The 72,089-nt window shown below is 42.5% G+C and overlaps 1 pseudogene; it reads right to left on the bottom strand.

The window, feature by feature from the left end:
• Window positions 1–26,541: 26,541 nt before the first annotated feature.
• LOC126459241 (5S ribosomal RNA) lies at window positions 26,542–26,658 on the bottom strand (annotated as a pseudogene).
• Window positions 26,659–72,089: the final 45,431 nt, after the last annotated feature.

Genomic DNA, 72,089 nt, shown 5'->3' with positions numbered 1-72,089 from the left:
ACGGGGGCGTTGTCCACAAAAACGAAAGTCATTGGTGACGCGTATTCCACTCTTGTCATCAGGAAGGTTCGAATGCTGGCGGAGTTATAGTAACCACATCCTAAGCAAAAATACTGCGTATTTTGCAGATGTAGACACCCTCCAGTACAGCCTGCTTAGCCGGCCGGTGTGGCCGAGAGGTTCTAGGCGCTTCAGTCTGGAACTGCGCGACCGCTAAGGTCGCAGGTTCGAATCCTGCCTCGGGCATGGATGTGTGTGATGGCCATAGGTTAGTTAGGTTTAAGTAGTTCTACGTTCTAGGGGACTGAGGACCTCAGACGTTAAGTCCCATAGTGCTCAGAGCCATTTGAACAGCCTGCTGAAAGTGTCCAAGTTAGCGTAGAAGGACAGAGGAAAAGTAGTTCAAGCTAATTTTCATAATACGAGATCTGAGAAATTCTGTTAGCGATGATTCTGCTAGCGTCTACAATGGAGCAATCGACGTAAGTTGCACTGTGCAGTCACCTTAATGTGAGCACCTGCCAGAAGCCTGAACAACCACCTTTTGCGCGGACCACTGCCAGACGTGCAGGAAGAGAGGCAATGAGGTTCTGCAGGGTACCGACAGGGATGTGAAGTCATGCCGATTCCAGCTGCGCTAGGTTTCTCAGTTGAGTACCCATGACACGAACAGCGCGACAGAGATTGGGTTTAAATCCGGGGAGTTTGGGGCCAGGGGAGCACGGAAAATTCATCTAGTGCCCTTCGAACCAGGCACGTACACAGCGATCTGCGTGACGTGTTGCATTGTCCTGCTAGTAGATGGCGTCGTGCTGAGGAAATACAAACTGTACGTAGGGGTGGGCACGGTCCCCAAGGATAGAAGCATACTCATGTTGATCCATTGTGCCTTTCAGAAGGACAAGGTCATGCACAGAATGGCACGGAAACATCGCTCCCTCCTCTAGCCTGAATCTTTCACAGTCAGACGTTTTACACCATACACGCCAACGGCCATGTGTCAAATGGAGCATAAAACGTGATTCATCTAAAAGGCCATCCGTCACCACTCAGTGGACTTCCAGTTGCGGTACTGACCAGAAAACTGGAGCCTTCGTCGCTGATGATAAGCAGTAAGAATGGGTGCACGAACCAGGCACGTGTTGTGGAGGCCCATATGCAGCAACGTTTGCTGAGTGGTCATTGATGAGGCACTGTTAGTATCACCTTGACTCATCTGGGCGGTAAATTGCTCAGTGGCTACACAGCTGTTAGTCTTACACATCTCCGTAGCCGTTGTTCACCCGCCCATGGTTTTACGACAGTTGCCTCGAGCCCAGTTTTGGGTATCGCCATTTTGCCATGCACGGCATACTGTAATAGTTAACAGCCTTTCCGCAGTGGTAACACTGGTTCCCATCGGAAAAGCAAAGTTAAGTGCTGTCGAGCTTGTCTGTCACTTGGATGGGTGACCGTCCCAGTCTGCTATGCGCTGTTAGCAAGTGGGGTGCACTCAATCTTTGTGAGGCCAGCTGAGAAACTACTTCATCTACATCTACATTTATACTCCGCAAGCCACCCAACGGTGTGTGGCGGAGGACACTTTACGTGCCACTGTCATTACCTCCCTTTCCTGTTTCAGTCGCGTATGGTTCTCGGGAAGAACGACTGCCGGAAAGCCTCCGTGGGCGCTCGAATCTCTCTCATTATACATTCGTGATCTCCACGGGAGGTATAAGTAGGCGGAAGCAATATATTCGATACCTCATCCAGAAACACACCCTCTCGGAACCTGGACAGCAAGCTACACCGCGATGCAGAGCGCCTCTCTTGCAGAGTCTGCCACTTGAGTTTGCTAAACATCTCCGTAACGCTATCACGCTTACCAAATAACCCTGTGACGAAACGCGCCGCTCTTCTTTGGATATTCAGTATCTCCTCTGTCAGCCCGAACTGGCACTGATCCCACACTGATGAGCAATACTCAAGTATAGGCCAAACAAGTGTTTTGTAAGCTACCTCATTTGTTGATGGACTACATTTTCTAAGGACTCTCCCAATGAATCTCAACGTGGTACCCGCGTTAACAACAATTAGTTTTATACGATCACTCTACTTCAAATAGTTCCGCACGCATACTCCCAGATACTTTACAGAAGTAACTGCTACCAGTGTTTGTTCCGCTATCATATAATCATACAATAAATGATCCTTCTTTTTATGTATTCGCAATACATTACATTCGTCTATGTTAAGGGTCAGTTGCCACTCCCTGCACCAAGTGCCTATCCGCTGCAGATCTTCCTGCATTTCGCTACAATTTTCTAATGCTGCAACTTCTCTGTATACAACAGCATCATCCGCGAAAAACCGCGTGGAACTACCGGCACTATCTACTAGGTCATTTATATATATATATATTGTGAAAAGCAATGGTCCCATAACACTCCCCTGTGGCACGCCGGAGGTTACTTTAACGTCTGTAGACGTCTCTCCATTGATATCAACATGCTGTGTTCTGTTTACTAAAAATAACATGCTGTGTTCTGTTTACTAAAAATACCTTCAATCCAGCCACACAGCTGGTCTGATATTCCGTAGGCTCTTACTTTGTTTATCATGCGACAGTGCGGAACTGTATCGAACGTCTTCCGGAAGTCAAGGAAAATAGCATCTACCTGGAAGCCTGTATCTAATATTTTCTGGGTCTCATGAAGAAATAAAGCGAATTGGGTCATCCCAGAGTGTCTGGATATGCTGTTTCGATCCACTTACTGATTTAACGGAAGACCAGAACTTCCTAGGATTTTCTGTTAAGTCGGTACATAGAATTTTACTTTCGAATTCACTGAACGCTTCACGCATAGCCCTCCTTACGCTAACTTTGACATCGTTTAGCTTCTGTTTGTCTGAGAGGTTTTGGCTGCGTTTAAATTTGCAGTGAAGCTCTCTTTGCTTTCCCAGTAGTTTACTAATTTTCTTGTTGAACCACGGTGGGTTTTTCCCGTCCCTCACAGTTTTACTCGGCACGTACCTGTCTAAAACGCATTTTACGATTGCCTTAAACTTTTTCCATAAACACTCAAATTGTCAGTGTCGGAAAAGAAATTTTCGTTTTGATCTGTTGGGTTGTCCGAAATCTGCCTTCTATTACTCTTTCTAAACAGATAAACCTTCCTCCCTTTTTTTATATTCCTATTTACTTCCATATTCAGAGATGCTGCAACGGCCTTATGATCAATGATTCCCTGTTCTGCGTTTAATTCACTGAGAAGTAGCAGCTGGGAAAACGGTGTGCTAACCACATGCCCCCCATATCTGCATCCAATGATACCTAAGAGTAGTAGGGTACCGGGGGATGCTGGGACACTTTTGATATCAAATTGATATGTACATTAATTAAATTTATCAATTAATACCCCAACTACCCCCACCTCACCCACACCACTCTCCAGATGACGTTACGTGCTTTCCTCAGCCTACATGTGGGCACAAAAGACTGTCTCCATCCTTCCAGTGGACATCTAGCACAGAAAATAGCGGAATTGGGATGATTATGTACCATCATAGTGAATTGTTAAGAGTATAAAGGGAGACGTCTGCTGACAAGCACTCTGATGTGTCATAGCAGTACACAGCTTAGTTTCCAGACTTCGACTGCCAATCTGCACCACTCGATGAGTCTCATCTTGGTATGAGACAAGTGTTACTATACTTTTCATGATCTTCCTATCCAAAATTCATGCATGTAGATCATCGGAAAGAGGGGAACTTTTACGATTTTTTAGTGGGCTGAAGTATAGGGCACGCAATTATCCTCGTATAAAATCAAACAACGCTTGGGTAGGCCAGCAATATGACCTTATACATACGGGAAAATATCAAAAGAACATGAAAAATTACATAAAATCGGTAAAAACCAAAGAAACCTGACATAATTACAAGAAATTGAGGGAATATATCTAACATTGAGGGAAATACGACTAAATATGTAAAATCGCAAAAAAAGACTTGCAAAATTTCTTAAATTGACTGAGAATACGTAAAATTAGAGAATATGTATTGCGAAATGCTTGGAATTGAATTGGGTTGGGGGACCCAGATATTTAAAATCGAGAAAAGCTTGAAAATTATGCTATTGCTGCACTCACTTTTAATCCCCTGTAAACTACGTGGGTTTTTGTAACACATATTCCAACAAAGGCGACATAATTCCCAAATAACTTCCGGGAATTCAGCCAGCGAGCGCCGATATTTCGGCGGGAGAATACCCCGCCTTTTTCAAGGCAAACTGCAACGGACAGACGACGTACATGCAAATTTAAAACCTCGGTTCTCGGACGGATGCAGGGAAGATACACTGAATACTAGTACCACCAAAGTATGATCAAAGTCAGAGTTATCGATAGTGAGACTACGAATTCGCAGGTGAGGTAGCATTGACTCTGTCCCTCTGTTTTTTGCCAAGGGAGAGAGCCGGATTCCAAACAGAGTTTAAACAAAAACCTCCACCCCTCTTAACGAGTTTGCTCGCTAATTTAATCTTAACTGCCTCCTTAATAACACTGCCCCAATAGCTGGACGTGCATGTCAATATCTCGGTGTTATTACATTACATGGGGTGACCAGTATCCAAGCAATATTCGAGAATATCAGGTCAACTTGGCTGCTGTAATCGTGTGTGCTGTTTATACTCAGTACATCCGTCCTCCAAGGTCCTGATAGTTTGACCAATATATGCCATACCGTTGCCACAAGGAATGCGATATACACCCGCCTTACGCAGACCAAGATTCTTAACAGAACTCAAAAGCACTCTAATTTTAGATTGAGGTTGGAAAACTCATTTCACATCGTATTTCCGTAAAATACGGCCGATCTTGCTGGACGTGTTTCCTACGTGAGGCAAAAAGGCAATAGACTTAGGTGTCGACAGAATTATCATCAATCACCCGATATACAGTTGGTCGAAAGCGCAACGCACGTTCAATCTGTTTATCACTATAATCATTTTACGAAACGTAACTTCAATATGGGACAGCTCAGCTGGCAAAGTCTCAGCGTCGGAAACGACATGTGCTCTGTGTACCAAGGTACGAAGTACCCCTTTTCGTTAATCCGGATGATGACAACTATTAGCCTGTAAGTACAAGTCAGTGTGTGCGCGTTTCCGGCAAACTGCATGTGCCGTAGATCCATTAACCTTCCTCCTAACCAACATGTCAAGAAAGGGGAGGCAACCATCCTCTTCCACCTCCATCGTAGAACGAATGTTTGGGAGGACAGAGTTCATATGTTCTAGAAAGGCATTCAAATTCTCCTTACCATGAGGCCAAACAGCAAAATTATCGTCAACATTTCTAAAGAAACAGGTGGGTTTCAAGGCGCCGACTCCAATGCACGTTCCTCGAAGTCTTACATGGACAAATATGCGATCACAGGATACAACGGACTACCCATCGCAACTCCATCTGTCTGCTCGTAATACTTGTCATTGAATAAAAAGTAACTGGATGACTGGATGTCAACACATTCCGAAAGAGATTAGTTAATTCAGCACCAAACCTACCTTCAACTAACCGCAACTAATCAGACAGAGGGACACGAGTGAAGAGAGAGTTGGTTAGGAGGAAGGATGATGGATCATTGGGACATGCAGTCTACAGGAAACGTACTCACACCGACTTGTACTTACAGGCTAATAGTTGTCACCATCCGGCTCAGCGTGAAGGGATACTTCGTACTTTGGTACACAGGGCACATGTTTCCGACGCTGGAGTCTTTGTCATCTGAGCCGTCCCATCTTGAAGTTACGTTTCGTAAAATGGTTATAGTGATAGATTGAACGTGCGTTGCGCTTTCGACCAACTGTACATCGGGTGATTGATGATAATTCTGAGTCGACACCTAAGTCTATTGCCTTTTTGCCTTACGTAGGAAACACTTCCAACGAGATCGGCCGTATTTTACAAAAATACGATGTGAAATGTGTTTTCTGACCTCCATCTAAAATTAGAGTGCTTTTGAGTTCTTTTAAGGATGATCTTGTTCTGCGTAAGGCGGGTGTATACCGCATTTCTTGTAGCTGCGGCATGATATATTGGTCAAACAATCAGAACCGTGGAGGACGGATGTACTGAGCATAAACAGCACACACGATTACAGCAGCGAAGTAGATCTGCTATTGTCGAACATTGCTTGGATACTGATCATCCCATGTTATATAATAACACCGAGATATTGACATGCACGTCCAGCTAATGGGACAGTGTTATTAAGGAGGCAGTTGAGATTAAATTAGCGAGCAACCTCGTTAACAGGAATGGAGGTTTTTGTTTAAACTCTGTTTGGAATTCGGCTCTCTCCCTTGTAAACAGAGGGACAGAGTCAATGCTACCTCATCTGCTAATTCATAGTCTCACTATCGATAGCTCTGGCTTTGGTCATCTTTGGTGGCACTAGTGTTCAGTGTGTTATCTTCCCTGCATCAGTCCGAGGTTTTAAATTTGATTTTACGTCGCCTGTCCGTTGCCGTTTGCCTTGAAAAAGGCGGGGTGTTCTCCCGCCGAAATATCGGCGGTCGCTGAAAGTGTTACCTGGCGGAATTCCCGGAAGTTATTTGAAAGTTGTATAGGCCAGGACAAACTCAGGTCTCACAAAGGCGACATAAGTATTATACAGAGGTGTCATATTAAAGAAAGCAAAACATGTGTATCCCAATTCCTAACTGTTTTCTCACACATGCAGTCGTAAATATATGTTACCAGATTATGGCCGGTTCTCACAAACAATGTTATTCTTTAAGTATTACGGAGATTTATCGATGCGTTTATCAGACTTAAGCCATTCCCTGTAGTGTTGTGTAGGAGAGTCGACCATTGTCACATGTATCACCTTAAAAGGGGGGTGTACTCGAGAGATGTGGTGTTGGGACGAAATTGTTATATTATCCTACACATGAGAAAAACTACCTAACATCTGACCGGTGATTATTTGTGCAAGAGGGCTGCTACCAGAGCAGTGGTGATGCTACTGTAAACATCAATAACACTGTTACATCTCCTTTGGCTAGTGGCCATGGTGCTTACTCCCTGGTAAGAAGTGTTGCTTCTTTGCGTGCATTATTGTGCAGCAAGGTGTAGGTGGTACCTCAATGTGTCAGCTATCGAAAATATTCATGTCGGTTGTTCTTTGCTCTATTTACTAGTGAGACATAGCCGCATCTGTCAAAACCGAGACTATTACTATTAATGATATGCACGACTGATGCGGGAAGTGTATGTTTCTGACTTAAAAAGACTTATAAAATCCGTTAATTTCCTAAGAGATAGAACACAACAGCAGTCTCTGGAATTTATTTCAGTTGATTTATAAGCAACTCGAGCGGTGGATATACACTGACAATGCCATCCTAGAACACCAGAATTGCGTAGAATGAAGCAGTTTTATCTTTTTAAAGTTTGTCACTGTAGTGATTGGGGTAGGAAACTTGCGGGATTGTTGGATCTCTGATGTTGGACAAATATATCCTGCATTAGGGTATTAAGAGCACTGAATTCTGCACGACAAATACTTTGGAAACCATATGGTATTAACAATAAAGCACTTCAGGTGCTGAACTGTGTAATCATCAGTGTGTGTGTTCAAGCTCTACGGTTATTTCTCTCAAGCCTCCCTCTCCTAGTACTGATTCCAGACAGTGGAATAGTGCTTAACAATTGATAGCACAGTTTATTTACGTGAAATGTTTCAAACTCTGTCTGTGTGGAGCTCCATCATAAATAAATCACACATTTCTTCTTAACAGTCTGTTATATCACTGCAACACTCTCATGTCTACAGTACACTAATAAGAGGCACTACTCTCTTCGACACACACGGGTCTGGAAAGGTCATGTGCTTTTGGCTGGGTGCTGTTCGTAAGATTTATGTTGCAGGTAAGATTGGTCATGGACAGTGTGGTAGAGATCTGTCAATCTCTGACTTTATCTTACGAAACCGAAAACACTCTGTGACACACATCCACACAGGGGAAGATGGCCAGTCGTAATCGTAGATTCTGCACTATGGACGATTCACTGGAAATACGTAGATAACCTAATTACATCAGTATAGGACACTCTCTGGCATACTTTGGTGTGTAAGATCGAAGGGACGTACTACACAGTCATCTAGTTGCTTGCAATGTAGTACATTGTAGCTGAAAAGTAGTGGAGGAGTGATTTAGCGATGATACAGAGATTGGAAGGCATTCTGCTGTGTCATTGGCTGGCGTTGAAATTATAGAACAACTGGTATACTTTGATGTATATGACCGAATGGATGTACTGCACAGTCATCTATCTGCATTCGTATCTCGTATATGGTACTTGCAAAGTAGTGGAGGGGTGATTTAGTGATGATGCAGAAATTGGGAAGCATTCTGCCATGTCACTGGCTGATGTTGAAATTACAGAACAACTGATAAAATTGCTAAAATTGATCACACTGTCAGCTGTGGTGCATATTACAATACATCGTCCCACATCAACAGTGTCTTTCCCGTTCAGCCATCCACTAATACACTGTTGATTACCGTGCTACGACTGTCTAACACCACTTGGTTGAGATGGAGCGTGCCTTGCTGGAACACTGGATATCTGCTACTTGTCACTGTGGAGCATGGCATTAAACGTAGGGGTTATCATCACCTTTAGACAGTTGTATGGAAGCATTCCTCAATGCTGCAGACTCATTCTACTTCCATATGCTGCGATGCTCTCCCCATTTTTTAATTTTTTTTATTTTTTCAGCAATGAGATGACATTACCTCTGTTTTTACACTACCTTGTGCATGCTGCGAATGGTACCTTCTGGCAATGATGAAGACCAGAACAGTAATCATGTATATGAATGGAAATTGAGGAAACAATGCTCTTCAATAAGGAACACCGAGACATCCACTACCCCATCGCTGTGGAAGATGAGATTAACTGTATAGTTCATCACCTTCTTATAGCTGTTGGAAACGCTCTACAATGCCGCAAACTCTTCCAGTTTCCATATGTTGGGTGTTTTCCACATTTTTGTCAATGAGAAAAGTCGCCTCTGTGTTTTATTTCTACCAACCTGTGTGTTAAGGGAGATGCATATATTACACCACGCAATGTTCAGCTTTCTGTGAAAGCCAAAGGATCTAAATGTGCTAATATCGGTTTATCAGCTGGCACAGACCTCGAAATCACGGTAGAAAAACGAAGTGTAGGGTGGTGTACATGGCTGTAGTCACATACTGCTTGGATGTGTTATAGCTGGAAAAAAAAACAATATATTAAACTGTTTATGAAGGTCCAATACAGGAACCCTCTCTAGTGATTGATAGTCTGTTGGATATGATCTTCCTCCAGCACAATCGACAAAACTTAGTGCAGATCTGTGCAGCCGACTTTGAGCACTGACCATGTGCTCCAGTGGAGTGATTCGTGCGTATCGCAGTGATACGTGTGATACGTTTGATATGCAGTCAGTATTTGTTTTTTCGATATATTGGAAGAGAGAGATGCGGTAAAATCTTATAGGTGGCTCTATTACAAGGGTGGTATAACTGGTTAAAGTTTGGATGCAGAAAACATGACGATATGGCTCATAAAACTAATAGAAGTCGGCTGTATCTATTCTCATGGAATCATGATTTTTTTTTATTATCGTCTGGAATGCATGCTTAAAAAGCAGGCATCACCACAAGTCCTGTGTTATTTCATGCTTTATAACCTCTAATTATTAAGTAGACACCATTTGGATTATAGCTCATTGTGGAACCTAGAAACCATAGAGATTTTTCCCGACATGTGAGTAGATTTCGTGAAAAAGGCTGTGATGATCAAATTGCTTACAAAACTAGAATGCAAGAATCTTCTGTATGATAGAAATTTTATGGACACGTTGGTAGAGGAGAGCTATGGAGCAAATGTGTCAAATGTAAGCACACAGACGGTAACTGGTTTCGATGTAATGGAAGAGAGAGAGAGAGAGAGAGAGAGCGGCAATAAAATCTTATAGGACGTACTGTTACGAGACAGGATATCACGATTTGTTTCGTAAACTCAGGTGTGATATAGCTTCACATTGGTAAAACAGGACTTGCCATAGTGTACAAAACAGCAATGTTCTCTTGTATTATAGTTTCTTCTTGTATAATGTAAAATGGTCGTGTTTGTTTCCGAATTGTGAACCAATGGCGTGAAAGACTGTATTCTCTAATGCAACCTCACATGTCTGAAACCTTTGTGACACTCATGTGCATGACAGTTTTTTTACAGGCACTGATTTGAACGTGAGATACGGTCTCAGATCGTGCAATTTGTCTTTCAAGCTGAAAGTAGTTGCTTAATATAGATGTTTTTTCTTCAGAGTTTAAATTATCGCCTTTTCTTTACTCCAATGACGGTATAGAAATGTTGTTGTTGTGGTCTTCAGTCCTGAGACTGGTTTGATGTAGCTCTCCATGCTACTCCATCCTGTGCAAGCTGCTTCATCTCCCAGTACGTACTGCAGCCTACATCCTTCTGAATCTGCTTAGTGTATTCATCTCTTAGTCTCCCTCTACGAATTTTACCCTCCACGCTGCCCTCCAATACTAAATAAATAGAAATAACGAGGACATTCTATGGTGATGGGTAGTTTCCGCGGCAAAATAGTGGAAGATTTTTCCAGTTTTACGCAGGCTTCTGAATTTTGGCAAAATGTAATCGGCGACGGTGTGCTTCGTTGGACGTCGCACAATAATGAGAAGCGAATTGTATACTGCTGTCGGAAGTAAAAATATACCGGTTTTGCTCATAAACTAAAAGAAAATGCACTGCGCCAATTTTCGTGGAAAGAGGAGATTTATTATTGTGGCGATTGGGTTTTCCTTTTTAACAAATGCTTCATTGTAAGAGATGTGTTAACGTTAAATACAATCGTTCTACACCTCAGAACTGTGATCGCTTGTGGTGGTACGGTGTGCAGGAGAGTCCAATGAGTGTGAGATCGCTAACGCAGCTGCAAACGACCAGGGGGGCAGTATGTGGTATAATTGTGTTAGAGGGGTGCACTGGGTTTCCCATCCAGGAGGGCCAGCGTTTGGGTCCCAGAAAGGGAATCGCCATTTTTAATTTTTCACTAGTTCCTGGATGGTGGGTGGGGTGGACGTCAGCATAGCGCTGGGACAAAGAAATTCCGTCCAAAATTCGAAATCCTAGCATAAATTCGAAATTCACTCTAAAATTTGAAATTCCCGCCAGTAGAGTAGGTGGTGGGGAGGGAGAGGGAGGGGTGGGGGTGGGTAGGGAGAAGATGCGGAGACCCAAATGCAGGCTGAGGAAAACACATGATGTCATTCAGGGTTGGAGGTGGGTGAGTGTGGGTGGGAGTGGGCGTGGTTGGGAGGGTAATTAATGGATCAGTTTAATTAATTTTTATCAATTTGTTATCAATTTGATATCAAAAGTGTCCCAGCACCGCCTGTATCGTAGAAAGGTATATTTTAATCACGGCAACATGCAAACAGTTTAGAAACTTAGTCATTTCCGGAATGCTTCCTCCCTTGTACTGAAAGCCAATGTTCACCCCGTTTTGGGAATAGATAAATGTATTAGCTAAATGTGTATCTATCGCTAAAGGTTCGGCCAGAGTAAGACGGTGAACTAAGCGTGATGGCGTGGAGTACAGTAGTGACAAAAATTAACATTGTCAAGAATACTGTACAATAATAAGGGAGTGATAGTTATGACCTCTCATTAAATTAGTGATAATGTTAACTGGCATCAACACTTACGACTTAGTGTGTAAACAGTGCAACCTGCTTTTTCTTATCGTCTCAGAATATAATTCTTCATACCAGACGTAGAACAGTTATGAGTTTAATGTTGAGTGGCTCCCCTAAAGCCGGCCGCTGTGGCCGCTCGGTCTAGGCGCTTCAGTTCGGAACCGCGCTATTGCTACGGTCGCAGGTTCGAATCCTGCCTCGGGCATGGATGTGTGTGATGTCCTTAGGTTAGTTAGGCATAAGTTTTTCTGAGTCTAGGGGACTGATGACCACAGATGTTAAGTCCCATATCGCTTAGAGCCATTTGAACCATTTTGAAGCTCCCCTAAATCGGCTTGCATATTTACATACATAATCTCAGGGTAGCCAGCAGCAGCGTGGAGCAGAAATAATACGAACGCCGCGGGAGTACTACGTACGAAGCATGGACAGGGCGCTTGGTCAAAGCGAAAATAGTTTTAGGGTCCCCCCATCTGTTGCACCACCGGGCGTGTTGCAAGGAGATTCACAGTTACGCTTGTTTTTACGTATCAGAATTTTTCATCCTCTGCCCCCCTTTGGTGGCTCAAGCCCCGTAATTGTTTTTCTGATAGTAAGTCGTATATGCATCAACTTTGACTGAAAATACTTCAGACGTTGCAGAGTTCCCAATCTCACCCCTAAGGGATGGGAATTTGTATACCAGCATTATGTGAAATTTCTGCGAATATTCCAAAGTTATACTGGAACATAAACTAAATAGGTCACCCTACCAAGCTCATTGCAGCGAATGACAAAAATTCCCAAGGTGAAAAGTATTGCACCTCGTGTTTAAAAGTTTTCTTCTTTTTACTTTGTGAACTTCTGAGTAATTTTCAGAACGCTGTGAATTACTTACTCTTGATGACATTGCCTGAGAACGAGCCATTTCAGACGATATCATCCCCAGCACCACTCCTGCATCATACATCCTTGTTACTTCACAGAAGGCGGAGTGTGTCATCATTTTATTATCTTGGGTCATTGTAATTTTTGGCGACATTGTTGGAATATCTCTGGAGTGCAAGCTCTTCACTAACCTGGCGACGCCCAGTTTTGATTCAGCAAAGCAGTTTCGGACACCCTGAGAGGGAGGACCTGTTAAAAAAAAAGAACATTTCGCTCGTCAACATTAGAAAAAAGATCGTATATCGAAGGCAATGCTTCCCCAAATTCCAAATGTTACAGAGTTCACGTCAAGACAGCAACGAAACAAACATATACTAAAAGATAAGCCATTTCATTGTGTAGCAAGGACGCCAGCGATGTAACGAATAACGAGCAAGCCCTCATGTTGCCGGTACTACTGGCTCCATGTCACAGGGAATATTTTCAGATAAGTGCCAATACAGTGTGGCGTGGTTTAGTAGACAATCAGTTATTCCACAGCGCCTGACTAGCAGAGTGTATGGAGAATTTTTGGAACATGGGTTGGACGGGCTGCTTCATGATGTCCCGTTCTCTACACGAACAACTAATGGTTTATGTACGACGACACCCTTGCGTATTTCAGTCGAGAGGCAAGAGAGTGTCTCAGTGTTGCTTATTCCGGTAAGTCGGTAAGTCGAGCAGGAACTATTGCTTGCCCCACCAGATCGCCGGCTCTCAATCCCCTAGACTTCCACTTTTGGGGCCGTCTCAAGGAGCTCGCGTATGGTGTTGCAATGCAGAATGCAGTACAGCTACAGCAGCAAACTGAAAAATGGCTGAGAAACTGATCAAAATGAGACGAACGGAGCCTGCAACATTCCGATAGCGGTAAAACTTCGAGCACGTCACAGTCTTCGTCTAGCTACATGGATATACACTACTGGCCATTAAAATTGCTACACCAAGAAGAAATGCAGATGATAAACGGGTATTCATTGGACAAATATATTATACTAGAACTGACATGTGATTACATTTTCACGCAATTTGGGTGCATAGATCCTGAGAAATCAGTACCCAGAACAACCACCTTTGGCCGTAATAACGGCCTTGATACCCTTGGGCATTGAGTCAAAAAGAGCTTGGATGGCGTGTACAGGTACAGTTGCCCATGCAGCTTCAACACGATACCACAGTTCATCAAGAGTAGTGACTGGCGTATTGTGACGAGCCAGTTACTCGGACACCATTGACCAGACGTTTTCAATTCGTGAGAGATCTGGAGAATGTGCTGGCCAGGGCAGCAGTCGAACATTTTCTATAACCAGAAAGACTCGTACAGGAGCTGCAACATGCGGTCGTGCATTATCCTGCCGAAATGTGGGGTTTCGCAGGGATCGAATGAATGGTAGAGCCAGGGGTCGTAACACATCTGATATGTAACGTCCACTGTTCAAAGTGCCGTCAATGCGAAAAAGAGGTGAACGAGACGTGTAACCAATGGCAACCCATACCATCACGACGGGTGATACGCCAGTATGGCGATGACGAATACACGCTTCCAATGTGCGTTCACCGCGATGTCGCCAAACATGGATGCGACCATCATGATGCTGTAAACAGAACATGGATTCATCCGAAAAAATGACGTTTTACCATTCGTGCACCCAGGTTCGTCGTTGAGTACACCATCGCAGGCGTTCCTGTCTGTGGTGCAGCGTCAAGGGTAACCGCAGCCATGGTCACCGAGCTGATAGTCCATGCTGCTGCAAACGTCGTCGAACTGTTCGTGCAGATGCTTGTTGTCTTGCAAACGTCCCCATCTGTTGACTCAGGGATCGAGACGTGGCTGCACGATCCGTTACAGCCATGCGGATAAGATGCCTGTCATATCGACTGCTAGTGATACGAGGCCGTTGTGATCCAGCACGGCGTTCCGTATTGCCCTCCTGAACCCACCGATTCCATATTCTGCTAACAGTCATTGGATCTCGACCAACGCGAGCAGCAATGGCGCGATACGATAAACCGCAATAGCGATAGGCTACAATCCGAACTTTATCAAAGTGGGAAACGTGATGGTACGCATTTCTCCTCCATATGCGATGAATCACAACAACGTTTCACCAGCAACGCCGGTCAACTGCTGTTTGTGTATGAGAAATCGGTTGGAAACTTCCCTCATGTCAGCACGTTGTAGGTGTCGCCACTGGCGGCAACCTTGTGTGAATGCTCTGAAAAGCTAATCATTTGCATGTCACAGCATCTCCTTACTGTCGGTTAAATTTCGCATCTGTAGCACGTCATCTTCGTTGTGTAGCAATTTTAATGGCCAGTAGTGTAATTTTGAATATGTTCTGAGGCAAATGTACAGTATGTAGTTTTGTTGAATTTCGGGTCTCTTTCGTCTCTTTGCTTTCTGAGAAGAATTAATTTTGTGTTGTTCGTGGGGCAATTATGGTAATTAATCTACTGCATAACTCTGATATAAATAAATTACAGACGAAAATTTAGCATTTTACCCTTATTTTGATGCATACATTACACCCACGAAGTGTGTACAGTTAGTTTTCAATCACTTAGAATTAATTTATGTTGTTTGAGGTGCACTTGTGATACCCATTCTACTACGTATCCCGGAAGTAAAGTAATTTCAGAAAAAATTTATTTAACATTTTAAGCTTATTTTGATGCCTACATTACACTCACGAAGTGTCTATAGTTCCTTTTGAGTCACCCTGTATAGTTATGATGACAACAGCGACGAATCGTGGCGTAGGCATAGCTGGGGAGCACGCCCACTGTCGCTCACAACCCACGGAAACTGGTAGAAGGCTGCGCATCACTGTTTACGGCAGTACTGCTCAAACAACCCTGGCACACTGAGACACTGCTCCACTTCTCTCGGAACCAACAGAACTCCGATATATATTGCACGGTCTATGAACAAAAATTCCTAATTTGGGAGCAGCAACAACAAAATCACATTTTAGGACTTTTATCATAATTTGTGAGTCGCAGGCTGCACTGCCAAGCAGAGATTTATAGCTTTCCTGGAAGGACCCAATATTGCCATTATCTCGATGGCTGGTTAGTTAATCACATATTCTACTGATCATTTGCAGCGTTATTTGTAAGTGCAAAATTATGTGAAAAGAGTCAGTTACTAAACAACACAGTGGCTTTAATTGAATAAAAATGAACATATTAGTCGTAGTCATTACTTGTGTTTGAGGTGAAACACAAACATAACCACAAAGTAAATACATTTTCTTCTCCACTGCACTTTACATAATTATTTATGGGCTAGATGTTGTCTACAAAAAGTTATTTCAAGTTAGATTCAATGGTCTACTAAGGAGACTGCCTACACTACGCTCGTGCGTCCTCTTTTAGAATACTACTGCGCAGCGTGGGATCCTTACCAGATAAAATTGACCGAGTAAATTGAAAAAGTTCAAAGAAGGACAGCACGTTTTGTATTATCGCGAAATATGAAGAGAGTGTCACTGAAATGATACAGGATTTGGGCTGGACATCATTAAAACAAAGGCGTTTTGCGTTGCGATAGAATCTTCTCACGAAATTCCAATCACCAACTTTCTCCTCCGAATGCGAAAATATTGTATTGACTACGACCTACATGGGGAGAAACGATCACCACGATAAAATAAGGGAAATCAAAGCTCGTACGGAAAGATATAGGTGTTAGTTCTTTCCGCGCGCTGTACGAGATTGGAATAATAGAGAATTGTGAAGGTGGTTCGATGAACCCTCTTCCAGGCACTTAAATGTGATTTGCAGAGTATCCATGTAGATGTAGAAATTTTATTTCTTTCTTTTAGGAATTTTATGAGGAAACTGGCTTGTTCATCTGCACTTTCATTTTTTTTCAAAGTATTTTTACTTCCCTTAAATTATGAGTTAATGTATGTAGTGCGTTATATGTTTGAACTGCGATCAGCTTCGATTAATCGAAACAAGCTCTTTGAGCGGTATCTTTGCGTCTCTACTGATGCAGTTCGTATTTTTGGAGGCCTGTTTGTGTAGAGATTTGCAGGGTTGGAAACAAGATTAGAGATAGTTTTGAAGGAGTTTTCGCCACTCTGTGCCAAATTCTGTTCCCGGTTTTCGAGTTAGGAGGAAGTTTGGTCTTTTCTGTTTCTTGTTTTATTTGGTGTCATTGTAAGCTAGTTCAGAGTTTCAACAGTAACGGAGATAATGTTTGGGATCGTTTCTATTGGTTGCTGTGGTGTGTAACTCTGTTCAACGAATTTTCAAAAACTGCATATTGTATGTTGCATGTGTTGTATGTCTGTTTTTAGGCTTACTGAACATTAAAAATATTTTTAATTAATTACTAACTTACATTTTTCAAATAAGTATATTTAATGCTTGCATTTTCCAAAAAATATGAAAAGGTAAAAAATAATTAATTATCTAGTAAACATCTTTTTCGGCCCGTCTCTGGAACTGTGTTGCAGGAGCGTCCCTTTTCACCAACACCAATAATCACTTCGCATAGCAGCTCTCTATTTCCCTTTATATCTTTGCCCCATCACTGAAATATCCCGGTGAAACCACTCAGCATATTTATAATGTCACCATTTTGTGATGGAAACAAATCTGGGTATAATTTTAAGAAGTGCATTTTTAGTGGCTGTTCATACGAGCACAGATTCTCTGAAGGTTCCCAGAAATCAATTAGAAACATTTTAAATGATTGCTTTGATGTCAGTAAGTAAATGCAGAGCCATTTGCATCTAAAGATTTTACAAAATTTTTCATAAGCCTCAGTTTTATACGTAATGCTGAGAGCAACACGTAGTTCCGTTCTAGCAATGATTCACGCAATATGTTTCTCATTCGAAGAGTTTATGACGGTCTCATGAGCCAACATTTCAAGAGTATAGTAACTGTTTTTAGCACAACTATTTCTCTCACAAAGGAAACAACAGTACTTGATACATCTAGACTACATACCTAATAAAAATGACAATAACTTTCAAATCTCCACACACTTCTTGCTGGTATTCCATGTAGGCTACTACTATTAGAATATTTCTCATTTTTCTGTATGTTCACTTTATAGTCGTGGCATACGCCACACGAATGGAAGCAATGTCGTTTCCAATATGTAAAGTACCGCTTTAAGTCTTGTCTTGGAAGCATCGCTGAACAGTCACCATTTACCAGAAATATGTTACGTATTCAGTGCCGCCAACAGACCAATTACCTCTTTACAGAATGTGAAGTCCCCTCAGTTTTAAAAGACTCTCGAAGTTATTTATTTCTAGTGCAAAATTTTGTTACTCTCAAAAAGTCTTGTAATTTCAGTGTTGCAACCGTGATGCCAAAAGTTCTGCCTTGCTTTAGGAAGTTCTGATTCCTGATGAGGTCATCGAGTTCCCCTTGTGTGATCTCGTGATAAGAGGATGATGTGCTTTGAAAGACGTCTGCATGTCTTGAATTTGATGGCAGTTTATCTTTATACTCAATTACGGAATCACCGTTATCTACATCATAGCTCACAGAGCGTTTTCTGGGGCGGTTCAGGAACAGGAAGTTCGTTTTCAAGAGGTACGGAGAAAATTATAGAGGCTCTATTAGAGTATACAAATACTGATTTTTTTCTTCATGGAGAGTCCTTTGTTTACAGGGGGAACAATACAGAAATGACAGACGGCCGGAGTGGCCGTGCGGTTGTAGGCGCTTCAGTTTGGAACCGCGTGACCGCTACGGTCGCAGGTTCGAATCCTGCCTCGGGCATGGATGTGTGTGATGTCCTTAGGTTGGTTAGGTTTAAGTATTTCTGAGTTTTAGGGGACTGATGACCTCAGATGTTAAGTCCCATAGTGCTCAGAGCCATTTGAACCATTTGAACAGAAATGACAGTCATTACTATGGCTGGTGGGCCTCCTTCAAATCTTCGGCACTCCAGATGCCGTATGACGCCCTTCTCTATTGACACATGGATTCACGTTGGACGAAGAAATAGTGCAGCATACATGTGGTGCCCGGTTTCTGTCCTGGTCGCATCTAGACTGAAGCAGAAACGTACAGAAAATAACATCTCTGACAGTGTGGTGGTAAGGCAATGTAAAAAGAAAAAAGTTGAAAAGTAAACAAATATAAACAGAGAAAACAGGAAAAAACTTTAACACAAAACTGGAGCAGCAAGCCTACGTAACAGCTTATAATAATAAACAAAGCAATAAAATTATTTTATTGGTTTTGTTTATTGCTATAAAGCCGATGTAACAGCTTATAATAATAAACGGCACAATAAATTTTAATTGTTTATTATTATGAACTGTTATATAGGCTTGCTGTTCCAGTTTTGTGTTAAAGTTTTTTCTTGTTTACTCCGTTTGTATTTATTTACTGTTCAACTTTTTACTTTTTACATTACATTACAACCACACTGTCAAAGATGTTATTTACTGTACATTTCTGCTTCAGTCTAGATGTGTAACATCTTTTACAATGTCGTTTACAAACATTGTAACTTCTTTGGTGACAATAGTCAGTAAATGGCTGAAGATGGCCTTGTAAGGCGAAAACTGGTTAACCAAATAAAAGTAATGCTGTAGAACAAAAGCAAACTAGCGCTTTTCATTTATTAAAGATGCGATTATTTGTGCTGAAACTTGGTATAAAATGTGTCATCATTAAAAGTGACTTACCGAAATGCGTCCAGTCATCTGTCATGAGACAAGCGGTAGCCGGTATAAGGACACTGTGGAAGCCCAAGTGTGGCTTCAAGGCCGCTACGAAAGCCGCCTTCTCCGCTGGTGAGAGCTCAGCTGATCTACACGTTGCTCCCCACAGGACACAGGCGGCGATGAGCGCTGACACGCTTCTGCCCCTGCTCGTCATTCTCCTCCCTGTTAATGAAGTTAATGTGTTTTCTTAATCTGGAGAACATAGGTACAGCTAAGTGCCAAACGGAAATAGAGATAAAATTTATTGTTCAAGAGACGTACATAGGATGTGTAGGTTACAACAAACATTGTAACATTGGAGTTCTATGCCACCACGGTCATCATAGATCTATTCGTTAATACAGATCTTATTATCCAGCGGTGGATGTACCACACTGTTCATTTGGTGAACGGTGAATCTCTCACTGGAAGCTGTAGAATATTTACTTGGTCGTCCAATTTGTTGATGACGTGACATGTATATCTGTCGTGTTCACAGTTATGTTGAGTATTTGACCAAATTAATATATTGCTATTCCTGTTATAAATTACCGCCAACGTAAAAGGTTGGAAGAAGACGAAAATCGATGCCAGTACTGGCCTGAACTTGGTGCCTCATCCAAACACGAGGTAGTCACACTATATAGAATGTTGAAACGGATTGAAAACCATAGCAGAATTCTGCACGGGACTGTGTCAAATTGATGCACTGAGTCCATATTCCCAGTTGTGTTCATCACACAGACGTGCCACTTCACATCTGATTAAATACAGAGAACTTAAGTGAGCGTAGATGAATAACTCACCTGCCATTGCGTGTTAATGACCGAGAGAAATTTTTAAAGCTGACGGATGATTGTATACTGATCCTTCAAATGGTTCAAATAGCTCTGAGCACTATGGGACTTAACATCTGAGGTCATCAGTCCCCTAGAACTTAGAACTACTTAAACCTAACTAACCTAAGGATATCACACAGATCCATGCCCGAGGCAGGATTCGACTGCGACCGTAGCGGTCGCGCGGTTCCAGACTGCAGCGCCTAGAACCGCTCGGCCACACCGGCCGGCTATTGATCCTTACGCAAATACTAAATCAAATACGGCAGAAAAGCTAGTGACAAGGGTCTGAGAAATTAGACTACATGCACATGAATTAGTGCAGTCAAACAAAAATTTTAAGTATGACATCAGTACTGAAATGTAACAGAAAACATATTCTACCGAGTACAGACAATGCGAGAAAGAATGTATTAGATAAGACCATTTTCTTTAACAAAGGTAATGTGCCGCTCTTTAGAGAATGAATGAATGTCGATAGCTGGCATCTTTCATCGTCATTATCGACAATAACTGGTTTTATTTTCCACTTTCCTTACAAGACCATTGGGAGAACTGTCACTGAAAGCAAGGTAAAATTTTGCTCTTCTTAAGTACGAGGATCACTCCAAAAGAAATGCACAACATTTTTGTAAAAATACAGTTTTCATTCCGCATGTATGAAAGTTTTACAGTGTGTAGATACATCCTTCCCGCTTGTTTTCAAACGTAGATCAACTTGTTCCCGTGAGTGACACCGTCACAGCATGTTTTCAAGATGGCTCCTACACTTGACGTTCGTCAGAAGCAACGTGTTGTCATAGAATTCCTGTGCTGTGAAAACGAGACAGTGGGAAACATCCGCAAGAGATTGAAAAAGGTGTATGGAGATGCCGCTGTCGACCGCAGTACAGTTAGTCGGTGGGCAAGCAGGTTACGTGATGAAAGCGGGCACGGCACTATTGGGGTTTGTCCTCGCAGCGGCAGGCCTCGTACTGCACACACTCCAGACAATGTGCAGAGAGTTAACTAATTGGTGACTGTTGACAGACGCATCACAGTGAACGAATTGTCATCCTATGTTGGGATAGAGGAAGGAAGTGTTCGGAGAATACTGAAAGTGGTGGCGTTAAAAAAGGTTTGTGCCAGGTGGCTTCCCAGGATGTTGACAGTGGCTCACAAAGAAACAAGAAAATCGGTATGCAGCTAACTTTTTGAACAGTACGAGAATGGTAGAGATGAATTTCTTGGAGGAATTGTGACAGGCGATGAAACATGGCTCCATCATTTGTCACCAGAGATGAAGAGGCACTCAATGGAGTGGCATCATGCAAATTCACCCAAGAAAAAAAGTCAAAACCACACCTCATGCTGAAAAAGTTATGGTTACGGGGTTTTTCGATTGCGAAGGACTCTTGCTTGTGGACATCATGCCAAGTGGAACCACCATAAATTCTCATGCGTATGTGACGACACTGAAGAAACTTCAAGCTCGACTGAGTTGTGTTCGACCACATCGACAAAAGCAGGATGTTTTGCTGTTGCACGACAATGCACGGCTACATGTCAGTCAAAAAACCATGGAAGCGATCACAAAACTCGGATGGACAACACTGAAACACCCGCCTTACAGTCTTGACTTGGCTCCATGTGACTATCATCTCTTTGGGAAACTGGAAAACTCTCTTCGTGGAAGGTTTGAAGTTGATGACTCCCTTGTGCACACTGCCAAACAGTGGCTCCAACAAGTTGGTCCAGAATTTTACCGTGCGGGTATACAGGCGCTGGTTCCAAGATGGTGTAAGGCAGTTGAGAGGGATGGAAATTATGTGGAGAAATGAAAATGTTGATCCTAAAGAATGTATCTACACACTGTAAAACTTAAAAACATGTAGAATAAAACATGGATTTTTTTTAAAAAAAATAGTGTGCATTTCTTTTGGAGTTACCCTCGTATTTCCTTAAATGCACTATATGAAAAAAAAAATGACGCACCACGAAGGCATTAACCAAATTGGACGGAAATAGGTGGATGTGATGTACATGTACAGACAAACGAATAATTACAATCTCACAAAAATTGGATGATTTATTCCAGATAAAGAGCTTTACAAACTGAGAAAGGCAATAACGTGTTGATCGGCCTCTGGTCGCCATTTAAGCAGTTATTCAGCTTGCGTTGGTAGAGTTGTTGGATGTCCTCCTCAAGGATCTCGTGCAAGATTTGGTTCAATTGGCGCGTTAGATAGTCAAAATCGCGAACTGGTTGGAGGGCCTTGCCAATAATGCTCCAAACATTCTCAAATGGCGCGAGATTAGGTGACCTCGTTGGGTAAGGTAGGGTCTGGCTAGCACAGAGATAAGCAGTAGAAACTCTCGCCGTATCCGAGTGAGCATTAACTTGCTGACAGCCCAGCATGGCTTATCATGAAGGGCACCAAAACGGGCCGTAGAATATCGTCGACTTACTGCTGTACTGTAAGGGTGCCGCAGATGACAACCAAATGGGCCATGCAATAAAAAGAAATGGTGCCCTAGATCATCACTCCTGGTTAATGGGCTGTATGGCGGGCGACAGTCAGGTTGGTATCGCACTGCTGTCCAGTGCATCCCCAGACATTTCTTCGGCCTGGAATCTCATTGACTGGAATAGAATTAAGTGATGAGTCCAGCTTCAAAATTACCCCCAATAGCCAGCAGAGACGCGTCTGGAGGCACCCCCGACAGCGGTGGGAAAATAATCTAACTGTTGCTCGCCATACGGCGCGACATTCAGGAGTGATAGTCTCGGATGCCATTTCTTTTCATGCTGTTACCTCTTTTGTTGTCATATGCAGCACTCTTACAGCACGGCGGAACATCGACAATACTCTACGCCCGGCTTTATTGCCCTTCACAGCAAGCCACCCTGGGCTTACATTTCGGCAAGACAATGCCACTTTGCAGACGGCGAAAGCCTGTACCGCTTGTCTTAGTGCTTGCTAAACTCTAAAGTGACCAACAAGGTCGCCGAATCTCTCCCCATCTGAGTACATTTGGAGCATTATGGGCACAGCCTTCTAACCAGCTAGGAATGCGCCAATTGGGCAGAATTTGGCGCGATATCCCTCATGAGAGCATCCAACAACTGTGTCAATGAATACTAAGACGAGTAACAGCTTGTATAAAGGCCAGAGGTTCACCAACGTGTTACTAACCTGCTCAGTTTGTGAAGCTCTTTCTCTTGAATAAATCATCCAATCTTTCTGTAATTGTAATCATTTATTTGTCTGTAAGTGTACATCACATCTACCGATTTCCGTCCCATTCGGAAATTACTTCGTGATGCGTCGTTCTCTCTTCCTCTCTCTCTTTCCTTTTTTTCTGTTCTTAGTCTATTTTCTGTTTAGTAACACTGAAAAGTCGAATAATTTTCTGCGTTCTTACTGAAGAACATTACCTTTACAATATTTCTTTCACTTAATCCCAGGTTGCATAGTTTTTAGATAAAAGGATATTCCAACAAATTCACCCAAAAAAGACTTGATTTTAAGGAATTATAAAGTAATGGAGATCTGATCAGGATCACGAAACGAATTTGAGAAGATACTATACTGTTTCGAAAATTTTGTTTCTCCAGTGGAGTACGTGCTGTGTTAGTCGAGCACTCAGTTTTAATATGACGGGAAGTTACTATAGTGACTTGCATTCCCAAAAATATACGAGTATAAACTTATCAGCAAAGAGGGGAACACCTCTGGGGCCCATAATGAAATAATGGAAACACCAACGCCATCAGTACTAATTATAAGTATTAGCAAATTGTGCAGGGTGAACCAGAACTCACGCTATCAGCGGTTGATCAGGGATACCTTGTGAGTATTTTGGTGAAAGGAAACCTAGGTCTACGCTGCTTGTTGCAGATTTATTGTATTTCGTTTGATTTCCTGCCCCAATTAGCTTTTTGTCTATACTTCACTAATAGTGCAAAACAGTGCCCATTTTAGGACGCTGTGTGTCTCATTTCGAAACAAACTTGTTCCATTCACTAACGGCGCTTGTTGTTAGGAACACACTGAAGATAGGTTGGACAACAAAGAATTGGTCCCGGTTGTCCTCTTCCATGGCCAGCTCGGTCACAACACAGGACACCAATGGACTTCTTCTTCTGGTGGGATGTGAAGAGCTTGTTTACAAAACTGCTGTCGACACTCGCAAAGACGTGGTTGCCAGGGATATCGCAGCCGCGGAAGTAGTACGTCAAACTCCTGGAACTGTTGAGCGTGTAAGAGTGTGCTCGCTGTACACTCTGCCGTGATCATGTTGTTCGACATTTTGAACAATGCCAGCAATGCAAAAGTTGTGCATTTGTTACATGCTGTACTGTACACTGACAGAATAGATTGAGCACACTGATAATGTGTACGTGTTTCGTCAGAGGGTTATTGCATTACCCTGTGTCGTATGTTGTATGTTTTAGTTGTTGCATATTATAGGCCTCTTCACGTTTGTGACGGTATTTACTCAGAAACAAATGTCATTGCCGTAACGAAACGAAAAAGTCATAATTAAATTATTACTCTGTGGCGGCTCGCCAGACACCACATGATACCAAAATGTATGATACCGCTGATATCAAAATGCTCAGAAGGTATACCTGAATAACCTCGAAGTCTGTTGCTGGAACTCTGGTTCACCCTGTATTTTTCAAAGAAAAGCATTCACTTTGCCACAATCTGGCGTTTTATATAAAAGTACCCTTTAGGGAACTGGCAGTTGACTTTCAGAACTGATTCTTAACGCAAATACGCTCGATCTAACTCGTAGAAGTCGGCACGTTGTTGTAAAGGATATCACATAACATTATTTGAATAGAGATTAGTGTTGTCATGCTGTATTAAACGGGTATCGTTGTGGTACTCCAGTTCATTCCTTGAAGGACTAACCACTGGCCATTGTGACCGAGCGGTTCTAGGCGCTTCAGTCTGTAACCGTGCGACCGCTACCGTCGCAGGTTCGAATCCTGCCTCGGGCATAGATGTGTGTGATGTCATTAGGTTAGTTAGGTTTAAGTAGTTCTAAGTTCTAGGGGACTGATGACCTCAGATGTTAAGTCCCATAGTGGTCAGAGCCATTTGAACCATTTGACTAACCATTGCCCAGATCCTATATGAAGAACAACCTTTTAAGGATAAGTAAATTTATAGTTTTCATGTCTCCTGAAGAACATAGAGGATGCTAGAAAAGATAAAGCGTCAGGAACTAGAATGTGCGCATAGTTATGCAGCAAACTCCGAGCGATTCAAGATTGCACTTCCAAGACACGAACCGAATATGAATCCTCTCAACGCTACATGTGATGCCGTGGCACGGCTGTAGATCTAGACGTCGCACATTCCATAATCGAAAAAACAATATTATTTCACTCATCTTAACTTATATGACGATTTCCTTCGGTATTAATGCGAGATTAAAAGTAATAACTTTTTACCTCCCTTGGCACCGCAGTTCTTTCAAGCAACGTTACCACTGACAAGAAACAGGTAACACGACTGTTTTCCACTCCAGCACGGTGCAAAGTGTCGCAAACCTTGTGTCACCACGCAGGTGTCTCAAGAATCCTTCTGCATTTCTGTTTCATTGCGTCAGCTACGTTTATGCGCTGAATAGACAAATGAATACATCACCACTCGAATGGAAACGCATTGCCGTGCAGAGCATCACAGAAATTACAGCAGTCAGTTCAACATGAGTGCAACACAAATATGAGGAGTGCTGTAGGCGCATCTTCGATACGTGTTCCAATCTATTGAGAGTGACGCGTTGTCGTTCAGGTATGACGGTACTGCCAACGTAACTCGTTCGAACTCATCGCCTCAAATGAAGCACATTATTGCTTCTTGCAGACGCTTCTTTTAAATATTTCCTAAATGTCTAAGTGCTGATCATTGTGAGTTCAATGTTCAACATAAACAGATAAATAGTGCTAATCATAAAACATGCAGAACTAGACAAAATTCTGTATGTCAAAAAAATAGATATACTGATGGTACAGATAGGGGGTGTGCGAAGAAGTAGGAAAGTCGAAGTATGCGTACATAAAGGGTGATTCTTATTAACGTTTAAAAACTCCTGAAGCGACGTAGATGACGCTTAGACAACTAATTGAATGTAAGTATACATGCACTCCGTCTTCAGGCCACAAGTGGTCCATCGGGACCATCCGACCGCCGTATCATCCTCAGTTGAGGATGCGGATAGAAGGGGCGTGTGGTCAGTACACTGCTCTCCCGGTCGTTATGATGGTTTTCTTTGACCGGAGCCGCTACTGTTCGGTCGAGTAGCTCCTCAATTGGCATCACAAGGCTGAGTGCACCCCGAAAAATGGCAACAGCTCTTGGCGGCTGGATGGTCACCCATCCAAGTGCCGACCACGCCCGACAGCGCTTAACTTCGGTGATCTCACGGGAACCGGTGTATCCACTGCGGCAAGGCCGTTGCCTGTATGAGTATACATGGGGCTGAAAATATCGGGAGGCACCCCAAAAGTGGATGAAAACTATTGAATATGTGACGTCACCAGATGATGTGTCTTGAGGCACGTTCATTGCCTGAGCCTGTAAATCCCACCCTCACCGGCAGTAGGCAATGCTACCCGTCGCTCCGCTAGATGTTTTGGAGTGGTACGAAGAAGCTAATTTGCAGCACCCCATTAGAGTCCAAGACGGACCTCATAGCTCGCATAACCGTTGCCGCTGCGGAGATCCAAAATATGGAGGGTATCTTCGAGCAGGTGCATGAAGAGATGACTGAGCGACGCAATGCTTGAACTGAAGCAAACGGTGCAAATTCCAAAAACTTTTTGTAAATGTGATCTGTTTGAAACGGAGAATTTACAAAGTTATGGTCCTCGCTGTACCCAAGAAAAAGCTGTTCCTTTTTCGTGTTTCTTTCCTTTTCTCCCTTTTTTTTACAGCCGTTATTTAGCAAAGAAAACGTAGGTCATTTACTGGTAGCGACGATATTCGGAAGCTTATAATCATTTACATGTGCCTCAATTCGGTAGGTTTCTGCTGCACCGTACTTCGCAATAAACCAACGGAGACCACGAGGCCAGTAAATAAAATAATAAATCCCGCACAAATGCAATCACGTAACTGTGTAACGGAATGCAAAAAAAAAATAAAAATACTTCCTGCCAGAAACAAGACTCGAACCCCGAGCCCCATGATCTAAATCACGCACGTAGGCCCGCAGTCATACCGTCATGAACATTTCAGTTGTGTTTGAATGATCAGGTGCTACAGAACGATATGCACATGCGGCGAGGTATCTCATCTGCTGACGTCACATGTTCAACGTTTGTCATGCACTTTTTGAGGTATTTCTCTGCATTTTCGGCCCCGTGTTTCTCATATTAAGTTACTTGTCTCAGCGTGTTCTACAATGCTTCGGACGATTTCAGACGTTAATGAGAATCAGCCTTTGTATCCGATGAGCTAAGTGAAACAGCGGTTCATTTACTTCTGAAAGAAATAAGAGCTCTGTAGCTTAACGGAGCAAAGAAGAAGTAGAAAGTAGAGCTACCCGAGCTCAAGATGCCTTCAAGAAAAAACGGCTAATGTTGTTGTCCGTTGGTGCCCTTCAGTGCGAAGACCAGTTTGATGCAGCTCTCCATGCTACTCTATCCTGTGCAAGCCTCATCATCTCCGAATAACTACATCCTTCTGAATCTGCTTACTGTATTCACCTCTTGGTCTCCCTCTACGATTTTTATCCCTCCCGCTTCCCTTCAGATGTCTCAGAACGCGTCCTACCAACCAATCCCTTCTTCTAGTCAGGTTGTGCCACCAATTTCTCGCCAATTCTATTAAGTACGTCCTCATTAGTTACGTGATATACCCATCTAATATTCAGAATCATTCTGTAGCACCACCTTTCAAAAGCTTCTATTCCTTTCCTGTTTAAACTGTTTATCGTCCATGTTTCATTTCCGTTCTGGGCCGCACGTCATACAAGTACTTTCAGAAAAGACTTCCTAACATTTAAATCTGTACTCGATGTTAACAAATTTCTCTTTCTTGTCATTGCCAGTCTATATTTTACACTCCCGGAAATTGAAATAAGAACACCGTGTATTCATTGTCCCAGGAAGGGGAAACTTTATTGACACATTCCTGGGGTCAGATACATCACATGATCACACTGACAGAACCACAGGCACATAGACACAGGCAACAGAGCATGCACAATGTCGGCACTAGTACAGTGTATATCCACCTTTCGCAGCAATGCAGGCTGCTATTCTCCCATGGAGACGATCGTAGAGATGCTGGATGTAGTCCTGTGGAACGGCTTGCCATGCCATTTTCACCTGGCGCCTCAGTTGGACCAGCGTTCGTGCTGGACGTGCAGACCGCGTGAGACGACGCTTCATCCAGTCCCAAACACGCTCAATGGGGGACAGATCCGGAGATCTTGCTGGCCAGGGTAGTTGACTTACACCTTCTAGAGCACGTTGGGTGGCACGGGATACATGCGGACGTGCATTGTCCTGTTGGAACAGCAAGTTCCCTTGCCGGTCTAGGAATGGTAGAACGATGGGTTCGATGACGGTTTGGATGTACCGTGCACTATTCAGTGTCCCCTCGACGATCACCAGTGGTGTACGGCCAGTGTAGGAATCGCTCCCCACACCATGATGCCGGGTGTTGGCCCTGTGTGCCTCGGTCGTATGCAGTCCTGATTGTGGCGCTCACCTGCACGGCGCCAAACACGCATACGACCATCATTGGCACCAAGGCAGAAGCGACTCTCATCGCTGAAGACGACACGTCTCCATTCGTCCCTCCATTCACGCCTGTCGCGACACCACTGGAGGCGGGCTGCACGATGTTGGGGCGTGAGCGGAAGACGGCCTAACGGTGTGCGGGACCGTAGCCCAGCTTCATGGAGACGGTTGCGAATGGTCCTCGCCGATACCCCAGGAGCAACAGTGTCCCTAAATTGCTGGGAAGTGGCGGTGCGGTCCCCTACGGCACTGCGTAGGATCCTACGGTCTTGGCGTGCATCCGTGCGTCGCTGCGGCCCGGTCCCAGGTCGACGGGCACGTGCACCTTCCGCCGACCACTGGCGACAACATCGATGTACTGTGGAGACCTCACGCCCCACGTGTTGAGCAATTCGGCGGTACGTCCACCCGGCCTCCCGTATGCCCACTATACGCCCTCGCTCAAAGTCCGTCAACTGCACATACGGTTCACGTCCACGCTGTCGCGGCATGCTACCAGTGTTAAAGACTGCGATGGAGCTCCGTATGCCATGGCAAACTGGCTGACACTGACGGCGGCGGTGCACAAATGCTGCGCAGCTAGCGCCATTCGACGGCCAACACCGCGGTTCCTGGTGTGTCCGCTGTGCCGTGCATGTGATCATTGCTTGTACAGCCCTCTCGCAGTGTCCGGAGCAAGTATGGTGGGTCTGACACACCGGTGTCAATGTGTTCTTTTTTCCATTTCCAGGAGTGTATATCCTCTCTACTTCGACTATCATCAGTTACTTTGCTGCCCAAACAGCATAACTCATCTACTACTTTAAGTGTCTCATTTCCTAATCTAATTCCCTCAGCATCAAGTGATGTAATTGGACTACATTCTATTATCCTTAGGAACTAGAAAAACCTTTCTAAAGCAATGTATTCGAAGCGTAGCATTCTGTGTTTTCGATGAATGGATTATGTTGAGTGAATGAGAATGGTACTTAAATTGTTTTTGAAGGGCTTGTTAACAGGTTCATCCCGACAAATCAAGTGGGCTGATAAGATCACAAACGACGACGTGCTTCTGAGTGTGGGAGAGAAGTTTGTGGAACTTTATTAAAACAGAGAGGAGGGCTCGTAAGTATAACACTTTATGGCGTTCCCGTAGAACAAAGGGAGTAGAGACAGACCACGACTAAGATACATAACTCGAGATACGACAAAAGGGGAAGAGGAAGAAAGACAGACGTAATGAATGGACGTCTACTGCTAACCACACTACCTCCAAACAGTCTGCCGCCAACCAGTTCTTGGACTGAACTCTGTCTTACACATTTCATAGTACACGAAGAGTGCTCCATAACAGGGAAATTTTTCACCATTCCACGAGATTGAGAAAAACAGTACGCTTCAGTAATATAATTTATTCACGAAAACTGGAAATTTCCGCCACTACAATGTGTTGTTAAGTCCTCGAAGTAGAAGAATCTATAATGAAAACTTCGAAAGCCATAGAAATTTGTGAAATAGAAAGGTTTCTTAGAATAGGCTGCCATTAAAGTGAAACATTACTGAGCTGTTCCAGTATTAACTCTTTGCAATGTCTTAAATTATTTTGGCTTTTTATATACGTTATTCGATTTAATCTGTTGGTGAACAGTTTATAACACGCACACGGAAGATGGAAAACAACAAGAACTTTAGGTGACATTTCAGGGTCACACAATGCCTACTGCAGTTGGCAACTCACTAATGAAATGACTGAGACGGCCGGCTGCAAACACTTTGACAAGTTGCGGCACTCGTGACAGCAGGAGAGTAACGTACAGAGGCTTCAGCTGACACAATACAAATGGTCTAGTACACTCTGACAAATTAGCTAAGTAACTTCCTGACAAGCAATTTACTTAAATTCACCGAAAGTTCTTGTCTTGATGTGTGTTCTTGGAGTTTAATTCTAATTGTAGATCCGCGACTGAAATGCTTTCACTCACTAGAGATATTTTTTCTGATAAAAATGCAATCTTACAAAGGAAACACAAGTGTTAAAAAGCGTTCCAGATGGACAAATGATGCAACAAAGATATGCATCAACTTTGAGTCATATGTGAGCACATTACTGTCATAAACGCATTTTAATCACAGAGACAGGCAATGTCTTCCTCAGTTGTTATCCGTCATGTTCTTCCGATCCGAATCAGATGATAAATATCGCGGATACTGAGCCTTACATGAAACATTTGACTTGTTAATTTACAACCTTCAAAATAGACCTCAGCGATATGGCCAACATCAGTCTGATTATGTATCGCAGTGTATAGAAAATTCCATTTCAATCTGCGAAAATTTCAGAAAAAAAAGTGATTTGTGACAGCAATAAGTCTGTTTTGGTGGAAAACTTTAGCGGAAAACTTTAGTCAGTTACTTAGAAGGAATAATTTTTTGCATCATGATGTGACATTTTATTGTTCTTTTCCATTTCATCAACTTTAGGATCTGCATTGGTAGTACTACGGCCAAATGAAGTAACTCATATCATTCGATATCCTGATGTTGCGTAGGTAAATGCGAAAGGGAGATGGTGTATTTTTCGCAGGAGGCAAGAAACTCAAATTCACCGAGATAGAAATGGAAGCTACGTGCGACATTTTTGGATAAGATTAAGTATCAAGAGTGGGCATAGAATTATAATTGGATCGACAATCAGACTCACCTCCTGAAGTAATTGAAAGCTTTAGTGGAAACCTCACTTCGCTTGTCCGTAAGTACCCCAGTCACACTGTCTGTCGTAACCATCCAACACTCAAATAGGGTAATTACTGTTTTGTTAGTGGTGGGCGTGAGAAGACATCCTCTGACACGTTAATAAATGCCTTGCCTGAAAAATAACCTAGAACTAATAGTTCTGAATCCCCTTCATGATGGAACCGTGATACACAATGTGATCAAAAGTATCCGGACACCTGGCTGAACATGACTTACAAGTTCGTGGCGCCCTCCATCAATAATGCTGCAATTCAATATGGAATTTGCCCACCCTTAGCCTTGATGATAGCTTCCACTCTCGCAGGCAGACGTTCAATCAGGTGCTGGAAGGTTTCTTGGGGAATGACAGCCCATTCTTCACGGAGTGCTGCCCTGAGGAGAGGTGTCGATGTCGATCGGTGAGGCCTGGCACGAAGTTGGCGTTCCGAAACATCCCAAAAGTGTTGTATAGGATTCAGGTCAGGATTCTGTGCAGAACAGTCCATTACAGGGATGTTATTGTCGTGTAACCAGTCCCCCACAGGCCTGAGTCATGAACAGGTGCTCGATCGTGTTGAAAGCCGCAGTCGCCATCCCCGAATTGCTCTTCTACAGCGGGAAGCAAGAAGATACTTAAAACACCAATGTAGGCCTTTGCTGTGATAGTGTAACGCAAAACAGAAAAGGGTGCAAGCTTCCTCCATGAAAAACACAACAACACCATAACACTACCGCCTCCGGATTTCACTATTGACACTACACATGCATTCCCCATACCCATACCCAGCAATCGGATCGCCATCTTGTGTACCGTGATTCGTCACTCCACACAACGTATTTCCACTGTTGAATCATCCAATGTTTTCTCTCCTTACACCAAGCGAGGCGTCGTTTGGTAATTACCAGCGTGATGTGTAGCATATGAGTAGTCCGTCCCTCAACCATGAAATCCAAGTTTTCTCATCTCCCGCCTGACTGTCATAGAACTTGCAGTGGATCCTGATGTAGTTTGGAATTCCTGTGTGATGGTCTGGATAGATGTCTGCCTATTACACATTACGATCCTCTTAAATTGTCGGCAGTCCCTGTCAGTCAACAGACGAGGTCGGCCTTTACGCTTTTGTGCTGTACGCGTCTCTTCACGTTTCCACTTCACTATCACATCGGAAACAGTGGACCTAGGGATGTTTAGGAGTTTGTAAATCTCGCGTACAGACGTCACAAGTGACACCCAATCACCTGACCACGTTCGAAGTCCGTGAGTTCCGCGGAGCGCCCCATTCTGCTCTCTCACGCTGTCTAATGACCACTGAGGTCGCTGATATGGAGTACGAGGCACCACAATGCACCTAATATGAAAAATCTATCTTTTTGGGGATGTCCGGATACTTTTGATCACATACTGTATTTGATGGCAATAAACAGACCTGACCTTCTTGAGGATGTCTGCATCGAAACTGGTATCAGTCACCATAAGATATTTACAGAACAATATATACGAAAGTACAAAGGGCAAATACAAGAGGAAGAAAGATTTATGTTCGTCAAATTAGACAAAGAAGCAGTAGTGTCTTAGCTCAACGAGGATATTGAAACTCTTAGCTCAAGACAGGAACATGTAATGGAACAAGCTTTAATCTGCGTTACATTGTGTCACGCGTTAATGCTAGTATTTAAAAAGAGCGTAATAATTGGTAACTTTTTAAATAGTATTAAGATCTTATGAAATAGTAATAATAGTGACGACCTCTGAGAAATAATTTATTCCCGTGATAGAAACACAACTGAACCCTTTTGTTTTTATTCCTCACAGAATTAAATTTTACCCTCAGCCGGTGTTGGGAACCACTGGACTAGGCGGTATTATTGCTGAAGTAATGGAAGAGTGCAGCCCTGGGACAACATCGTGATTAGTGAGTCACAAATGTGAGCTTCTCTTCAGTTGGCATCGCACGTCACTTCATTTGGTAAGTGTTCCAAGAACCTCTAGGGTCATACCATTAACTATTTTAATAAGGTATCAAAACACTAACATATTATGGAACACAGACTTCCCTCAACATAAGTTGAATATTAGATAAGTTGGTTGGGCTTGTGGTCAAGTAGAACTGGTTGAGAAATTGAAATTGCCAATTAGGTCTCCTCACGTTGGACGCCAAAATGTTAATAAATTCACATTAATGGGGTGACTGGCATGCAAAGTAGGTTTCCCCAGGTTGGGCGCCACAGATGTAACGCATTAAATTAAAAAATGATAAGCACATGGAGACATTTACATTTATTATTGTTAGTATTCTCACTTCGACAATACAAATATAATCTCAGGGCTTATTTGATTCGCTGTAAAGACGACTCAGTATTTGAGCAAGTGGGGCGGAGGAGAATAAACAGCTACAGCCCACAAATCGAAGAAATCACGCGGTACTGCCAGTTGGGCCTGATGATGCGTTGTGGGCGTGACATGTCGATCTCCTCTTGTGTCGCGTGGCCTTGCAATTGGCAGCCATCATCTCCTTCAGCTCTGAAACAGCAGTCTAGATCTGTTCAGCTCCTTCCTTCTTCCGCTTGCTGACAGCTGGCCCCATCCCTCCATGTAGAGTCCGCAGGGCTGGCTGCGTGGTGTTGCTGCACCTGGGCACAGCATCTCTTGTCTGCGGTGATTACACCGCAGAGGCAGTGTCAAAGTAGTACTTGAGCGCTGGGGTCAGATGAGGGATACATAGTTGGATGTTTAGATATTGAGGCATCGGCCCGTAAGGAAGTCCATTTGACTTGGAATGGAAAGCAAGTATATCACAAAGTGACAATAGACATCGGAATGAAAGTGCAGATCCGACTCAAAGTTTGAAAACTGAGTCTATAACATTCTGACATGCCAACGGAAGGTACTTCTTCTCAGTCATCTCTGAGTCCTCCTTTCACTTATCGATCTATTATTATTTTCACTCACCGACTATTCAGTCTCTCAGTCACTGACTGATCACTTCTGTCTCTGACTGTCTGCTCTCTCTGAGGTTGCAACTGCTTTTCAGTTCCCCACCCACATATTTGTAGCGACAATGCCTTTAAGCGAATAAGTTTCCCCAGGTGCTTGGGGCTCGGTGGTGGCCCTTTGCTGTCAGTCTTCAATCCGTGCAATCCTTACAGAGCGAAGCAAACACTTCGTTGAAACTATACCTGCGTGACTTTCGGTATAATCTTTCCTCCAGGTGCAGTTTAAGTGGAGCCCTTTTGTCCTGAGCACCATGTGGCGAAGAACTGCAGGCTAAATCCCTAAACAGGTCACAGAATGTGCATTTTCATATTTGCGCGGTTAATGACTCATCATTAGACTTTGAGCGTGCAGTCGCAGGTACTCCATTTCTTCAACAAACAATTCGCTCTTATACGTTTCTGCCGACAGATCGAACCTACAACACTCATGCTTTATTTTAAACACGAAAGATGCGTAGCTGCAATTGTGGCCACAGAATACACAGGGGAAAGAAATGTTGTGGACGGAAAAGAGTTTATTTTAACGGGATCTGTGGTTATAAGGACGACCCATGCTGGGACATCGATGCATCAATAGGAAATGTCCTGTGGCGGGATCTTTCCGAAATGATAAAAGAAAACGTAGAATTTCTTTGTTGTCCAGCCCGAAATCGCTATCTCTTTTAATTAAGTCCTTCACCAAACAAATTTCAGCTGCTTCCTTCGCAACCGAGTTCCATAATAACGAAGTAGACGCTTGAATTTCGACGTTTTCAATCACTATAGATTGCCCATTGTAGACGTATTCGGCTGAAAGAGCCGTGTATACCTTCGGTATTCATTGCATTTCTCATTGACTGTACATCTTGTATGCTTATGTATGAAAGCCCACACTCGCAAAAGATCTTGTAAACCTCTGCCTTTCGGAGCATCAAGTCATCTTTGACTGAGCCAGAAAGTGCAGCTGTCTTGGATGGAGTGCGAAACATCACGGACTTCCTACTTGGTGAAGACCGGACTTACTTTTGACGAGAGACTGGTGGAAATTCCCTGGATTTAAATCATTCTATGTCATCTCTCTCATATCTTAAGCCCCCAAACGTTTTACCTGTAGCTCCTTGCGTATTCGTTGTACAGATAAGCCATTTGCTTCAATCACTCTTTTAAGTGGAAAATTCGTATTGTAGATTGCTATCGTCAGCAATGTTATATGCTCAATGAAACAAATGTCTAAACGAATGAAGAGATTATGCTATCATTTTGTCCGTATAACATGGTAGTTTGTACCCCTGCCCATTTGGTGTATTATTTCGGCCTTTATATTCTTACATTTTTAGTCTTTGAGCACTATATAACATAAGATTTATTTGTTCACACCTTCATTGTGTGTATCTCGTTATGCTTATCCATATGCTTATGACAATTTGTGACTGCAACCAATGTTTGTGTAACCTGTGTAGCACAATATGTTTAGGCCTGACAGTTAATGGGTCGAGGGATTTATAGTTATATCTTTAGAGTGGATCGTCTGTTCACTTTTCAGTTGTCTGATGATGACCAAGAAACCTAAAGCCGAATCGTAACTAGAGATAAAATAAATATTATTGTGGGACATAAATACTTTGTGCTTCAGTTTTCAGGCAGATAACACTAACTTAAAGAATTTCTTCGGAAAAAGTACAACTCCACAAACATACCATTCCAATCACTCACCAAGCCGTCTCCAGTACGGTGAGAGAAGCGAAAGGAAGCGTAGAGAAGGTAGATGTCACAATCAACCTAAGAGAGCCTTCTTAGTTTCCTCAACGTCCAATCAACATTAAACTCCCCCTGATAAAACTAAGATAAACAACTGGGGAGACTTCTGTAACAACCTATTTACAGTAACTTTCATGACGACAGTCATGACAGTGAAGAAATAAAGATAATACGTCTAACTCAAAATAAACATAATGTCTGTATTGTACCGCAAAACCTACCAGAAGAAATCTTTCAGAGCCTCACTCCTGATGCCGTGGATACCTACAATCAGCAAAGGCAGCAGTGACGACCAACCACAGCACCATTTAAATTAAAACTGCAGTCTCACGAAAACCAACTTGCCAAAATCACACAACCTATTCCAGATAATATTCATTATGCTATGATACAACACTTAAAAACTGAAAAGTTATCCCAAGCAATATCTGTTGCAGGGAAGTAGATATACCAGAGCTGAAAGCGACACGTACTGCACCAAAGAGTGAGAAAAAAGCTTCCAGATGGTACCTCTTCATACAGACCTATCACAGTCATAGACTGAGTGCATAAGATATTAGAACACACGATGGAAAATAAGTTATAATTTTGGCTGAAAATATATAACATCCCACTTACATGGCCAGGTAAGCTGGCAGGGAGGTCAGCGCAAAAATGCAACATTGGTGCAGGTAATAACCGACATTGATCTCACTCCTAGCGACAATAAATACGTTCTTGCTGTATACACGGATGTCTCCAATGCTTACTACATTGTGTTGATTCCTCTTTTGCCTACGAAGTTCCAAAACCATAGAATAATGGCTTCATTCTGTAGCAACTTCTCTTCATTACTGAGTAACATACATTATCTGATCAAAAATATCCAGACACCTATTAGTAAACATTAATATGTGGTTTGTCCGCCTTTCGCCTTTACGACGGCGTGGTCTCTGCTGGGATTACTTTCATCGAGGTCTGAATGTTTTTGGAGGAATGGCAGACCATTCTCTCTCAAGAACCGAAAACAGAGAAGGTACTTAATATGGACGCTCGGGCCTGAAGTGCAATCGATGTTCTAACCTATCCCAAAGGCTTTCCATTCGGTTCATGTCGGGACTCTGGGCAGTCTGGTCCATTTCAGAATGTTATTGTCCAAAAATCAACGCCTCATAGATGCTGGTTTATGACAGGATTCATTGTCATGCTGTTATAAAACAGCCTGAATAGGCATAGTCATATTTTAAAATGTGACTACGCCTATTCAAACTGTTTTAGTTTTATTTCTAGACCATGTCCTCTTAGACAAATTATAGATTCAGGTATATTGTCTGAAGAAGGCTCCATTATTTGGGCTGAAACCTAGTTATAGATTGGTTTCATTACAGCAATCGAGGCTGATAGTTTCTTATACATTAGATTATCGCGTTTGCTGACTGGGTTGCAATGTTGAAAGCAAAAAAATTTTCATGTATGTCCATAGAGAATATAAGGTGGTGTCCTTGGTAATGTTTATCTGTGCAAAATCCCTACGTTCGGCTGCCACACGAAATGAGAAAGAAAGCGCACCCTTCCAGGGTGAGATTTTCACTCTGCAACGGTGTGTGCACTGATATGAAACTTCATGGCAACTCAAAACTGTGTGCAGTACCGAGACTGAAACGCAGGACATTCTCATTTCGCGGGCAAGTGCATTACCATCTGAGCTACCGAAGCATGACCAAGAACACCTCCTCACAGCTGTACTTCCGATAGCACCTCGTCTCCTACCTTGCAAACTCCACAGATCCTAGCAAGACTAGCGTTCCTGGAATAAAGGATATTATGGAGACATTGCTTAGCCACAGCCTGAGAGATATTCCCAGAATGAGATTTTTCACTCTGCAGCGGAGCGTGCGGTGATATGAAACTTCCTGTCAGTTCGAGTCTCGGTCCGGCACACAGTTTTAATCTGCCAGGAAATTTCAACGCGCACTTACTTTGAGTATCAAGAAATTTGACGAGTTGTTGATCAGACATGGTGGCATGTAAAGCACTCATGTTGTTGTTGTGGTCTTCAGTCCAGAAACTGGTTTGATGCAGCTCTCCATGCTACTGTATCCTGTGCAAGTTTCTTCATCTCCCAGTACCTACTGCAACCTACATCCTTCTGAATCTGTTTAGTGTATTCATCTCTTGGTCTCCCTCTACGACTTTTACCCTACACGCTGCCCTCCAATATCAAATTGGTGATCCCTTGATGCCTCAGAATACGCCCTACCAACCGATCCCTTCTTCTAGTCAAGTTGTGCCACAAATTTCTCTTCTCTCCAATTCTATTCAATACCTCCTCATTAGTTATGTGATCTACCCATGTAATCTTCAGCATTCTTCTGTAGCACCACATTTCGAAAGCTTCTATTCTCTTCTTGTCTAAACTATTTATCGTCCACGTTTCACTTCTATACATGGCTACACTCCATACAAATACTTTCAGAAATGACTTCCTGACTCTTAAATCTATACTCGATGTTGACAAATTTCTTTTCTTCAGAAACTTTTTCCTTGCCATTTCCAGCCTACATTTTATGTCCTCTCTACTTCGACCATCATCAGTTATTTTGCTCCCAAAATAGCAAAACACATTTACTGCATTAAGCGTCTCATTTCCTAACCTAATTCCCGCAGCATCACCCGATTTAATTCGACTACATTCCATTATCCTCGTTTTGCTTCTGTTGATGTTCATCTTATGTCCTCCTTTCAAGCCGGCCGCTGGTGGCCGAGCGGTTCTGGCGCTAAAGTCTGGAACCGCGCGACCGCTACGGTCGCAGGTTCGAATCCTGCCTCGGGCATGGATGTGTGTATTGTCCTTAGGTTAGTTAGGTTTAAGTAGTTCTAAGTTCTAGGGGACTTATGACCTCAGCAGTTGAGTCCCATAGAGCCATTTTAGCCATTCTCCTTTCAAGACACTGTCCTTTCCGTTCAACTGCTCTTCCAGGTACTTTGCTGTCTCTGACAGAATTACAATGTCATCAGCAAACCTCAAAGTTTTTATTTCTTCTCCATGGATTTTATAACCTACTCCGAGTTTTTCTTTTGTTTCCTTCACTGCTTGCTCATTATACAGATTGAATAACATCGGGGAGAGGCTACAACCCTGTCGCACTCCATTCCCAACCACTGCTTCCCTTTCATGCCCCTCGAATCTTATAACTGCCATCTGGTTTCTGTACAAATTGCTAATAGCCTTTCGCTCCCCGTACTGTAATCCTGCCACCTTCAGAATTTGAAAGAGAGTATTCCAGTCAACATTGTCAAAAGCTTTCTCTAAGTCTACAAATGCTAGAAACGTAGGTTTGCCTTTTCTTAATCTAGCTTCTAAGATAAGTCGTAGGGTCAGTATTGCCTCACGTGTTCCGATATTTCTACGGAATCCAAACTGATCTTCCTCGAGGCCGGCTTCTACCAGTTTTTCCATTCGTCTGTAAGGAATCCGCGATAGTGTTTTGCAGCCGTGATTTATTAAACTGATAGTTCGGTAATTTTCACGTCTGTAAACATCTGCTTTCTTTGGGATTGGAATTATTATATTCTTCTTGAAGTCTGGGGTATTTCGTCTCTCTCATACATCTTGCTCACTAGATGGTAGAGTTTTGTTAGGCCTGGCTCTCCCAAGGCTTTCAGTTGTTCTAATGCAACGTTGTCCACTCCGGGCCGTTGTTTCGGCTTAGGTCTTTCAGTGCTCTGGCAAACTCTTCACGCAGTATCATAACTCCTATTTCATGTTCATCTACATTCTCTTCCATTTCCATAATATTGTCCTCAAGAACATCGCCCTTGTATAGACCCTCTATATAGTCCTTCCATCTTTCTGCTTTCCCATCTTTGCTTAGAACTGGGTTTCCATCTGAGCTTCTGATGTTCATGCAAGTGGTTCTTTTTTCTCCAAACGTGTCTTTAATTTTCCTGTAGGCGTATCTATCATACGTGATATGTGTCTCTACATCCTTACATTTGTCTTTTAGCCATCCCTACTTAGCCATTTAGCACTTCCTGTCGTTCTCATTTTTGAGACGTTTGTATTCCTTTTTGCTGCTTCATTTGCTGAATTTTTGTATTTTCTTCTTTCATCAATTAAATTCAATATCTCTTCTGTCACCCAATTATTTTTATTAACCCTTGCTTTTTACCTACGTCATGCTCTGCTGCCTTCACTAATTCATCTTTCAAGGCTACCCATTCTTCTTCTACTGTATTTCTTTCCCCCATTCTTGTCAATTATTCCCTAATGCTCTCCCTGAAGCTCTCTACAGCGTCTGGTTCTTTCAGTTTATCCAGGTCCCATCTCCTCAAATTCCCACCTTTTTGCAGTTTCTTCAGTTTTGATCTACAGTTCATAACCAATAGATTGTGGTCAGAGTCCCCATCCGCTCCTGGAAATGTCTTACAATTTAAAACCTGGTTCCTGAATCTCTGTCTTACCATTATATAATCTATCTGAAACCTATCAATATCTCCAGGCTTCTTCCATGTATACAACCTTCTTTCACGATTCTTGAACCAAGTGTTAGCTATGATTAAGTTATGCTCTGTTCAAAATTCGACCAGACGGGCTTTCTCTTTCATTCCTTACTCCCATTCCATATTCACCTACTACGTTTCCTTCTCTTCCTTTACCTACTGTCGAGTTCCAGTCATCTATGACTATTAAATTTTCGTCCCCCTTCACTATCTGAATATTTTTTTTATATCATACATTTCATCAACTTCTTCGTCATCTGCAGAGCTAGTTGGCATATAAACTTGTCCTACTGTGGTAGGCGTGGTCTTAGTATCTATCTTGGCCACAATAATGCGTTCACTATGCTGTTTGTAGTAGCTTACCCGCACTCCTATTGTTTTTCATTATTAAACCTACTCCTGCATTACCCTTATTTGATTTTGTATTTATAACCCTGTATTCGCCAGACCAGAAGTCTTGGTCCTCCTGCCACCGAACTTCATTAATTGCCACTATATCTAACCTATTCATTTCCGTTTTTAAATTTTATAACCTACCTGCATGATTAAGGAATCTGACATTCCACGCTCCGATCCGTAGAACGCCAGTTTTCTTTCTCCTGATAGCAACGTCCTCCTGAGTAGTTCCCGCCCGGAGATCCGAATGGGGGACTATTTTACCTCCGGAATATTTTACCCAAGAGGATGCCATCATCATTTAACCATACAGTAAAGCTGCATGCCCTCGGGAAAAATTACGGCTGTAGTTACCCCTTGCTTTCAGCCGTTCGCAGTACCAGCACAGCAAGGCTGTTTTGGTTAGTGTTACAAGGCCAAGTCAGTCAATCATCCAGACTGTTGCCCCTGCAACTACTGAAAAGGCTGCTGTCCCTCTTCAGGAACCACACGTTTGTCTGGCCTCTCAACAGATACCCCTCCGTTGTGGTTGCGCCTACGGTACGGCTGTCTGTATCACTGAGGCACGCAAGCCTCCCCACGAACGGCAAGGTCCATGGTTCATGGGAGGGGGAGAGCACTCATGTAGCCCTGTTAAACGTAAGTTCCTCTAACTTCAGATCAGTCGTTGGTCTCGCTGTTTATTTTAATTCAACCCCAAGAATTTAGTTTTATAAGCAATTGAGGCACCAGCTTCCAGAGATTCGCAGCATAAGTTCTCCCCGTTGTCACAGACAAGTAAATTTTTTAATATCTATGATTTTTGTTTCAGATAGCTTTGACAGCATGGGGGGTAATATGTTCCATCAGAAGTGACATTGGAGTTAGTTATGTAGTGGAGAGGCTCTACAAAATGATATTACGTGTTTGCGTTTCCTCACACTTTCCCAATAATCTTCTTTCAAATTATGCAAAGTTAAGGAAAGACAATTGCAGTAATAATTCTTCTGGTGCCCAGGACAGCGATGACTCTCCTACCTGGACATCGTGGGTTCTTAGGTGGCTTGGGTAGACAACGGTGGACTGAGCTGGCGTAGGTAGCACTTTGGGAGCTGACTGACTACGGTGGTCAAGGCAACGCAAGTGGCTCTCAGTGGCAGGAAGAACAGGAGGTGCGCCAGGTAGCCGTGTTGCCCAGAGTCTAACTCAGAACTAATGTCTATAAGAGTAGTGGCACGCGGCTGGCAGACTCCAGTATCATGGTACTGTTAGGTCGTCCATTCAACCTCCAGCCACAGGGCAGCAGTTAAGTATGTTGGTGAACAGTCTCGTTGGGATCGCAATGGAATGTTGGCAGCCAGGGCTCTATGTACTCAAGAAATGGTCACTGGTTTACGGTCGAGGGATGGCGGGGGTGATGGTAACAAAGTTACTAGAAGACACCAAGACTGCAACTGACACAACCTGAGTGGAGCTACGTTGCCCAACTGGTCGACGACAACGGCAGGTCTGGGTTTAAATGCAGATGCTCCCAGTTGACTTGCCAGAAGTCTCCAAGCTTCTTTGTTACACGGAAAGGCTCTGGAACAGAAGCAATGACTTAAGTGATTGTCGTCACATGAAAATCGGTCAAACCAAAGTGGATTCCCAAAGGCTGCACCCTCCAACCCCCCCTCCCCGCCCCCCCTCCCCGGAACTCCCTTCCCCCTCCGGGGCATTGGTATCGAGATTGGTGTCATGGAAGCGTTTTGCTACTGCTGAGGGAACTAAATAGGCAGGGCGTTGACCAGTGGCAGTGAATACCCTCTGCCTGGTGCTCCATCCTTGGCTCCAAACACTACTGTAGATCAGCCCATTACAATTGAATTTGTAAACTGAAGATTTTCATGCTCATTTTAGCAATGCTGATTTGTTTTATCTTTTTAATTCACTTCATAGTAATAGCAGTCTCTCACATATATAGGAAACTTCCTGAACACTTTTCTCGTAGATCATTATTTTAGGCATCGTTACTTTGTGCTGTTAAAATTAGACTTAATAACTTAAAAGTCTGTAGTCTAACAGATCCTTACAATGCTAGGATACGATTTCTATTTTTCTCTCTTATCTTCCTGACAGCTGATATAAAACAGCAAATATAATTTCAAGAAATGAAATCTATGCGGATATAGTACAGTGGGTCCCTCATAATTGAGTGTAAATTAGTGCATCTATACCTTAAAAGTCAAATCAGAGCGCAGAACATCATTTAGAAAATATCGGATCAGGTAATTTTTGAAATATTTTACTTAAAAAGAATGAGCATTAACGGTGTGAGCAAATGCATAAAAGTGCTAGAAACTTAGGTCCCTCTCATCATTTTACTTTCATATACCGACATATCCACCGTTAAGTAGCCTTGTAATGATTAAATTATACGAGATTAATAGCAGTGAATACTGTGACGCGAACTAGAAAAGATAAAAAATTGTATGTAGTTGTTAACACATTAGTTTCTGCTTTACTGTTGGCTTAATTATACATTTGCAATAAGTGGGAGAAAAAATGGAAATGGACGTACATTTGTGAAGGGGAACAACACTCTACAGTTGAAGGGTTTAGTACGTCCAGTGAATACAATGCCATAGCACGATTTAAAGATGGAAGTTGCACCACTTGGTTCAGGCTGACATTCTTTGAGTAAAGACTTTGTTGCCGGTGAGCGTTGAGTGCCCAGTGATGGACGTAATCCGTGGAGGCTTTAAGTAGCACTGAGAAGAGCGTCGACATGGGGGCATGGAAGCCCTAGGCGACGGTGGGAGTAATAAGTTCGGACGTGGACGTTCGCCCTGAAGCCTTGGTCGGCAGTAACCAGTCGGTGTTCGTGGCCTTGGTTGGTAATGAGTGGTCGGGTGCTCCAGGTCTTGGTTGGCGGCGAGTGGCCAGTCTTGAGAAGTCACGGACTCTGGACCCTGAATTGAGAGACTCACTCGTCCTCGCAGGCAATGAGAACTCCGATTGAAGTGATGCTTGTGCCTCTAGCGGCGAGGCTGACGACACAGGATACCGTCGTGGCTGCTGGAGTTTCGATTGTAAACAATGTGGCGTGTGTCTGATGATGCGGATTGCTTGTGTTCGTTACACAGAGCAGAGAGTCGTTAATGAGGAGGCGTTGGGTAATCGTTGGGTAATCCGCGCCACAAGCCTGTGTGGTTGGTGGGTGCGACATAGACGATATCCAGGGGACACAGCGGAAAGATTATTTGGTAATAAGAGGTAGGCACCGGTAATATAACAGACTTCTTGCTCATATTATGGCCTTTCTACGTCATTTTGTGGCTAACCAGCACTAATCAAACTTCATTTAAGCTTGACAGTGGTCGAGTGTGTATTGAAACCGATTATATATCTTAACTGAAATTCAATGAGGTACTCGGTTGAAATTATATTTGCATAAGTAGCGAAAAATACTGCGAAACTAAATTAACTCTATTAGAATGTGGAGGATACTATATCGCTTCAAAATTTGACAAATGCCTATAGCGATCTGTCTTCGTCCGCAACAACCAGCCAACGAAAAGCAGTGAGTACAGCATTACCAAACCGAACATTCGAGGCTGTCAGTTAAAGAAGGTTCTGTGTCATCCCCACAAAACACCCCCCCCCCCCAAATCAAAGCAAATGAAATGCCTCTGTCTCTGGGACTGGGATCCATCAGCTCCAAATTTCTCCTGAAAAACGTCGAGGCCTGACAATATCAAGCAATCGAAGAACTAACAGACCATTGCCCCAGTGCTGAATTCCGTAGCATCAGGATACTTCTTTCTCTAGCAGGTCTGTACTTCAAAATTCTATCTCTACACTGCTGTCTTACTACTCTCTACACTACTAATCTACGTCGATGGGTCAAAATGTTCCAACGGAACAGGTAACGCCTTTCTGGACAACAGTACCAAGCAGAAGTTAAATTTAAATTACCAATCGATAGGAACAAATCACGAGGTGAACATGGATCTACAAACACATACAGTCGAGAAAATATATTGGCTAGTGTAGAGTACTGTGCCAAAATAGGGGTAAGAGGACTGTGTATAGGAGGAGCGAAAAAGCTGATTACTAATAAACCTTTCAAATAAAGCGAAACGCCTTTGGTCCAAATAACACTTTATACAGTAGCAAAAGACGGCTTAACTCCCATATAACTTATCAGATGTACTGTTTTAAAGAATCATTGTTTTTTTTTTCAGTACAACCTGTGACATACAGTTATTGCCTCTTCACTATTTACTTTTTTATGCAGTAATTCTTTTTATATTTTAGTGTTACTGGAGCTATATTTCAAACTTTCAAAAAATCCTCCGCACTGTTCCCGTCAATCAGGTGGCCACTTTATAGAGTTATTGCAAAGGCGATAGCGTTTCTTAGCTCATGTCTCATAACATTGCATCATTATTCGGTACTGAATAAAGTCGAGAAAAAAAATCTGGATATAGAATAATCGTTAAATTTCTCTCAGATTTAGGAAACTCTGTTCACAATGAATTCATTGATTTAGTCTGGTCGATTAATAATCACGCTTAAAGTTCGCATTATCCACCAGGCAGTAAGGATTAAATGAAGATAGTGGAAGAAATCTGCCGTGCCCTGTTCAAGGGACCCTTTTCCATCGTTTTTCTCAAGTGAATCTGGATAACCGAACATGGACGAGAAACACATTCCTCCATAATGTCAGTCTAGTGCGGCAACACTGCCACAGCTTGTCCGGTGTAAATTATTCAGTTTCTTTTCTAAAAGTGAGACATTTTTCTACTCTCTTCCTGAGGGCGTCTTAACAATCAGTTCCACTTTTTGGAGATGAGGAAATACGCACTGCTCACTGGAACGTGGAAATGAATGGTATGCTTTTCATTATTGACAGATTTCTAGACTGATTTGAATATACAGAACAGTGTTTGAACTAAGAACTAAACAAAGAATTTCTAGTAAATATTACCTTAGTAAACGTTTCCTGCTAAACCAAGGTATGTTTTATTCACTTTACCCACAGCTTCGCCCCCACCTCTGCCCTTCTCTGTCGATCTCATTTCCCCTTCTCTCTCTGTCCATACCCTACCGCCCTGTTTATCACCTACTTCCCCTGTCCCCCCAGTCCTCACTGTGGTCCATCTCCCCTATCTCCTTGTCTCCTCACTCCTCTGTCTCTTGATCTCCTTCCTTTCTCTCACCATCTCCTCATCCCTCCTCTCTCAGTCCTTCTCCTCTTTCCCCTCTTTCCAACCATCTCCTCCTTCTCCCTCTTCTCTCCATCTCCTTATACCCCCTTCTCTCTCCATTCCTCCTCCTCTGCCCCTTTCCTCCACGCCCTCTTTCTGTCCACCTCCTCCACCCATCCCACTCTTTGTTCATCTCCACCCCCTCACTCTGTTCCTCCCAGGTCTGTCCATCTGCTCCTCTTCTCCTTCACCTAGCTCCATCTCCTCTTCCCCCGTTCTTTGTTCATGTCCTCCTTACTCACTCTCTATCCATCTCCTTCCCCCCCTCTACCTGTTCATTGTCTCCTCTCTCCTTTCTCTGTCCATCTCCTTCACTTCCTCCTCTCTTTCCATCTCTTTTACTTTCCTTTCTCTGTCTATTTTCCACTCCCCTTTTCCTTGTCCATCCGCTCCTCCCTCCTTCTATATATCTTCTGTTTCCCCTCCCCCCTCGCCTGCTGTCTCTCCTCTTCTACCCTTGTCTCTCGATATTATTACGCTCACTCCAATAGGAGGCTGATGGTTTTTACTTCCACAGCATTTCGTCCCAGATCGTAACTAATATGTGTACCACATATGCTGATTTGAATATACAGAACAGTGTTTGAACTAAGAACTAGGGGTTAAGGCTGAGCTTTTCACTCGTAGCTTTACCTGCATACGCATATGTCAAATGTATTTCACACGTATTTGATATATTTCACTCGTATTGTACACATATTTCACCATTATGTCTAATAAATGTCGCCTTAAAGTTTCATTTTCACGCAGCTCAATGTTTATGAAGTCGTATGTTTTGAACTAAGTGCTGCACAGTGGTATAGTTTTGCAGGTACATCTAGTGCTTATGACGTCATATATCCTGAGGCATGTGGTGTGGATACTCTTCGCGAAATATGTTATGAGTAGAGTTAGCAGTAAAGAAGTAATAAATTAAAACGTCATACATGATGCCAAATTTTTTCGACCACACAAGTATTTGACGTCATATCTCCTGAACTATGTGTCGTACAATGATACAATTTTGCTGGTATAGCCAGATATATACGAGATACAGTCTGCAAAGTATGCCATGGATCCATGGATACGGTTAATATTAAAGAAGTAATAAATTGAAACGTCATTCTTCATGTGACAGTTTTACCGTATGAACAGCGACAATGCAGAAAGCGATAAACCTTTTTCCTTTCTTCATTTTGCGGGGGCTGTCAGCGAGAAAAAGTTTTGTAAAAGTTTGCAGTTATGTTTAAAGTTTGTTAAAAGTCTTTAAGTGCTGTCATTCTCAAATACTGAATGATTTTCACCCCAGCTTCCACCCGTTTGAAAAGTAGGTGGTTCTTACCACCACAGAGATTCTTTCCAGACAGTATGTGATATACGTACCAAGTTTGATTGAAATTAGCCAGTGGCTTAGGTGCAGATGTGGAACACACGTACCTGCAGTACATGCATACACATATATCCACTTTTACAATATTTATGGCTATAGATTCTCAAGGCTACACTTTTGGCAAATGAGTTAAACTCGTTTCTTGACGTTGCAATCTTTTGCGTTAAAGTTTCAGGAAATAAAATAGTACAGAATGTTCTCTCCAAACGGTATTTTTTCTGTTTTGGTCCTCATAACAGTTTATATAAAATTGTTGTAGTATGTGTTAAATGGCGGTAGGAGGCAATTTGCCTGGACGGATTGAACCAGGACCTAACTATTGTTTCACCCTGTTAAAGATGCGGAATATAGCTTCGAATGTTTACTATTAGATTACAACTTTCCGTTTCTTGACTCATTAGCACAATGAAAAAAGTAAGTATTGTTATTTTAGCTGTTCTTGTGGTCTTCAGTCCAGAGACTGGTTTGATGCAGCTCTCCATGCTGCTCTATCCTGTGTAAGCTTCTTCATCTACCAGTACCTACTGCAAGCTACATCCTTCTGAATCTGTTTAGCGTATTTATCTCTTGGTCTCCTTCTACTTCGGCCGTGGTGGCCGTGCGGTTCTAGGCGCTTCAGTCCGGAACCGCGAGACTGCTACGGTCGCAGGTTCGAATCCTGTCTCGGGCATAGATGTGTGTGATGTCCTTAGGTTAGTTAGGTTTAAGTAATTCTAAGTTCTAGGGCACTGATGACCTCAGAGGTTAAGTCGCATAGAGCTCAGAGCCATTCGAACCTTTTTTTTCTCCCTCTACGATTTTTACCCTCCACGCTGCCCTCCAATACTAAATTGGTGATCCCTTGATGCCTCAGAATATGCCCTACCAACCAATCAGTTATTTTGCTCCCCAAATAGCAAAACTCATTTACTACTTTAAGTGTCTCATTTCCTAATCTAATTCCCGCAGCATCATCCGATTTAATTCGACTACATTCCATTATGCTCGTTTTGCTTTTGTTGATGTTCATCTTATATCCGCCTTTCAAGACACTGGCCATTCCGTTATTTTGGTAAGCTATTGAATATTGTTCTTAAATGAACACACATGACTCTGGGAATGGCAGGAAGTAAATGAGAAAAATTCGCTGGAGAGGAAAGACACTTTACTTCCACCAGTAACAGGTAAATTTGTTTATTCCTCATATTAGAAATATCAAAGCGAAGAAATGATTGGAAGAGCTTCTTGTGTTTGCTTTCAAAACACGTCTCCCTCCTCCCTTTGGACGCGACACACTTTGGGAAACATAATGCCCCACTGGTGTGGGGTGTTATTTCTAGACGATCTGTCTTTCAGCCGTTTCGACGACGTAATTTCTTAATGGAGTAAAAATGTTTCATTTATTGTCATTTGAGAAAGTAAAGGCAGAAACAACCACGTCGAAATATATCACATTAGGGGCTTGTTGATTTGAAAAACATTGTGACTCGCATGCAGAGCCACACACAAATTTCTCATTGTTCCGAAGAGTGTATGGCTTGCTGAGAGGTATTATTTCCCTAGGGAAATTTGTTTATATGCTTCGAGCTTTGAAAATAGCTCCTCTGCTTTTCCAGGAAGCTATCCACAAGCATTCTCCTTCTGTGGCCGCGGATGGGCGCCAGAGCAGCAGAGACGCTGTAACATGTCGGGTACAACAGCAGCGTCACTGGTTACACTGCTGACGATGACGTCGTGGCCAGCGTGGGCTTCCGCTGATGCAGGCGTCTCAGGAGAATGGCGCCTGGCATTGGCCGTCGCTTTGCGCTCCTACATGCCTTACCGCACAGTGCTTGCCCCGCTCTTCGTATGTGGCAACAGACACGGTGAGCACGCTGCAAGATATATCTCGAGTAGGTCATTAGTCCTCACACATAGACCCGGACTGCACAGAGGTTAAGTAAATGGATTCACATTTTGAAAAACAATTCCTTGTCGCACTTCTTAGATTTGGATTCTTCACACTCACTCAACATCTTTTAGAATTTCATCCAGGTGTTCTCTCCCATAAAACCAAGTAGCTGTCTGTGCCTCGGACTTTTCAAAGACAGTTAATGCCACTCCCCTCACGCTATCAACATCGATGTCGAGTAGAATCCAACCTTTCTTCACGCTATCAACATCGATGTCGTGTAGAATCCAACCTAACAAAGGATTTGTGCCAAACCTACCTGTATTTGCCTCATTACTAAGAAACCCTTTGAACGTGCAGTTTCCTAGTGGAGCAACTTAAGTACGAGGTCCGTTATATATTTAATTTAGTATACACGTGAAGTGAACCATTTTAAGAGTAAACGTGGAGGTTTTCGAGCGTTTATTTGTCGACTTGTTACCACTGTCAAATGTGGCAGGACCAGGGCATGGCAAGGCAACAAAGGACCAAGATGGCATGATTAGCGTCCTAGAGCCTTTTCCTGAAGCTCCGAAATTGAAGGTGCGAGGGTGGGGGGGGGGGGGAGGAGTACGAGCTGCAGGTAGAAATACTGCATAGATTCTCTGACCTCCCCCCCCCCCCCCCCCCCCCGGATATATGAAGTCACATCGTCTCCCGAAATATCGCTAGCTGTCCCTATTCCTTAAAAAAATGTTCAAATGTGTGTGGAATCTTATGGGACTTAACTGCTAAGGTCATCATCAGTCCCGAAGCTTACACACTACTTAACTAAATTATCCTAAGGACAAACACACACACCCATGCCCGAGGGAGGACTCGAACCTCCGCCGGGATCAGCCGCACAGTCCATGACTGCAGTGCCTTAGGCCTATTTCTTACATTATAATAAACATAGAAAACGGAATATTGCTTGGGTTGTTTCTTCAGTTAGGAGCAGTTTTTTGGAACATTTTAAAATCTTGAAAACCTCAGAGGACTCATGTTACACTCGGTAAATGGACAGTACTAGATTTTAAGAAATGTAAAACTGAGAGGAATGTAAATGAGACGACAGGCCAGGGAGAGTATAAAAGCCCTCACCCGAACAGAGTGCAGAACAAATCTGAGAGTCGACCGTAGGAACAACCTAACCTATTCTAGTTCTACGTCCTACTACTGAGAAAAGTCGTTCTTTTCGCAGGACACGATGATGTGAGTGCTATTCGGGCCTACCAGGCATATTTTTCGCCTCACGGATTGCCGACAGCGTCACCGCGGCTGGATGTCTGCTCCAACGGAAGCTTGGAAGCTGACACAAACACAATCAGACATTATGGCCAGCTGGCGTTGGGAATAGCGTCCCTCAAGCAGTACACCTTGAGAGATTTCATTCGTAAGGTAAGATGGTTTTTAACAAGTAAATTCAGAAGTGGTGAATTTCACTCCAAAGGGTCGTTCAATAGGTAATGCAACACTTTTTTTCCTGAAAGCAGGTTGGTTTTTTCCAGGATTCCAATGGAGAATATTATTCCCCACTCGTATGGCTACAAAACCCTGATTTTCAATACGACCTCCGTTCAATGCAACGATCTTACGCCACCTTACTGAGAGAGCCTGTATGCCCGCTTGGTGCCATTCTACTGGTCGACGTCGAAGCCAACGTCACGCTGCATCAATAACCTCCCTATCATACCCGTACTGCTTCCGATGGAGTGCATCCTTCATTGGGCAAACAGATGAAAGTCGGAAGGTGTGGGGTCCTGGCTGTAGGGTGGATGAGGTTGGTTGGTTTGCGGGAAGGGACCAATCGGCGAGGTTCATCGGTCCCATCACATTAGGGAAGGATGGGGAAGGATTTCTGCCGTACCCTTTCAAAGGAACCATCCCGGCATTTACCTGAAGCGATTTAGGGAAATCACGGAAAATCTAAATCAAAATGGGCGAACGCGGGTTTGAACTGTCGTCCTTCCGAATGGGAGTCCAGTGCGCTAACCACTGCGTCACCTCTTTCGGAGGTGGATGAGAACGAAAGTCCAATGAAATTGTGTGAGCTCCTCTCGAGTGAGGATTTGCAATGTCATGGAGAAGGAGAGGTTCGCTTGGACTTTTGTGTCGAAGAACTCTCTGAAGTCGTTTCTTCAGTTTCCTGCCAGTGTCTGCGGCCGACAGACAAGCGAAGATCGGACAGGTTTGCGCGATCTTGTTGCGATGATGACTGCCGGTCTTGTTCACTGCCAGGTCTCCGTACACGTTCTGCAGGCGCCTTTGAATATCCGCGTTGCTCTAGTTTTACAACAAAAGAAACTCAATCACAGTTCTCTCCTTGGAACACACCGCCGTTACAGACGCCACATATCAGAACTTCATGAAACTATAGCGACTGAAGCGGGAATATTCGACCACGTTCCACAACAAATACCGTATTTTTTCAACCGAAGTTGGCCGAGAAAAAGAATGTACTGCGTTACTTATTGAACTTCCCTTGTATATTATATTTCTGTACTATCTGGCTTTTTAAATAATTTGTTATTATAACGCTTCATACTGGTCCACCATCGTAGCTGAGTGGTCAGTGCGTCTGATTTGCGGAGACACTAGTACAGCTCCTAGTACTGTTAGGCATTTTTTCTTGCTTGGAGGGCTGGTATGGGATCTACCCAGCCTCGTGAGGCCACTTCGGGACCTGCTTGAATGAGAAGTGGCTCCAAGGTCTGGAAAGCCGATAATGGCTGGGAGAGAGCTGTACTAGACCCCTAGTACCTCAGCACCGCATGGCAGAGAATGACACTGCTGCTGGTTGGTATTATACAGTCCTGAGGACCTGATCTTGGAGTTCAGTCCTTTTTCAGTGCTCCATACTGAAGGCCACGAAAAAATTCTACTTCATTAAAATAACTTTTACATGAAAAAGTCAGCAGAAATGAATTTAATTCACTTTATGTATGATCCAATGATGTATAATCTATAATCTGTCATCTATGTTGAAAGAAACTTCCACGTACTGAGGAGTAAAATAACTATTATTGCTTAAGTGCTTAAAAACAGTAACTAATGGAACTTACGTTCCACATGTAGCGAAACATCTTATTTGAAGGAGCCACCCTGACAGAACTTATTATTTCGATGCTCGAGATACATCTCAGAAAAACAACTTTCTCTTTGTATCTCAGTTATCTGTGAAAAACATTTTCGATTATTTTTTGTTAAACTAATACAACTGGTATTCTTTCCTTCTTCTTCTTTGAGCATCAAAAGGTTGTATTATACTATAATTTGTATTTTATGTTAAATAAAAACGCTGACAGATGACGTTCGCCGGGAATTCGCCATACCCACACCCTGCCATCGGATAGCCACATTGTGTATCGTGATTCGTCACTCCACACAACGTTTTTCCACTGTTCAATCGTCCAATGTTTACGCTCCTTACACCATTCGAGGCGTGGTTTGGTATTTACTGCCGTGATGTGTGGCTCATGAGGAGCCACTCGAACATGAAATCCAAGTTTTCTTACCTCTCGCCTAACTGTCATAGTACTTGCATTGGATTCTGATGCAGTTTGGAATTCCTGTGTGATGCTCTGGATAGATGTCTGTCTATTATACTCTGCGACCCTCTTCACCTGCTGGCCGGGGTGGCCGAGTGGTTCTAGGCGCTATAGTCTGGAACCGCGCGACCGCTACGGTCGCAGGTTCGAATCCTGCCTCGGGCATGGATGTGTGTGATGTCCTTAGGTTGGTTAGGTTTAAGTAGTTCTATGTTCTAGGTGACTGATGACCTCAGCAGTCCCATAGTGCTCAGAGCCATTTTTGAACCTTTTCACCTGTCGCGGTCTCTGTCAGTCAACAGACGAGGTCAGCCTACACGCTTTTGTGCTGTACGTGTCCCTTTACGTTTCCACTTCACTATCACATCGGAAACGGTGGACCTAGGGATGTTTAGAAGTGTGGAAATCTCGCGTACAGACGGATGAAATAAGTGACACCCAAACACCTGACTACGTTCGAAGTCCATGAGTTCCGCGGAGCGCCCCATTCTGCTCTCTCACGATGTCTAATGACTAGTGAGGTCGCTGATACGGAGTACCTGGCAGTAAGTGGCAGCAATATGCACCTAATATGAAAAGCGTATATTTTTAGGGTGTCTGGATACTTTTGATCACATAATGTAACTTTCATTAGCACAGGAGCTCAAAGGTATGTGATGGTACAAGTGACCTAACGTGCATTACAGTGATAAATTTCATTTCATTTTCTAAATACTCGTTACATCACTGGAATATCCTAAATTATGAAAAGGAATCGTTTGGATTTATAAGAGATATTAATAAAATTAAACTCGCTGTTTAAGGCAAACTATTACTATCAATCTTGACAAAAAAGCAATATAGGAATGACTTCAGCGAATGGAACACCGATGACAAGAATAATGACACAGTGTTAATTGTGTAGTTGGTTTAAATAATTAGTAATACAAGTTAATAATCGTGGGATGTAACTACGGATGTAGTTTGCTTTGTACGTGGTGGATATGGAAGATGATATGTAACAAAGGCAACGGAAAAAATTCACTAAAACTCTCAAAAATTAACATGGCAGGATTCAGTGGTAGATATATTGGGAATCTATGAGTGTTCAACTACTATAATAAAAACCAAAGCAGTAAAAGTAGGATGAGCATGTGCATGTTGCCGGTCAGACACCGAACTGATGAAAAAAATCCTTAAATTCTGTAAATACAGATAGAGAAGAAATTCATTATACATGTCAGCACTGTTACATTTAATTTTACGAACGACAGTATGAAACATAGTATTTCTCATAGGATGCAAGATAAAAGACATGTGGCAGTTTCTGCCTGCCAGAACCATGTTCTCCATGTGAAAATTCCCTAACTCAGATAATATAGTCCCAAAGAATAAGGAACTAAATGATAAAGCTGAAGGCGACACTTTACTTAAACAACTCAGGTTGAGCTTCAAGTGACTGAAATGCCACGCAGATTGGCTACTGACACAGGAGCGAATCAAAGGCACGAATGAGTACATTAGAATCACACGAATTTAGAAAGAAATACATAAGCACATGTGCATGCATCTTCTCACGGAGAAAAGTTACCAAGCCAAAATGCAGTCTAAAAGTGAAAACTGATAAATACAGCTGAAAATTGAATGTTAGCTTAAAAGATACCGATCGAAAGCCCTACATGCAGTACAATCAACTCAATGCCTAGTTTCAGACGATACCAGTACGTTCAAAGAGTCAGACAGGAGGATTTACAGGTTGGAAGGTGTATGAAAAAGGAATATTGAATATTAAATAAACACATTCCCCCTCTCATCCTTCCTCCAGAGGCTCTTCACACAGTAAAATAGAGAGATTCAATGTGATGCTCATATTAATCACGCGCTTGATGATGCCAAGTGACAAATCTTATGAAGTGGTTCTAACAGTACCGTTTCAGTAGGCGCAGCGACAAATCCTAACTCGTGTCACCGAAACCACGGGAGACAAGGGGTATGTTCCGAGCCGTTTACCCATACTCTCACAGATACGGAAGCGAGCAGCTTAAGACAATTTGAGGGAATGGAACCAAAATAAAATTAAAGAGACCCTCAGCATATTGACAATACCAGGAGTGAATTGTGTTGACTGAATGGCAGAAAATGTGGTAATATTTGGCAACATACAGTTCACGAGTGAACTGCTGTCAAGTGAGTCACAAAGAATTTCTACGTCATTTCATAACAACAAAAGTCACGCAGGAATTTTTTGCTGGAAGTACGACTTATCTAAATAACCTTTTTGAGATAGACAGGCGAGGCGACAACGGATATCTGATTGAGGAAGTGGAAACTGCTCAATACATAGGTATGACGTACAGTGAAGCGATCAACTAAAAACGAACTATAAATCTCCGGAATATCCCTGTTACCAAACCACTGAGAGTCAATAAAAATATAGTGCTTTGAGTAAACTACCAAAGAAATTATCGTAGTGGGAACTGAAAGTATATAGTGATCAGATATTCAATCAACCAGGGATGGGCGGCAACATTGGTGCTGTTATGTATTGGCGGCCTTAAGAAATGGTGGCTGATGAGTTAGATAACCTGGAATCTGCAATGGATACAATCCGGATGAGACTAGTGAAACAACAGTCCACACATACTCCCAAAAGCATATAAATAATGATTTTAAATTGGGCTTAATATTAAGTTTCTATTAGGATCTAGATATTTACATACGAGATAAAAAGTTATTCGGAGTGTGTTCCAGAAGTAACGGGGATTTTAATGTTTCATGTGTTGTCCATATTGCGCGATTTTTTCGTTACTGTGTTGGTAAACATGTCTGAAAAGTACCGGTTCAGCGACAGTCATATCGGATATTTAGTCTGTTTTCAGCTGTCAAAAGTAACGCATGTTATAGTAATGGCGGCGATTAGTTAGTTTGTTTAAAAATAGATCGGAGAATTTGTACTAAATTTTGCTACAAGAATGGATAAACATGCAGCAAAATTTTAGAACTGTTATATATTGCTTTCTGAGAGTCTGTTATGAGTAAGCCAAGGAATTGCGTGTAGTGTAAGCGTTTCGAAGAAGAGCGTGAACACTTTTCAGGTGAGGAGCGCCCTGGATACTATGCCCCAGGACATTCTGAGCCGATTGAATGGTGAAAAAAGTGAAAGAAATGATTATAAGCGATCGCCGGGTTACAATCAGAGAAGTTGCTTCTGATGTTGGTACGTCATCTGGTTCGGTTTGGGTATGAAACGTGTGACAGCAAAATTTCTGTTGAGCTTTGGACAAAAACAGTAGGGAATACAAGTTCCTCAGCGATCGCCAGATGTAATCAACAACGATGCCGGACTATTCAAACGTGTCACAACAATTGATGGAACATGAATTTACGGATATGACGTTCAAAGTAAGACTCACTATCAGTCTGTAAATATCCCCCTGCCTCTAGATTCTTCAGACATGGCAAAATGCGACGTTTTCCTGTTTTATAGGGCCGAGTTTCTAAAAGCAAAGATAAGATTAAAAACACATCGCTGAGAAAGTTAAAAGCTATCATAAAGATCGAGATTGAGGCGTTACCCATGATTGAGGCGATTAATAAGTCTGAACCCCCTTTCAGTACAGCGCCAATATTCTACGAATCCACCTTGTGGATTTTATCAACGAAATATGATGACTTTGAAGGCTGCAATTAATTCCAGATCTCTGTTTACGTGCGCGGCCAATATTGATAAATGAAACCTTTCTTCATAATACAGCATTTATTTTGTAAACATGTAATCTAAGTCGCTCATGCCAACCTAGGAGGGGCGTTCGATATGTAGTGCAACACATTTTTTTCTGAAAGGAGATTGGTTTTATTCTGGATTCGAATCAAGCATGTTATTCCCTTCTCTTTTTGTTACAAAAACCTATTTTTCAACACAGTCTCCATTCAGTGCGAGCGCCTTACACCACCTTACTGGGTGCATTTGTGCGCCCGCATTCTACTGGTTGACGTCAGAGCCAACGTCGTGCTGCATCAATAACCACCCTATCATCCACGTATAGCTTCCCGCAGAGTGGATCCTTTATTGGACCAACAAATGGAAGTCGGAAGGTGCGAGATCATGAGAAAGAACAGTCCAACCAACTACATTTTGTGAGATCCTTTCGGGAGCACAGACTTGGTGAGGTCTTGCGTCGTCATGGAGAAGAAGAAGTTCGATTGCATTTTTGTGGTGATGATCAAGTTGAAGTCTTTGCTTCGATTTCCTAAGGGTATCACAATACAGTTCCGAGTTGACCATTGCACCACGAGGGAAGACATCATACAGATAATCCATTCAGAGTCTCAAAAGATCATCGCCGTGACCTGACCAGCTGAGGAAGTGGCATTAAACATTTTCTTCGGAGGAGGGGTGGTGCGGCACTACTCAATAGATTGCTGTTTTCGTTTCGGTTTGAACTAGCCGGCACCTCTGGCCAAGCGGTTCTAGGCACTTCAGTCTGGACCCTCGCTGCTGCTACGGTCGCAGGTTCGAATCCTGCCTCGGGCATGGATATGTATGATGTCCTTAGGTTAGTTAGGTTTAAATAGTTCTAATTCTATGGGACTGATGACCTCAGATGTTAATCCCATAGTGCTTAGAGCAATTTGAACCAGTTTTCGGTTCGAACTGATGAACAAATGTTTCATCGCCTTTGACTATGTTCGACAATAAATTGACACGATCAGCCCCGTAAAGCGTAACCCCACAAATGGCCCTTCGTGGCTCCTTATGGCCTTCTGGTAAGCCTTTGAGGACCACAAGTGTGTCAGCGCTACCAACAGAGACGTCCAGCTGTGCAGTGAGATGTTTCATTGTAATCCGTCGATCACCTTGAATGAGAGTGTCCGCACGTTCCAACATTTTAGGAGTCACGCCTGTGTGCGGCCGGCCGTCATGCGGTGTATCGGACAGGTTTGCGCGGTCTTGTTGCGATGATGATGGACGCCGCGCCCATCGACTCACCGTGCTTTTTTTCTCTGCCAGGTCTCCGTAGACATTCTACAAGACCATACGAATATCTGCGATGCTCTGGTTTTCCGCCGAAAGAAACTCACTGACAGCTGTCTACTTGGAACGTACCTCCGTTACAGACACCACTTTGAAGGCTACGTACAGCGCCGCTACCTACCGGAACTTCATGAAACTTTAGGGGCTGAAACTGGAATTTTCCACGATGTCACACGACAGGTTCAGCAGTGTTTCAACCGAAAATGGCAGAGAAAAACAGTGTTCCACTACTTTTTGAACGCCTCTCGTACATTGTATTGTATTTCACACAAATAAAAACATCGTTCTCTACGCTACTTACCACAACATCAACCCACTCTCGCGTGACGCTTGACGTCTAGGTATAATTATTTAAATTCAGCACTCTCCCCATTAGTTTAAAGTTTTTGATGTTACAAAACGAGGTATAAAAATGGATTTAATAGCACAATTATGCTCCTTGTAGGCTACAGCTTGCTTGTTTGCTTGCTACTTAAGAATTTTACTTTTACGTATGAAATTTGTTTGAAAGTGTATCAATGCAACACTTGTTGAGTCTGTTATTACATCCCGAATCACTTCTGTCACCTCAGCAAACATGTAATTGTTTTTCGAATTTTGAAAGAACTGAGAATTTATGTACAAAGTATCCCATCAGAAAGGAATTTTCGTGCTTAATCCAAACTGCTCTTAAATTTCCGAAGTCTGTAACATTTTATACGTTATAGAGAATTTCACATTGCGATTTAAATTTTAGTAATATAATTCAGCTGACGCGTTTGGATTACAATTGTATATGAAAATCAAGACTTTTTGTCCTCCAGCATCTGTTGAATAAATGTTACCTTTCGAAACAGTCATTTAACTGAATGTTAATATTACTCAATAACTTCTTGTGTTGCTCATATGCTATAGAATTTTGGAATTAGCCAAATCGCTTGTTCCCCCTTACAACCCATGGTGTTAATATAAATCCTTCATGGTAGCGAAATGTTTGGTAAAGTATTACGGTGATTTCAGTACTCGAAATACGTCTCTTACAGTATACCTATAATAGTGTTTCAGAAGGATTGTGTTGTATTAGTGGAATCAGCAAGTGGTCAACAATATTCTGCTATCGTCATAAATGTGTCTTATATATTTTAAAAAATTGAATTCACATGATGTAAAATTTTTGGTTATGTTCAGATAGATTTTTGTTAGGGTTTCGCGATCGACTTTGCTTTGATAGTAGACTAGGCAATTATCTTACAAATCCTAGAGGTTTTGGGGGGATTAAAAAAAGCGCTGGCATCTATTTATAAAATCTAATGGGGGTCTATTTTGAAGGATAAAAATTGATGTAGAGAAAAAACAGAACATTGTTTCCACTAAAAATTTTCGTAATTTTTAAAAACACAGACTGTATATTGTATTAGAAAAAATATCGAATAACTTCGAGTGGCTGTAGAGAGCGTCTTGAGGAAAGAATTGATGACAGGAACTCACGTCTCTAAACGAGATTCAATGACACTATAGAACGTCAAAGATACAGGGTGCAGCATCTGCTTTTTAGCAGCAAATGCGAGTTTGTACGCTGACGGACCAGAAGCGGAACTTACCGCAATGAGCCTGACAGAACTTTAGGATGTTAGACGGCATCGAACGCGTCCACATCTGTCACAACCATACCGTAGAGACAGCTAACTGCAGTGGCAGCAGTCTGCAAACTCACGTTTGTAGCCGAAGGGATTGACCACTAAAGCTTCGACACTCTGTGGCGTCGTTGGATGGTGTTTCCTATCCTCAATTTCCTCCTTAGGACATCGTTCTCGGTCTCTGAAACATTATCGGCATCGTGTTGATACACCCTGTTTATACATACTGTAAAATTAAATTACATGGGCTATCCCGACACTAACGAAGGCCTTCCGAGCCCTGTCAGGGCCTCTCTCTATGGCGTCATTTGATCGGCACTACAATGGAGTACGTGGTTGCTATATCACATTTCTTGCCGTTTATGTTCGCTTTTCCAAAAGGGAACAGATACTAGTCATTGATATAGCTCATCTTTCATCCCCACGTGATTCACTTCATCTCCTTCCAGTCTTCCCACAGAGGATGAACTTCAGGTAGTAAGGGGAAACGGAGCCCTGGTTCTCCAAGGGGAACAACATCTGAAACTGTTACGTAAATCAGCAGCAGAAAGCAACTCAGCAAATAACTGCAGCTCAGAGTAATGCATAAATAACTAAATAAAGTACAGCACGAGTGACAGAAGCAGCGAAACTACAACTGACGTGATCAGGAGCATGCTCATTGAATAACAACCGGGTGAAAAGGTAGCTCAGGCTTGAGAAGTCCTTGTAGCATGTAGTCGACGTCATCTCCCTGAAATACAGTTGCAGAAATTATTTGAAGGAGGAGCACCGCGCCAGTCTCTACGCTTTGCCTGACATAAGCATTTGCCGTTAAGGAAGCCCCTTCTCGGACCAGCCTTTGTTACCAAATGGCGTTAAAAGACATAGAAGAGGCATTCGTCTGGAGCAGAGCTAGATGGTGGGCTGTAGGAGATGACATTCTAGTCCAGAGCCTGCCAAACACATATATTCAGCAAGACAGTTTGTTGCCAGCCTACTCGTATGTCCCTCTGCCTGCATTACAAACCACATAGTATTCGAAGACGTCTTTACTTTAGATTCAATACGCACAAGAAACATATACACGCCGATTACAGCACAGGACAGCAGAAACTGAAAATCCCTGTGGACAGACATCTAGTCCGACAGTGGGAGACAACCTTATTCCTAGATCATTGAGGTGAGGAAGATATGTCTCTAGTTACATTCTGATGGTAGCTTTCTATTTTTCATGACTCAAGACCGGTTTTTTTTAATACGCCTGGTTCTCTCCAGCACGCGATTGCCATGTGCATACGTCACTGCAGTAACGTTGTTGTCCGTGCAAGGTATTTAATAGTTTCGGTATCCCGAGACCCGTTCATCAAGACCGAACATGAACCACATATTTAACTCTACAACATGATAGTATATTAGTCTTCGATCTCCACGAAACAAAATTATCCCCGATGCAACATTGCTGTCATGGAAGGACAAACAAAGATTAACGTTTCCCTAAACGAAAGATTTTCAAACTGAGCATCCCTACACTCCGGGGTGTCGAGTATGAGCATCATGGGTGTCGAAAGACTAGTAATTTAAAATGTAAAACAAATGAAAAACTTGTGAGGAAGTAATACAAAACATCCTTCCCTTCGTTCAGTATAAGCAAAAATCACGTATTATACTAACGATCGGTATGTTCAATTGCATTATTTTGCGCCTGTAACTTCCAGTTATGGCACTTGATGTCTTGTTTCTCCTGCCATGCACTGACCTTCTCTATCAGTCCACATCGTAACAAGCGCTTCGAACATCGATAGTGGAAGAATGTAGATTTTTCCTTCAGTATTTTCTTTGTTTCGTTCGTGACATATGTCTTGTACCAATCTTCAAGCAAAATAGCGTCAAATTCAGCTAACGATGACGGAGGTGGACAGCGATCACGGATCCTTCTCTCCAAAGTAATCCACGAATGCTCGATAACATTAATATCTGGTGACTGAGGTGGCCAGGGGAGAGTCGACAGTTAATCGTCGTGCTCACAAAACCAGTCCTGGATGATGCGAGCTGTGTGAACAGGGCGCTATCGTCTTGGAACACTGCATCACCGTTGAAGACAAACGTATAACCATGGTCACACAATCCTTGGGAGTAATGCGAATATTCACAGAGTCCACGGAATATTAATGTATCACTATCCATATCATCACCGATATTCCACCATTTTTCACTCTTGGGAGGTTAACTTAGTCAGAAGTTGGAAACAATGTGAGGCAAGACTAATCCGACCGAATCCCTTCCTTCCATTTCTCCATATACCAAGTTTATGACATCTGATCCAGGTTTCTCTTTTACGGGTATTTACAGCACTGGTGAGTGAGTATGAAATTCCTGCTCACCCTGAAATATCCTGCTTCGTCTTGTTTTGGAGTTTACCGGGTTCACGAATGCGATATTTAGTTCTGCAGTGATTTTTTCCCGTCAATGACCGTCTGTCACGATCACTCAACAGACACTTTCATCCGCCTTGCGACTTAGCCGATGATGTTTCTCCGCTTTCCGGTATGCGGTATTCATCTGCGATAGAATGTCTCTTGAAACTCCGATCACCTTTCCTACCTTGGTTACGGGTGCATCCACCATACCAACACCAACAATTTGCCCGTGTTCGAATTCACTTAGCTCCGACATAATGCACATACAACACTGTTCTGATTGCGACTGACACATGCAGCGTACTGAGGACGTTGCACAGGTGCTGTTCGTGGTCAAACACAACAGTGAAACCTTCGGATTTGGCTAGCATCTGCATTGATATTCCAGCATGCATTTCTCGCTGTTTTTCGATATTTTTGTCCAACCCACGTATCACTTAGTTGGCCTACGTGTTACTGCAGGTATTTGTTTCTGTTTCAGACGAAATCATAGCAAAAAAATATTGTTGTTTCTTCTTGAATCGCATTGTTTGCTCAATGCAAACATGACACGAGTCAGTAAGCTATTTTTAAAACGAAGAAATCTACACTGAGCACCACAGCTAACAGGATACTGACAGTATTGAGTGATATGTAAGAGGACATCAAATCCGACGTCCAATGTAAGAAGCTTCGTGGAGCTGAGGACCAAATCACATTGTCCATACGGTCATTCTGTGTACAACTATAAAAATGCTTCTTCAGTAAATCAGTATCAGACAAATATGAACCGTTATTTGGCGCAAGCTCGAAATAAATTAGGCCGACATGGCTATAAACGAAGGAGTCTTAAAAGAGTTGGTATGAAGAAAAAGTCACTTGTCGAAGAAGGATGCAACTTACTGACCATCTAACGAGATATGGAGAGCTGCTGAATACAATAATAGAAATAATGGGAAGAGTCCTAAAGGAAGACCTCGGTAAATACACAGACAAAATTGTAAAAGACATGGGATCCGGAATGATAAAAAAAAAGTGGCTCTGAGCACTATGGGACTTAACTTCTTTGGTCATCAGTCCCCTAGATCTTAGAACTACTTAAACCTAACTAACCTAAGGTCATCACACACATCCATGCCCGAGGCAGGATTAGAACCTGCGACCGTAGCGGTCGCGTGGTTCCAGACGGTAGCGCCTAGAACCGCTCGACCACTCCGGCCGGCCCGGAATGATCGCTACAGAAGAGGTACTCTTTTCGCAACATGTCAAAGAATAAGAGTTGGGTATCAAGAGAAGTTGGTCAAAAAGTTGTTTTAATGTTTTCAGTGCCAAAAAACTAACTGAAGAAAAATGACGAACGCATTGGAATCCCTTTGACAAAATGTATGAAATGTATCCACCATACTACTCCAATTGAAAGTATTCTTGTAGTGTATGTTGTATAAGAGAAATTTTTTTAAATATAATATGTTAGATACAGGATAATGCTATTTACGCTACGTTCTTTATCTGACACATACTGCCTTCTAGAGTAAGTGAAGCACCTACAACGGGCAAAGGAAACGAAATGAAACTTCAAGGATATAGAGTGTATGTGATGTTACTGCCGCGATTAAAAGATCGACTCAAATTTACAAAGGACTTATCAGTAGGACGTTGCACCCCCTCTGGCCAGGATGAATGCAGTAATTCGGTTGGGAAGTCTGTTATAAGGCTTTTCTGTCCTCTCCTGAGACCAGCTGTCCGTGCCAATGACAAAGGCAAAATGCGTATGGCAAGAAAACTTTTTTAATTAAATGGACCTAACTTAATAATTATCATCATACTAAATAATATATAACCACTATTTAACCTTACATTTCATTGAAGATAGTATCATTCAGCAAAGCAAAATACACATTATAGTAACTACATGAGTGATACTTGAGTAAACAGGTTTTCTTCACTCTCAGGTCCTACATATTGATAGCCTTTTTCAAATGTCATTTTACAGTACGGCTGTGACATTCCAACCAAAGCTGGAATGGCATATTGGAAGGTTCAGACGTGGCTTCTGTTCCTTGAGGACGGCATTAGCCAAGACCTCGAGGTGCTGTTTGAGGGCCTGAACGTGTACTTCAGCTGCAAGCTTACCATTGTCCGAGCAGACGGTACCCTGACAGAGGTGAGTTTTGGTGTGGCATACATGTGTATCCTTGTTTCTCCTACAGGAGTAGATACTCACTACCATAGTGGACCGTTCTTCTGATTGTCTACAGAAGCAATGAACACAGTGGGATAGGCTGGACCGAAGACGTGATTATGCACAGTGATGCAGCACTTCATTTATTATAGCCAATGGCAGCAAACCGTCTCCACTTTGTATGTCTATTTCGTTCATGATGACCGACCTATTCGTGCACTAAAATAAAATTATCAAAGAAAAAATTGAGTACTTAATAAAATAACTGGTAACCTTCCCAAACGCGTCGACAAATTTGCAATCGTCGGTGGTTATGTGTAGCTGACTTACCGTAAATAACCCGAATAATGTGGAAAAGAGTGCAGCTGTTCATTAATATGACAAGTGAATACACGATCCTGATAATGAATGAGCGAAAATACGCGCAATTACAGGTATCAATTTTGAACAGTTAGTCGAATTTGTTATTAAGGAATCTCCAATGTTGTTAATATATAGTGACGAGCAAAAATATTCCCATTTTCTGCTTAATACCGTGTTGGCCCACCTTTGGAACGCAATACAGAAGCGATTGTGCTTGGCATGTTATCGAGAAGGGTTTGGCAGGTTTCCGAAAATATATCGCACACCGGATGTCTACACTCACCTCACTCAGTTCCCGTAAATTACGGGCCGGTGGTTTATGGGCGAGGAGAGGTCTCCCATACTTGTTCTATCGAGTTCTGCATCAGGCGAATTAGTGGCTAAGACGTGAACCTGATTTTAGTATCATGCTCCACAAACTACTGCAGCACGATTCTAGCCTTGTAACACGGACAGTTATCCTGCTGGAAGATACCACGGCCCCGCCACCACCAGGATGGAATATGCATAGCACAACTGCAACTGTCCGTTTGTCATGTTATTCATCTGAAAGTGAGCGAAAGCTTTCTAAGTGTTTCAGAATCGTGTAACTAAGGCGGGTTTTGTTACCAGCCCGATATTCACACGATTCAGCTAGTGAGCGAGTGAGTAACCACCTAAAAATTACCTACAGGTAGACCGGCACACCGACCCTCATCATTAATCCGGCGGATAGATTTGATCCGGGGTCGGCTCATCTCCTCTTCCGGAAGTGGCGCTTTAAAATGCACGGTTACTGCTTCGTTAGAGCCCCTGATTCGGCTGTATGAGTGTAGCAGAAGTTCACTTCTCAGTTAACCAGCCATGTGTTAAACTAATTATTTGATTTAAACATTCTTGAACGTTTCTGGATTTATTGCCCCGGGGTTAAAGGCACAAGTTTTTTTTTTTTTTTAAGTTCTCTGATAAATATTTAACAGGTACGAACACCGAAGGATTCTAGCTCGAGCGAAAGCACTTTCAACGGTCTGAGTAAAAATGTTAAATAAACTTCACCGAAAATCGTCAGTGATAAAGCTTACCTCTGGAATAGGCAACACCGTGAATTATCGTTGGATGAATTTTCAGGTTTTCGTAAATCGTACCTAATTATTTTCAAATATGCACACCAAATATCTCTCATAACTGATAAAATTGTTTTCTATTTAACACTGTAAATAATTAATCTCTGTATGGTTCTCGAATGAGAACTAGGACAAATGCTTTTAACTTCTTGTGGTCTTTATTACAAAGTAGTAATGACACAAAAGTTCGTAATATCTCTTGCCAGCAAGACTTTAACAATCATACCGATATATAATCTAACTACCTGCTAGTCAATTAAAATACCGATATTCATTTCCTTTTCAATTACAATATTTTTAGAAAGCAATTCAATTGAGGTCAGAAATTGGCAACAATCGCCGACAGAGTCTTCTTCTCTGCGCTGGCCGTCGGTAAGTATGTCACGTTGATCGGCTTACTATCTCTGGCGACGGCGACGAAGATGCTGCCGTCGGCGCAGTGTGGCTCTCTTCCTCACGACTTTAAACAAACAGAAACAAACATTTATGTACAATAATTATCAGAACAACATATTTAAATCAGAAAACATATTTAGAATCCAGTGACTTAATAGCTACCGCCATGGTAACACCGGTTCCCGTCAGATTACCGAAGTTAAGTGCTGTTGGGCTTCGCTAGCACTTGGATTGCTGACCGTCCAGGTCTGTCGAGCGCTGTTCGCAAACTGGATGCACTCCTTGTGAGGCCAGTTGAGAAGTTACTTGATTGAGAAGTAGCATCTAAAGTCACGAAAACTGACAACGGCCGGGAGAGCGGCGTGCTGACCACATCCCCGTCCGTATCTGCATCGAGGACGCCTATCGGCTGAGGATGACACGGCGTTCGGTCGGTACCATTGGGCCTCTCGAGGAATGGTAGTATCATTATCTTACCTTCTCACTTGCCCATACGGGGTGGTAAGAATCCTGGTGTCATTGCCATTAATTTCCTTATACCACACAATTCGGGCGGGTGCCGTTTTTATGTTATTAATAATTGTAAATGTGAATGCCACATTTTTGAATTAACAATCTCAAATCACATCCTTATCTGAATACAGTCAGTGTATCCAACGAATTACGCAACAGAGAATATTCACAAAAGCTATTTTTATTAATATACTAGTAATGTTGGATTTATACTGAAAATGAAACACCAGAATTAGAAGAAAAGAATGTAATTGATTGAAGGACTCCCTTAAGATATAACAAAAACAACTTAATGATGCTGATTAATACTCCTCAGAATGTAGAAACAGGTGACTGTGAAAAACTTTGATGCCATCTGTAGTACTTTCTTCTAATTACAAACGTAACATTGGATCATGTTAATGGATTAATGAATTATTTTTATGGTCCTTATTTCTTAATGCTAACTGGACTCATAGAAGTTGACCAAAATATCTTTTGAAAGCTTCGTCTTTCTAGTTGTTTTGGTGATGTTTGACCTATGGACAGCATTCGACGAGATGAATGTAGGGAACTTGCCAAAACAACCCTCAAATTGGCGATAGAACCGACTTTTAACAGCCTCTGAGTAAACCAAGATGATACTCATCTCTCCAGTTTGACAAGTTGTAGTGAATCCATGCCAGATGGACTGAGGAATTCGTAACTACATGAGACATGATGCTCTTACTTGCACTCCGTACAGTTTGGGAAGGGTAAAGCTTCTATAGTTGTCATCTTTTCAACTACGAACTTCCACACTTTTTTCTCACTTGTAGCGCAGAAAATGGTATTCCTTTTTTCACTTGGTCGGTTACCGTTAACAACCTGAAAACCAAGCAAGCCCAAATTATGTAGTAGCGCTTGTAATGCAGATTGTTTCTCGTTGCATTCAGTAATGCTAAAACCTTCAGTAGAATCACAGTCAATCATGCTAGAAATCTGTGAAAATCCTGTAATGAATAAACCCTGTAGCAGATTCAGCCAGGGGACAAGTAGCAAGTAGCCCCTCTTGCACCCTCCCCCCTCCTCCCCGCTTCATCCGCTGCGATCGCATACGCCTTAACTTCTATAATATATTAAATTAAACTTGATAGGTGTTTTTGACGTTTTGTTGTTGTCTAACCTAAGATACAGCCAGGTTTATTTCCTTGTGTGTACTAGGTCTACTTAGCACCTGTACCAACAGAAATGTAGACTGATTGTAACTTCAGGTGCAGGGCTGTGAGAATGTATGCTCCATATTTTTATGGTATAAATTTTATGATGAGGAAAGAGACGTTGATAGATTATTTGTTAGTGCGTGGAAATTTTTATTTTTATTTATTTAGTTTTTAAAAAATTCTTGTGGGAGTCTGCAAGCGGTATTGCTTTCGATAGTGGTATGACATAGTAAATCGTAACCATTACGCAATGCTGCTTCTCTGAAACTTTCTGAGCTGAGCGTGCATTTTCCAGCAGGGGCATTGTTTTGTGGGTACTTTCAACAGTGGCCATGCGCAAACGGTCACGACTAGAGAACGATCTGAGAGTCGTTGATCGTGTTTCGTGCGGGAAGGTTGCGTGCATTTGAGTCTCACCAAAAAAATTATTTGAAGTTTGCTAATGTGTGGAAATATGAGTCTGGGTGATTTCCATCGACTGGCAGGGCAACACTGAGTAACTGAACGGTTTATTCGTGAAAGGTGTACGTAATTATAGACTAAATCGATGGACATATCAGTATAGTCATTCTTCATGACTGGCATCCGTTAGAGGAACATATTATTTGAAAAGTTATAAAGGCATCCGTTCGTAGTTATAGCATAATAAACTGATTTGTATGAACATTACAAGAATGCCACATTTAAGTGTGAAAATGAAACTAAATTTAACTGTTTGATAAGAGCATGGTTGGGTCCAGCACTGTTAGGAAATATATTACAAATTCAACAAACGAAGTAAAAATTATATATGCTGTTAACCTCTGAAAGCATTATTTTTTCACATAATCAGAGGAACTGTAACATTCGTAAAGTAAAGAGACACGTTTCCATTTTAGACAACGCGGTTAGATTTCGGAGTGAAATGTGTTCGCTCTGTTAACCACCTTTTACCCATGTCCGACCGCCACAGTCTAAACTGTGGCCTCTATGCTATTAAGTGCATTTTATTTACCTCCATCTACGACTATCTTACTTACATTTCTATATGTAAATCTGTGACTTCCCTCAGAGACTACATGGAAATATATAGGGCTCCGACTTTAAATAAAGAATACAACTGAAAGGAAAATGTGTTTAACACATCAATAATCGTTACTGCTTTTTGCCTCTAACCCCATCAAAAGGTTTGTGCTAAGGCTCTGTTCCCGAGAATAAGACACTAATTGACATATCTGTTGCCCAAACACATCGTTTCAATTTAATTATAATAAACAGTGACTAGAATCTCAAACTAAGTTTAACTTATCGCAAGGCTCTGAAATAGCCAAATTTATTAACATCGGAAAAGTTACCTGAACGTATTTATCTGGAGTGTAATGTGATACGGAGGTGAACCGTGATACAAGGAGAAAACAGATTCTTCCTATATCTAGTGTTACAGAAGAATGCTGAGTACGAAGTGTGTAGATTGGTAATTAATTAAGAGATACTGGATCGCACTGCGAAGAAAATAAAATTATGATACGAGTCGAGTAAAGAAAAGTTAACGTTATATCACTCGTAATTAGTATTTATAGCCGGCCGCGGTGGCCGTGCGGTTCTAGGCGCTGCAGTCCGGAACCGCAGGACTGCTACGGTCGCAGGTTCGAATCCTGCCTCGGGCATGGATGTGTGTGATGTCCTTAGGTTTAAGTAGTTCTAAGTTCTAGGAGACTGATGACCTAAGATGTTAAGTCCCATAGTGCTCAGAGCCAACCATTAGTATTTAAGAAACAGTTAATTTGCCAATGGAGCTTAGTGTCTCGGATAAAAATTGCATACGGAGGCCAGATATTGACTGTAGGTTGAGGTGGATATAAACCACACTATCGTTCCCATGCTCTGACCTAGGGGTGGGAGAGAAATAACTCGTATTGATTTTGTAGAAGAGGACGTGGGGAAGTTTGAGAAAAAATACAATTTTTTACGAAGTAGTTTAAAGCTAGACCGCTATGGTCGCAGGTTCGAATCCTGCCTCGGGCATGGATGTGTGTGATGTCCTTAGATTAGTTAGGTTTAAGTAGTTCTAAGTTCTAGGGGACTGATGACCTCAGATGTTAAGTCCCATAGTGCTCAGAGCCGTTTGAACCATTTTTTTAAGTTACAGAAGACGTGATCACCAAGAATACTAATTCTACTACTTCGTAATATGTGCCTGCGGCCTGTATGACAAGGGGTCCCAAGTAGAAAAATTGTAAAATAGTGTTGATGTATATTTAGTTTCAGTATATTCCTCTTTATTATTTTCTTCCTTATTGTGGAAATAATTGTCCACTGGATTATGTATCCGTGGATATGTATTATGTTTATTGCATGATTATATACAAACGTGATTTCAGTGTGGCTATCAGAATAACAGTCCAAAATGATTTTCAAATATTTTAGAGAACTTTTTAGATATACATGGCTATTGAATGTTCTCCCTTGGAGAATCTTAACATCGTTTCTTAAGAGGCACACCTACAGCAGTGCGTGCAGATCTGGAATCTCCTTTCAGTACATGCTGTGACGTAAATACCTCTGCTGAAGTACTCTAACGCCGACCAAGATGTGGCTCAAACAGATAACAATACAGTAGAAACAAATATTTGCACCAAAAATAAATTCAATGGGCTACTTCACATTTAAAGTGCGTAAACATTAACGTAACGTTAATAAAGAACGCGTTTACTCGTTTACAGACGCCGCTGGTGCAGAAATTCCGGACATCTGAGTCTCGAAGGAATAAATCCAAATTTAACTATGCAGAAATTCTTTACCGTCACAACTGTTATCAATTAAGAGAGTATAGTTTAAATTATTTCTACCTATTATGTTTCTGACAGACAAGTAGCGTTGTGAAAATCAGAAATGTTTTATTTGCAGCAGTTAGCTAGACCTTCCAGCTACTTCTATACAGAGTCGCCGCTCCCACTTAAACATCTGTCGTAGCGTTGTATCCACTTTTCAATGCCCTCGTCATAGAAGGCGGCAGCCTGTGCTTTCCGCCAAATCTCTGCTCTGGTCTAAAGCTCATTGTCCGTGCCAAAATGTCCTTTAGCCAATGGTTCGTGTGAGCAGAAACGAAACTCAGTGGGAGCTGATTACAGGCTGTGCTGTGGGTAATCAAACCCTTCCCATTGAAAACGCTGCAGGAGCATATTCATTGCCCTTGCAGAATGCGACTGACAGTTGTCTTCAAGAAGGAAACGTAGGACAGTTATGTTATTTGGGCTGCGTACCTTCAGGCGAGATTTCTCATCAGGTCTTCGTACTTGGCGGGAGATACTACTTTCTACGCATCTTTACGTGCTCACTGTGCACTCAAAACTGAAAAGAGCGACGTAGTGTGATCGACGGGCATACTACAGACACCGACCAACACTTCTGTGCAAAATTTCATCGGATTTTCTCTGTCGTATCCATTTCGCAACCAATCGAACCTTACTTTCCGACTGGCCTTCGTAAAATGTATCAAGCAACACATACGGTATCTCTACTCATTTTTTACTTTTGTCATGAACACCTGCTTTGGATGAGCTGTAGCCTTATGAATTTTGATGTGAGCTGCACATGTCTCTACCTATGACTTGTACACTGCAAGGTGTGTGTGTTTCCGTGCTGCAGGTGTACCGCGTGTGGCCCCAGGCTCGGCTGAGTCAGGTGCCGCTGGGCCGGTGGCAGAACGGCGCGCTGGTGTGGAGTGCGGGCAGCCGCTATGTCAGGGGCGCAGACCTCGCCGGCGTCACATTGAGCTGCTCCACCATACACGTCAGTAGCGCAAGGCGTCAGCACTTTGTATAAATTAGTGCACCATTCCAAATAATGCTTTGCCCTGTTAGAGATAGTGCAAATGTGGGGCGGCCTCGGCGTCGATGTTGGTCATGAAATAAGGAAAGAAATAAATTGGAAAGAAAATAACGTAAAGATACCTGACCAGTCTTCGTCACGTAGTTAGCTCTAATTCAATGCCCACTATCCGTTCCGTAAGGTTTTCGCTAGTCAAGTCACTCTTCTACCCACGAAAAAAGGGCCT

Source organism: Schistocerca serialis, chromosome 2, assembly GCF_023864345.2.
Source record: "Schistocerca serialis cubense isolate TAMUIC-IGC-003099 chromosome 2, iqSchSeri2.2, whole genome shotgun sequence".
In the NCBI taxonomy this organism is placed as follows: domain Eukaryota; kingdom Metazoa; phylum Arthropoda; class Insecta; order Orthoptera; family Acrididae; genus Schistocerca; species Schistocerca serialis.
This window is presented reverse-complemented; position numbering and strand designations above follow the sequence as displayed.